The sequence below is a fragment of the Aplidium turbinatum genome, chromosome 4 (assembly GCF_918807975.1).
Source record: "Aplidium turbinatum chromosome 4, kaAplTurb1.1, whole genome shotgun sequence".
NCBI classification, from domain to species: Eukaryota; Metazoa; Chordata; class Ascidiacea; order Aplousobranchia; family Polyclinidae; genus Aplidium; species Aplidium turbinatum.
This window is the reverse complement of record NC_137475.1, coordinates 46,068,313-46,140,401: the sequence shown is the minus strand read 5'-3', so window position 1 is coordinate 46,140,401 and position 72,089 is coordinate 46,068,313. Positions and strand designations below refer to the sequence as shown.

General features: G+C 39.4%; 3 protein-coding genes and 1 non-coding gene across 5 annotated transcripts; 3 read left to right on the top strand and 1 right to left on the bottom strand.

Annotated features, from left to right (window-relative positions):
* Positions 1 to 29: 29 nt before the first annotated feature.
* Positions 30 to 2,070, top strand: LOC145769671 (uncharacterized). 2 transcript variants are annotated; one of them, XM_082581345.1, is made up of 3 exons: positions 30 to 265; positions 580 to 703; positions 1,286 to 2,070. In XM_082581345.1, exons 1-3 carry the CDS (start codon positions 187 to 189, stop codon positions 1,602 to 1,604), a joined length of 522 nt encoding a protein of 173 aa, XP_082437471.1. In that variant the 5' UTR covers positions 30 to 186; the 3' UTR covers positions 1,605 to 2,070. The 2 variants fall into 2 exon arrangements, 1 of the variants encoding a protein (XP_082437471.1); XR_014289034.1 differs by lacking the exons at positions 30 to 265; positions 1,286 to 2,070 and adding an exon at positions 830 to 931 and having other exon boundaries at positions 308 to 703.
* A 35,752-nt stretch (positions 2,071 to 37,822) lies between these two features.
* Positions 37,823 to 44,388, top strand: LOC145768695 (prohibitin-2-like). Its single transcript, XM_082580263.1, has 10 exons — positions 37,823 to 37,956; positions 38,789 to 38,886; positions 39,385 to 39,455; positions 40,223 to 40,332; positions 42,537 to 42,620; positions 42,830 to 42,959; positions 43,331 to 43,434; positions 43,765 to 43,842; positions 43,986 to 44,062; positions 44,169 to 44,388. Exons 1-10 carry the CDS (start codon positions 37,861 to 37,863, stop codon positions 44,185 to 44,187), a joined length of 867 nt encoding a protein of 288 aa, XP_082436389.1. The 5' UTR covers positions 37,823 to 37,860; the 3' UTR covers positions 44,188 to 44,388.
* LOC145769738 (small nucleolar RNA U85) lies at positions 39,740 to 40,061 on the top strand. The gene has a single exon (XR_014289062.1). It is a non-coding gene; the product is annotated as a small nucleolar RNA U85 (small nucleolar RNA).
* Positions 44,389 to 48,958: 4,570 nt separating the features above from the next.
* LOC145768739 (synapse-associated protein 1-like) lies at positions 48,959 to 62,170 on the bottom strand. The gene is made up of 11 exons (XM_082580321.1): positions 62,015 to 62,170; positions 59,854 to 59,914; positions 59,394 to 59,495; positions 58,656 to 58,746; positions 57,135 to 57,202; positions 56,701 to 56,777; positions 56,254 to 56,393; positions 51,426 to 51,623; positions 51,235 to 51,304; positions 50,900 to 51,052; positions 48,959 to 49,986 (listed from the first exon to the last, which is right to left on the bottom strand). The coding sequence occupies exons 1-11, from the start codon at positions 62,135 to 62,137 to the stop codon at positions 49,897 to 49,899; spliced, it is 1,173 nt and encodes a 390-aa protein (XP_082436447.1). The 5' UTR covers positions 62,138 to 62,170; the 3' UTR covers positions 48,959 to 49,896.
* Positions 62,171 to 72,089: the final 9,919 nt, after the last annotated feature.

Sequence of the window (72,089 nt, the reverse complement as noted above, 5' to 3'; positions counted from 1 at the left end):
ATCAGAATCAAGCTTTTTGTAATGAAAGTTTATGCATCAAATGCCAATCTCATAATGTATCAAAGCTACAAGAAGTGAAACGAGGTGGACTGAAGACATTAATCAGCTATGCACAAAACATTGGTGACAGTCATCTTTATCAATATCTAAAAGAAAAAGAAGAGAGCGAAAGTAGTTGTAAGGTGCATGAGGTGTGTCAAAAATTACTTGCTGTTTGCTCATGCTTGGAGTGGATGTGATACAACTTCTGCAATATATCAACAAGGTACCAATATAATTAATCAGCTTTGGTAGCAGTACATTTTAATCTTGCTTTCAGTGTTTTATCTATAGTGTTTGTTACAGTGTTTTATATATTTCTGAACTGCTTAAACCATGCTTGTCTGAAAGTATATACATTTTTACCATTTTCTGATCAGCTTTTAAAAGATATGCAAGAATTCAGATGGCAGTCATTACCAAATCCACTCAATATTATTCTAATATTGTAATACTTTTATTTGGAATGCCAATGCATGGAGTGTATGCACACATTATTTGGTGACAATGATTAATTATGTCATCTGTCTTGTTGCTTAGGAAAGCTAAAGATGTTCAATTACCTGAAGAAGGAAGAATTTCAACAATCTGCTGATGTATTTGGGAGATTAGATTCTACACGTGAGCAAATAGCTGATGCTGGAAGAGATTTGTTATTGAAAAGGTTAGTTACTGGGACTGTATTGGTGCACAGTTAATTAAATAAGAAGAAATGAAAATGTTGCTGAGTAGCCTACCAGTCTGAATGAGATTCACCGATAGTAATGCTATATTTTGTTGATCCATCAAGCTTTAGTGCAAAACCTGCCGATTCACTTGGCCAACTACGGTACGTCAAGTACATGCAGATGGTTGCAACAGCTTCCACTGTTCATCCTGAAAGATTGCCACCCACCGAAGCTGCAATTCGTTTTCATTCCTTCAGAGTACATTTGCAAGTGAAATAATAGTGCGTAGCCTAATGGTATTGTAACACAATACCCGTAATCATTTAGTATAAAAGCGTCTTTGCTCTATAGATTATATCATACCACTTGAAGATATTTTTCAAAAATTGTTTATTGTCAGTAACTTCAAAATATCACAGCAAATTGCGCTATTAAACTGCGGTAAGATGCAAGTTATAGCAAAACAAGTTGCGTTATAATATGACTAGCATAAAAATGTGGTGTAGGCTACTACAAATCAAAAATTTTATGGCAGCAAGACTTGATTTATCTAAGTTGATATAAAACTGTTGCTTCAGGTATGTCAGTGGAAGCATCTTGACACTGAAATCTTGGATCTCGCAGTGGGGATGGAAAGCTGACGCAGCAGGTGCAGTTATGCCAATAAAGGCCAATTTAGATCCGGCACCAGAATGGCTATTGAACGTTGTACGATGCAAATGCAAAGAAGGAACAAAAAATCAATGTGGTACAATGTCTTGCAGCTGCAGAAAACATGGCTTAAAGTGCGTACAGCATGTGGAGAGTGTCGTGGGGAAACTTGTTGCAATCTCAGTTGTGTACAAGAAGACTGCCCTGATAGTTCAGGCCCTTAGGGGCAAAAATGAGCATCTTTAGGCTAAACGTGTTACACGTTGTTTTTTTGCATTTTTTTGTAGCTGATGAATCTAACTTCAATTTTAGTGGGTGCCGCAACTTTTTGGGTCACGTGATCACCCCCAAATCGGGGATTCCCCCCAAGTCAATTTTGAGCTCTTTTCACGGCATTTTTATGCAATTAGATACGTTATTTTTTTACATTTGGACTGACTGCCACTACAAAATACACGAGATAAAAATCGCACAAAATTATGTTATTAATGACGTCATTGTGACGTCATGTATTAATTTTTTGCTTGTTTTTTTCTTATTGTAGTCGCTTGTTTGTTGTTGGTGTTACTTTTTTGGTTACAATAAGTTACCAATGGTTTTTCAACTGATTTGATTAGTATTGAGTGTCAGTACTAACATATTCAAAATCTTAAGGAATCCAACTTCCGGAAAGTGGTTATTTTCAAGATGGCCGCTAAACCATTGAACAAAACAGTAAATTGACCATAACTCGGCCATCATATGACCAAAACATGTAGTTTTGGTGTCTGTATCTAGGTTTTTATACCCTGTGAAGTCAATGAGACTATTCCCAGAATTGTTGAATTATCTGATAGCCTATAAATTCAATATGGCCATCCAAGATGGCCGCCAAACCATTAAAATAACAGTAAATTGACCATAACTAGGTCATCATATGACCAAAACATGTAGTTTTGGTGTCTATATCTAGGTTTTTATACCCTGTAAAGTCAATGAAACCATTCTCAGAACTGTTAAATCATCTGATGGCCTATAAATTCAACATGGCAATCCAAGATGGCCGCTAAACCATTAAAATAACATAGTAAATTGACCATAACTAGGTCATCGTATCACCAAAACATGTAGTTTTGGTGTCTATATCTAGGTTTTTATACCCTGTGAAGTCAATGAGACTATTCTCAGAATTGTTGAATTATCTGATAGCCTATAAATTCAATATGGCCATCCAAGATGGCCGCCAAACCATTAAAATAATAGTAAATTGACCATAACTAGGTCATCCTATGACCAAAACATGTAGTTTTGGTGTCTATATCTAGGTTTTTATACCCTGTAAAGTCAATGAAACCATTCTCAGAATTGTTAATTCATCTGATAGCCTATAAATTCAATATGGCAATCCAAGATGGCCGCTAAACCATTAAAATAACATAGTAAATTGAACATAACTAGGTCATCATATGACCAAAACATGTAGTTTTGATGTCTATATCTAGGTTTGTATACCCTGTGAAGTCAATGAGACTATTGTCAGAATTGTTGAATTATCTGATAGCCTATAAATTCAATATGGCAAACCAAGATGGCTGCCAAACCATTAAAATGACAGTAAATTGACCATAACTAGGTTATCATATGACCAAAACGTGTAGTTTTGGTGTCTATATCTAGGTTTTTATACCTTGTGAAGTCAATGAGACCATTCTCAGAATTGTTAAATTATCTGATAGCCTATAAATTCAATATGGCAATCCAAGATGGCTGCCAAAACAATTAAAAATGTACAATAACAATGTATTGTTTATTAATAAACCCGGTAAATTTCTATATGTATTTGGGTTAACTGAGCAGGCATAAAGAGCTCATACGATGTGGTCATGTAGACTCTTGACATAATCAGCGTAAAGAAAGCAAATGGATCAAGTATTACTAATGCTCATCGCTGTGACTCTCGATGTCATCGTCTGTAATTATGTGACTGCTGTATGGACACATGAACCAGTTTGGCATGGTCCACATCCAGCATGGTATGGTAGCACATATCTCCGGCAACTACAGTGAGGTGAACACGATTCGCAATTGCAGTGATCACTTTCAGTAGGTTGTCCGGGGCAGCTTTCATGTTCGTCATGATTGGAACCATCTGATTATTGTCTACTTTCCATCCCCAGTCTCAGCCCTCGAAATTAGCTTCCATCTACGACGGCAAAAACATTGCCGTCGCCAAATTAACAAACCTTGGATTACGGCGGCAATTGCTGTATGCTTTGATCAAACAAAATTTTATGCGCTTCTTCTTCATCGTGTGTCACACGGCGGTAGCCCAGAGCATCACAAGAGCTATTTTATGCGCCGACAATGCTCTTGTGAACTGTAAAAAGTTTGCAACCTTATAAATAGGCTACTGGCTTAATTGTTACGCAAAAGTTATTCTTTCATCGAATGCTTATTTTTTACCGGTGTCGTTGCGAATATAAAAAGTGGTACAAAATTAGACAAATGGTTTTTCGGCAGTAAAGTAATGCTTCCGATCATATGGCATCGCGCGTTCATGAACAGGTAGTTTTGCGTCTTCAAGTATTCCAGTGACGACGCGACAACCTCTTCCTCCGGTACAGCATCCGATTTCGACTAGTTCTTTATCCAACAGACTTTGTGTTGCTCGCAGTATCCTAACTGTGCCGAAATTATGTTAGTGTATTGTATACGTAAATCGAGGCAATCTTCTATTGCTTTGTTACCGGTACCTGATTGAGCAATTAACGTTATTTCATGATAATTCAACGTCGCTAGATGTCGAATTAATATAAAACAAACGTAAATTTCTTATTGGCATTGTTGTTATGCGATATAACCCGCCGGAAAAATTAAATCGATTTGTGCTGGCTCGAACGTTGAATCAACCCAAAATTAACTTACTGTTTTCCCCCCAATGAGTTATTTCACGTGAATCACCATAACAGCGTGCGTATCGCGTTTCTCGCTTTATCGCTACTTTTGGTATTATTACATCATAACAAATCAAACAGTGCGGCCGTGATAGACTATTCGATTATATTTTTCTCTTCTCGTTTTACATGTTTTGGTACAATTTTTTGTAATAAACGTTCACAGCAATTGCCGAGGCAATTTCAACTTTTGCCGTTTGGCCTTGTCAACGTTTTTGCAAAGTAAAAATATGCTAATTTCGAAGACTGCGTGAGTGTTCGCAGCAAGTAAAATAGTCCGAGGTTAGGTCGTGGTGCGATGTTTCTGCTGATTAAACTCCCGCTGCGAGTAAACAAAACAGGAAGAAATTTTGAACAATTTTTGTCCTAATTAAGTGCTCATTTTGCGACGGCATTTTTAGTGCCGTAGCAGAATGGCCATGATGATGTTTGCGGCGGCATTTACCACGGCAATTGCCGTGTGCCGCCGCTAATTTCGAGGACTGCAGTCTAGAGCATCCATACCATCGTCAGTAGCCTACCCATCCTGACCATAATCTGGTAGTAAACTCTGAGGCAGTGGAATTTGGTAAAGGATGATGTAGGTGGCAAGCGTTCAGGGTGAACAAAGGATTTGGCTGTTTTAATTTTCTTGACCAATGTATTGTATCGCTGTGTTTCTAGGTTACTACTGCCATCGTTGCCAAACATAACGGTCATAGCTTTGTTTCCAAGATCCTTAATGATGTGGTCTGTCTGATTTGGGAGAATAAAGCAATTTGCACATTCTTTGATTATTGGTTGACTTTTCACTAGTTTCTGGAAAGCGTCTTCTTCCCGATACCAAATATCCTTGACGTTGAATCACAACCGGTGAATGCATGAATGAAGAGGAGCTGTAAGCATAATTATGTCTGGTCCGATGATTGCTTTAAGTTTGTTGATGTCGTGTATTTTGGTTGCGTAAGCCTTTTCGGAGTGGAAGTAGAGGTCTTTAATGTCTGGGTCAGTGTCAGCATAGCGTAGTATCAATATTAAAAGGTCCGTGTCTTCACCAATTAAAGCCGTACTATGTCGATGAGGGCTGTCCATCTGCCGTCTTGACGATGTCAACATCTGCATCACCTGGAGCGTTCATCACATTGCAGCTTCTATTCCTCAGTTGAGCAGAAATTAATCCTTCCTTGTTGGAAGCTCGAGGCAAGAACTGCTCCTTCTTTCCAATGAACTGGGTGTCTACAGTAAAGTGAACAACCGGGTGGACGTTCATGCCGCGTCTTTGATGGGTATTGTCTTTGATAGACGGACCACCATATCCATCAAAGACCACCGTTGCTAAGCGATAATGACGAATGGTAAAATCTGCATACGACTGTGCAATAGACCCATAACTGTCTCCAGTTTCCATGGCACTCGATGCAACAAGAACCCTCCATCAAGGAATGTAGTGATCGGTTTTCAAGGCAGATTCTTTCACTACTTCATAATCGGCTGACATCACACTGCTGGCATGTTCTGTGATGGCAGTAGCTATCTGAGGCTTATCTTCTGCAAGAAACAGGGTCTGGATGTTACGTGGCTGTCACAAGTAATACTCGTCTTCCTCTCAACTGGTCTGAGTTTTTGGGAAATGACAGCAACAAAACTGCGTTATATCAACTGGTTCAACAAGCTGTGATAACTTCAGTCGATCCAAACTTGTTTACGATTGTTGTAACATCATTAGATACAGCTCTTAACAATCAAACATTGGACATGTCTGATGTTTCCCCATGTGATCACGAAGAGGCAGACACCCGTATGTTTCTCCATGTGAAACATGGAAAATCCGATGCCATAGTCAAAACAGTAGATACTGATGTGGTAATTATTGCAATTTCGTGTTTTGACAAGTTAGAAATCTGTAAACTATGGGTTGAATTTGGAGTTGGAGAAAAAACTCGCTTCATTCCAATCCATGATATTGTTTCATCTTCACCTCAATCTCAGATGATTTGCGCTTCTTTACCTTTGTTTTATGCTATCACAATCTGTGATACTGTTTCGTCTTCGGAAAAAAAGGCTTGGGATTGTTGGATGCTTAATCTTACCGCAATGTGTGGCTTATTTAACTCTCTGAATTTCTCAAGCTCACCTAGTTCTATAAATGACATACAAAAGTATGTCATAGCTCTTTATGGCAATAGTCCTACTATCACGGATGTAGACGAATGCCGTTATATGATGTTTACCAATGGTTGCACTATTGAAAAGCTGCCACCAACGTCAGCTGCTTTGATGCAACATACACGCAGAGCGATACATCAAGCTGAAATACGGACATCAAGCTGAAATACGGAAATCAAGCCTCGTAAATGTTCAGCAACTACCTTCTCCTTTAGCTTGGGGTTGGAAACATAATGATGCAAATCAGCTTGTTCCGTTTTGTCAGTCTACTTGTGGCTCTCGATGTCCCTGTAAGAAAAAATCCATAAAATGCACAAGTCTTTGTTCATGCGAGTACGAAACATGCAATTCGACCACAAAATATCCAATCCTCTCTGATGTTTCATCTTCAATCCACATTGACGTTTCATCTCCAATCCACAATCATCATTCAAGAAATGCTTTTGACTTTCTAAACTCTATCTTGTAACTTGAAAAAACTTGTCGTACACGATTTTTTTTAATATCAAATTACGTATGGTAGGAATTTAACATCGAAAACCGCTAGTTTTTTCATCTTGAATTAACAGTGTTAAGACTCTGACATTGCATCATCTGGGGTCGTGTATTAATTGGATTTGTAGATCATAATTAGGGCTACATAATTATTTTAAATTTTAAAGTGGCATGACCAAAAGGGAAATTCACCCCTGGTAGCTGCTCTTCTGGTTATTCCCTTGATGACGTCGTTATTGCGTCATACTGTACTGGAATTATTGTTATTGCTTGCAATTGTAAAATTTTAAGCATTTGCAAAACTAATAATGAGAGTATTTGATCGCTTTTTTCGGAATAAACTTACCTTTGGTTCCTGAATTTGAAGTTGTCTAGTTTTAATAATGTAATGATGACGTCATAAAAGACGCAATCATGACGAAACTACTTTTAGGAATTGTGAAATGGTTTTAGTAACCGGTACTCCAACTAAAACCAACAGCAAACGACCAAAATAGGTTAAAAAAGCAAAAAAAAATATTTGATGACGTCACAATTAAATTATTTTGTGTTTATTTTGTCTCACTTATTAGTATGTGCTTTTTAAGTTAAAATATACAAAAATCGAATATGTAATTGCACAAAAATGACGTAAAAAGAGCTGAAACGTGATTTCTGGGGAAATCCCCGATTTGGGGGTGATCACGTGACCCAAAAAGTTGCGGCACCCACTAAAATCAAAGTTGGGTTGATCAACTGCAAAAATATGCAAAAAAACAACGTGTAACACGTTTAGCCTAAAGATTCCCCTAAGGACCTGAACTATGAGGATTGCGACGGTTTGATCATGTTTCAATAAATTATCTGTTCTGCCAACAAATTAAAATCAAAATTTTACAAGTGTTCCAGTGATATTAAAAACGTTCTATTCCGTTCATATTGTACTCCAATGTATGCATGTCATCTGTGGGAAAATTATCATCAACGTAACATTAATCGCCTGCGTGTTGCCTTCAATAATGCATTTAGAATTATACACAATTTGCCTAAACATTATAGCGTACGTGAACATCAAGTCTTGTGCAACATTATAACATTTCATGCATTACTTCGGAAATATGTTTTTTCTTTTGTTGGAAGATGCGAAGTATCCGAGTGGTTAGCGCGTTGGGCTCGCATTCGAGAGCCTGCATGTTCGACTCCAGCCACCCGCACTTGCCATTGTTTCTCTGGGCAAGAAACTTTACGATCATTGCCTCTACTCAGTGATCGATTTCGAGTAATGGGTAGTACCAAATTTAAGTCATAAGTAGAGTAGACAACCGGAAACAAACATTGCCGTCGGCTGCAGCGTGGGTCAGGTGTATGTCGGAAGGCGTACCGTACACCGATGCATAGCGCTCAAGTCCGCTTTCCCGCAATGCAGGATAAAGATAAACAAACAAACAAACTCTATTGTTGCCTCCCTGATGAGGTCCGATTGCCATCGTATATCAAATTATCGTCTTCATTATAATAATTCTATGTATGCTGATATCTAGTTTTGATGGCTGCCATGTCATCTGATTGTTTTTATCGTTCTGAATACTTTCAGTTCTTCTAACTTGCAACACTACGTACCATTGTCTGTAAACTTGTAACATTAGATAGCCTATTTAGTGAGATTTTGTGCATTTGCAGTTTGTGTATTATTTCGTTGTTGTTGTTCGTTATTTGTGCATTTGCAGTTTGTGTATTATTTCTTTGTTTTGTATATTGACAGCTTTGTCTGATGCAAATAAATATTATTATTTGTGTAGCCTATATTGCCCAAATTTGAGCTACCGGAAAGATTCCACTGGATAGTTGAGCTGTACTCCTCAGACATGGCATATCCACTAGCAGTGTGCGTCGAATTTTCACCGTCGACAAGAACAATAGTTACAGGCCTTGGGCACTGGCAGCAGTGGCCGAGTGGTTAGCGCGTTGGGCTCGCAGTCGAGAGCCTGCATGTTCGACTCCAGCCACCCGCACTTGCTGTTGTTTCTCTGGGCAAGAAACTTTACGATAATTGCCTCTACCCAGTGGTCGATTTCGAGTAATGGGTAGTACCAAATTTAAGTCATAAGTGGAGTAGACAACCGGAAACAGACCTTGCAGTCGGCTGCAGCGTAGGTCAGGTGTACGTCGGAAGGCGTACATCGATGCATAGCGCTCAAGTCCGCTTTCCCGCAATGCAGGATAAAGATAATAAAACAAAAACACTCCACGGCATAATTATTGAAGTAAAGTTTTAAAAATTTTCGCATTTTTTGTATAATGCCCATAATATACTCTAGCCACTTGTAGCGTTTAGTTTCGTCATTAAACCGGACCTGGGGTCAAAATGCCCCCTTGAATCATTATATGAAGCTCCGTTATGTCTAAAAACGATTTTTTAGAACAAATGTATTGGATCTGCAATTATCAATGGGCTGAGAGTAATAGGTAAGCAATTTTAATTTGATGACGTCAGAGTGACGTCATTTAAATATAAATAATATTTTATCATATGTGAGTTGTCTCTTTCTTATACACATAGGGAAAAAAGTTAAAAATGAGCCTAAAAACTTGTGCAAAAGGAAAAATACAGTTTCGCCACTAGCGGCGCAAGGTGTTGCTTCAAAAACGGCCATAACTTTTTTTGCCAAGGGTCTCTGATTGGAGGAGAGTGAAAATCTTAATCTAGAGGAGTTAAGCTTTCCAACAATACCTAGTTTGTTAAGGTCGCAATTTATTCCAGGTCAAAACGTTTTACGCTTAGACTAATTGTGTTGTTCGGTTACACTCAAATATTTCTCATTTACTAGTTTCAGGATTGTTCGCTAGTTTCATGCAGCCTAACAGGTCACACTGAGAGTCACTCAGCCATTTCTTTTATGACAGAACAATAGGCCTATACCTTTTTTTTAAATTTTGATTATTTTTGTATTGTAATACTGTTACTAAAAATGTTTTTACTCGTATAGTCTTGTACTATTTATTGGCTTGAACTTTTCTCTGTTGCACTGAAGTTTAAACGCCCTTGCTACAAGAGTTTATTGATTTTAAAAGTTTTTCCTATTTTTAATCACGCGGAATAAAGTTTATATTTGAATAAAAAACCACAGGACTTCACTTGAGGATCGCAGCAGCACATGATTTTTTTTCTTTCATTAATATTACTCAACATCAGCCTATCTTGTTTCAACGTAATTTGCCGATGCTTGACATTTGTCACATTAAGAACTGGGAAGCAGCTGACTCGATGACTGATATAGTCTTTCGCTGCTTCCTGTCTGTTGTGGTATTTAGATAGCTATGGTACTATTTTATTCGTATTGTCGCAATTGTCGCAACAGACAAAAGAAAAGGTTTCTCTCTCTTGTAAGCTTAGTTTAAATGGCAAAATCGTCATTTCCGTAGGGTGGCAATTGACTTGTAGACCGTATGGTCGTTTCGTTGTCTCCCAGTCGGTATGGGAACTTGTGTAACTTTGTATTGTGTACATTAATTGCATATATCAAACATCTACCTATGTTCCTGTTACTGACAAATAAAACATTGATTGATTGATTGATTGATTGTATTTCTCTTGCCTTCAATCGCACTTTTTCTGTTGGTCGTCACCGCTTCGACTTTTTATGTCTATTGTTGGAAGTTTTTACGTAATTTAACGTGGAAAGTAACCGCTCACACATCATTGGCCAATTTTTTAAAATATTGCGTGTTTTATTTTTTCTTGCCTTCAATCGCACTGCAGTATATAACCTGGTGAAATTTTATTTTGTATGTTATTCGCACTGAGGATGCGCATTGTCATGGTGCGCGAAACGTCAGTGAAGCAATAAACCATCTTGTTTGTTGTTAATTTTACTTTCAATTTCATCAGATGAACGTAGCAACTAGTGCTAGAAACGATAATTGTCCTGATGAACACCCAAACTTTTCAGTATTCAACCAAAGGTTTCTCTCTCTCAATTCCTCTCATTTTCTTTCACATAAAATTTTCGAAGCGCAACCCTGAAGATTTTCTCACGTGTTGCGTCACGATTTATGAAGACTGCAAATTTACAAAAAGAATGAAGTCACAAAAATTGTTAATGTGGCCGCTGCTGTTCAGCATACAAAGGACATTGAGGAAAATGGGATTTAGGCCAGACGACTATTTTTGCATTTTAACATTAGCCTGAGCTTGTTTATACGATCAAACTATTTTTGATTACGCTATTTATGTTAAGAAATATACTTACTGATGCTTCACATTATGGACATTCGAAGTACGGTACCTTAGCTGGCTCGCTGACCGATACGGTATTGTACAGTATTTTGCTGCTTGTTGTCTGTTGTAGAATTTAGTTTTTGTGGCTCTATTTTATTTGTTTTGGTTAATGCTTGAACTCACAACTGACAAAATATATTTTTTTTCTCCATATGCTAGCTGATCAGGGTTCGACCTTAACTTTTTTTCGCACTGGCCAACCGGACCAGTTTGTTAGTTTGTTTGTTTATTGGCCGCTGCGAAAAAATATGTACAATAAATCAAAACACAATGTACAGTAAAACTGTTGAAAAGTTTACAATAAAAAAAAAAAGGCAGTGGCTATTTGACCGGCTCCGGTCTTTGAATCTGAAACACTATTTGACCAGTCATGACGTCACTACATAAGTACTTTTTTCTTTCAAAGCAAAAGACGATAAGCGCGTTAAGTTTTAAATTCAACACGTTTTCTTCAACTGAGTCCGTGGCGCATACGGTACGTAACGTCTCGGGCTGCCATTCTAGAGGGAATGAGTTCGATACTATCCGGAAGCGTTCTTTTTCTTTTTAACTATAAAAGGATAGGCCACAAACTGATATGAACGAATGAATCAACAAGTGAATAAAAAAGTTTCAAAACGAATTAAAAAAGTTTTTTCTAGTCTTTATTTTTAACAAATTCCTTTCATTTCTTAGAACAAATTCTCTGAAAAAATCACACCTTCTGATAGGCTGTAAGATTACGTTTCGCTGAAGTCCGAAGTTAAAAATTAAATCCAGTCTCATTGTCGCACAACAATCAGTCAAGTTTCAAATCATCATCTCAATGGCTGTCTTTAAATGTAGCAAACCTAGCAAACCTCGCAAACCTAGCAAACGTAGCAAACCTAGCAAACGTCACAAACCTAGCAAACCTCGCAAACCACAAGGTTGCCAGATGGTATTTTTTATTGTATTCTTTTAAATTTCTTGGCTTTTTATTTATCGAGTGCATGTTTTTTAAAACCCTTTTGAACAAGTTACTTGTTTAGTGTTGATGTTGCAGAAGTTCTATTCTCATCTATAAAAAGATATCAAAATCTCTGCTTTGTTGGTTATGGTTAGTTTTGATATAAATACATTTAAAGCAATGCCTTTGCGATCAACATTTGTGAGATAGCCTATTGCAAGTTAATATTAACGCAATATTTGGTAGTCAGACATTCAGGAATCAGTACTCCATCCCTTAGTTAGACCATGCTTGGGTGAGTTCACTAATTACTGGTTTTTTAAAAACCGGGCTGCAGACGATAAATAAAACTTAACTTTTGCAGACGACCGTATTTTTAATCACCCGGAATAAAGTTTATATTTGAATAAAACCACAGGACTTCACTTAAGGATCGCAGCAGCACATGATTTTTTTTTTCTTTCATTAATATTACTGAACACAAGCCTATCTTGTTTCAACGTAATTTGCTGATGCTTGACATTTGTCACATTAAGAACTGGGAAGCAGCTGACTCGATGACTGATATAGTCTTTCACTGCTTCCTGTCTGTTGTGGTATTTACAGGCCTCGAAATATCCGGCGGTCATGGCGGACCTGACCTCCGGAATGACCACGAATGTCTGCCGAAGCCGGCTCATTGGTCGGTCATAAATGACCGCCGCAAAATTCTGGACAAAAATAGAGCTGATGCAGCAAAAATATATTTTAAATTTGAATTGTAACAATTGTTTGTTTAAAGCGAACAAATACGGAGCTGAAGCAATAATACAGGCCTCGAAATTCATGGCGGACACGGCGGACATGTCCGCCGTCACAGCATGCAATGTCCGCGGGAAGTACCATCTAGATCGGTCATATTTGTCCTCCGAGAAATAACACAAGAACTAGTGATACAAATCGTCATTGCATGGCACGAGCAATTGTTGCGAGAATATAATTTCCCGTGCATCTAGAAAATGTGAATACTGTATCTCTTAGCTTTCATTGAAGCAGGAAAACTTTCGATTTTTACGTTGCTTCAACGAATGGTGACATTGAATCAGCATAACAAAGGTGAATTCTTCGCTAAAAATCGATAGGAGTACCAGTACTTCTACACTAATCACGCGCAATTTAGTTCAAGTCTTACGTCACAATGTCTGGCTTTGATCTCCGAGTAATATTGATAAGGCAAGGTTGGTTACAAAATTAGATTATACGAGTAGGCTATTACAGCAAGATGCAGCAAAATTTGTTAAGTTTTTGTATTACAGTAACAGAAAAGACCCAGGAAAAAATTCACTTTCGCTCACTTGACACGCAAAAATACACCTAATAAAAAAAACCTAGTGAAACCTTGCACAGCAGAAAATAAAAACGTTAGTGTAGAAGTTTTCCGACTCGTGCCCAGAGCATTGTGACGCAAGAAGCCACACGACCAAGAAGCCTTTCAGAGTGACTTTGCTGAAATTTTAAAAAGCCTTCTAAACCGTAGCTATAGTTTTCAAATGGAAAAGAATTATCAAGATAAACTGATTAAACATAACGATCGACGCTAAAACTGGTGTGTCCGCCGTGAAACTTAATTTGTCCGCCGAGATAGATGCTCAGACCGGACATGTTTGTCCGCCGTCAACAAAAACGAATTTCGAGGCCTGTAATAGTAGGGATGTGCCGATTACAGAATTTTTGCCGATGCCGATTCTTAAATATTTGCCGATTCCGATTCTTTGGTTAAATGATTAAAGCTGCTTTTAGTTGGTGCTCTACAAGTGGTTGCGATTTTGATACAAGTTGCTGCCTTTGAAATGTCTAAAAGCGTTCACTTTGTCGCCTGCTCTGGACAGCGTGATTTTTTTACGGTAGTTCTTCGCTTCTTGCGCGCTACAAAGTGGTGATAGACACGTTTTATTTGTTGCGGAAATCAGTGAAAAGAGAAAAATCGCCATTGCTCACAGAGTGCAAAATCAACGTAGCTTAATGCAGTGTGCAAAATATTATCTTGTGCGGTTTGCAGTATTTTTCTCGCAGAATTCAAGAAGGTGCCTGAAACAAGAAGATAAAAAGACTAGAGTGTAAAAGAAAATGAACGCAGCGGTATTGAATATACAAAAACCTTTAAAAAAGTAACAAACCAGCCTTGCATTCAAAGTGCATCAATAGGCGAAAAAAGAAAAACATCTTGTGAAGAAATTAGTATTGTTTTCGAACGCAGAGTTGCAGCCAATCTTGTTGCTTAGCAAACACGTGAAGATTACCGGGTAGCTGGTTTGATTACGTTTGCGCAATCACACGATCGTTTGTTGAACGCATTAAGCGTAATAGGCCAATACTTGGAAGTTACTTCTCTCTGCTTAGTAAATTAACATTAAGCAACTTTCAGTGACTACGAATTTTACAACGATTAAACAATAATTACAAAGAACATTTCCGCTTTTTAATATTCAAAATTAAAGGCACGTAAATTAAAATGCAATATCATCAACTTTTCTCCAGTTGCTGGAGTAAGTCTGTTCCGTTGAGGCGTAAAAATATTGCCACCTGTGCTAAAAATTCGTTCGCTTTCGATCGACGATGGTGGTGACGAAAGCAATTTATTTGCAATTTTGCTCAGCTCAGGAAACATAGTATTATTTGCTTTCCACCAAATCATTTCTCTTCTTGCTGCGCTAAAAATGTCTGCATTAAGGTATATTCTACAGAACAAAGAAAACTCCCTAATTTTGACGAATGCCGACTAGACCTGGGACAGCATTTGGCTGTAACATAGTCCGTTTCATGGGTTGAACAAACAATCAAGTGATTATTGCGCAAACGAGGTAATCTTTTTTCACGTGTTTACTAAGTGACAAGATTAATTCACTGCAATTCAGCGTCTGAAAAGATATAACTTGCAACTTCACACGTTGTTTTCCATTGACGCCCTTTGTTTTTTTTTTTAAAGCGTTTTGAATCTTTCAGACAGTTGTTCTCATTTTCTTTGCAGTTTATACCCCCTCGCTTTTTCTCTTAACTTGCTTTTAGCGCCTCGCATACTGCACGGTCCACGACATTAAGGCGCGAACAAAACGGCGCGAGACAAAAAGGCGCAGAAAAAAGGGCGCAGAGACAAAATGGCGCAGAGGCAAAACGGCGCAGACAAAACGGCGCCAAAGTCAATGTAACAATTTTTTTTTCTTTTGAAAATACTTAACTCAAGCGCGAAGGTTGATCAATAATAGTTTTGATTCAAACGCGTTGCTCACTTCAAGTTCATTTGGGAAGCACGAAATAACATTATTGTAAAGAGAAACTGCTGTGCAATAATATCTAATTTGTGATAATTAAATGAGTTCAATAACACTCAATGACATTCTTAATTCAAATGCGTTGCTCCTTATATTTGAAGTCAAGTTCAGTCGGGAAGTAAAGACCACATTTGGTCGGGGAGCAATTTGAAACAGCGTACATTTGTTTGCAATAAGTTCAAAGATTGTGTCGCATCATTTTCAAGACAAAATACGGCGCGATTAATATTCCCGCATCACACTTTGCGTTCTGTCTCTCACACTAACAACCGTGACGGCTTATCAACTGCCAAGAAACTATTTATTCTGTAATTATCCAGCTGGCAAAAGTGCGACCACAGTGCTTAGACGTGAAAATTGTTTGTTTTGAAAGGTACGAAGATCGGAAACAAATGTTTGCTTGAGATGTAGGCAGATTTGGCTACAAGCCGCAAAAATATATTCTTACACAGCTAACAATTCCATTGATTTTGCATTGATGTTGATTCAAAGTCTGGCAACGTTGAATCAAAGTTATAGTGGCGGATATTGTTACCTGGATAATTGCTTTGTAGTACAGAATTAGCGCACGTGACAGTTCAGAGAGATGGGTGTCAAAGATAGGATGCAAATCAATACCACAGTTGGACGGAATCTATGGCAAACCGGACGGGTTTTATTTTTACTTTTCGAGCTGGGTACAAATTGCAACGGTTTGCCGATGATTAGCGAAATTAGGAATTGTTTATTTACTACGTTTCTGCAGTAATTGTGAATGGGCGTAATTGTTGAGAAGGTGTCTGTGCTGACTAGGCAGCAACGCACATTACAACTGATACTTCATACAATTGTTTACAATTCTGGTTAAACTTTAAAGAGTTTACTAGTTCTGTGTCACATTAACACTATGATGTATGTTCCAGCCAGCAAAACTGGTCCTTTTTACATTGATTTATCGTCAGCAGACATTGAAACAATGTAAAAAAGACCATCTTTGCTGACTGGGAGAGCATGTACGATCAAAGCATTTTTCTACAAACTGCGGCAATCGGACTTGTTTTCATCTCACCGACCTCTGTGATGTCACAACGGGAACTTTGACTGTTGAAGTTTTTGATTCAAGCGTGCTATTTTTAGCTCCTTACCAGCTGTGTAGTTTTGAGAATGGAATGTGGCCTACCAAAATAGTGGTAAGGTAGAAAAACACGGTTCACACTCATTGCTTGTTTTGAAATCGCCAAGGTTTTTTTTCAAGTCTTTTGCGCTGTCTGGTAAAATAATTAATTTGCAATGTTCCTCAACTGAACGAAACTGCACAAATGAAATTACGCACTGCATTTCACAACAGTAGGCTACTTTTTTTCAGCAATTTAAAAAAAATTCTCCAAAGTTTTCTGGTTTAAACTTTTGGGCGTGCTTTCCAACACTTCCCTCTAGCCGAAACAATTTGTCCGTGTCCATTCCTTGGAGGCCAGTCGCCGACGGATGACATCAAAAGCATTTAAATTTCTTTAAGGAGCAACGCATTTGAATTAAGAATGTCATTGAGTGTTATTGAACTCATTTAATTATCACAAATTAGATATTATTGCACAGCAGTTCCTCTTTACAATAATGTTATTCGTGCTTCCCAAATGAACTTGAAGTGAGCAACGCGTTTGAATCAAAACTATTATTAATCAACTATAGCGCTTGAGTTAAGTATTTAAAAAAAAAAAAAAAAAATTGTTACATTGACTTTGGCGCCGTTTTGTCTGCGCCGTTTTGCCTCTGCGCCATTTTGTCTCTGCGCCCTTTTTTCTGCGCCTTTTTGTCTCGCGCCGTTTTGTTCGCGCCTTAATGTCCTGCTTCGCATACTGCAAGCTAATAACTATTACGTAATAATCCATTTCTCCTTTAACTTTTAACCATTGTGTAATCATTCAACATTTATATTTTATCTGGTCTGAATTTCTCTTTGAACGTTTTTCGTCATTTCAAAGAAAGAAAGTATTTTGATCTCGTGCCTACTAAACAAGAGTTTACAAAATGGCGGACAATCGTCATAATTTAGAGTTTTAGACTACCGCTCTCCGAATGCTAGTTGACGCTGATGCGGTTGTTCAAAAAAGCCGTTCTTTGAACGGTATTTCCACGCGCTCGCGCTACTTTTGATTAGGAAACTTTGATAAAGAATCGGCAATTTTTTCCGATGCCGATTCTCCAAAAATTGTCGATACCGATTAATCGGCACATCCTTAAATAATAGTACAGGCAATTGCTTTAAAGATCACATTAAAGTGGCCTGGTTAACGAGCTGATGTCAAAAGTAGCCATTTTTACATCATTTCAATGCCTTGCAATGTTGCCTTGAAATAAAGTTGTCTGAACTTTTCGGCAGGATATATTGTATTATAATTTTAACAATGAGGATTATTGCGTTACATTGATCGTTTGTTAAAACGATACGTCACAGAGAAGCAAGTCTCAGCCGGGTTCCGCACGTGCTTAGGCGAATGTGGCGACCTTATTTACGCTGATTTCAATTGTGTTTATTGCGTCATTACACGACTGTCATTAACGCACTGATTTATTTGCAAGCAAACTGCTCCAGTACACTTCAGGGTCGGTTAATTAAGCCATCAACCATTGCAGAGTTATTCTGTTGTAGAAAATCTTCTTCTACAAACACGACTGCTGTGGTGTGATTTTGTGCAAAATCTACATGCAAAAAATATGTCCGGTTGAGATATTAAATGTCCGCTGAAAGGGCCAGTCTGGTAGGACATGCTTGACCGCCGGAAAAAAGTACAAATTTCGAGGCCTGTATTTAGATAGCTATGGTACTATTTTATTCGTAGTGTTTATAATTGTACCGTACTATTGTCGCAACAGACGAAATAAAAGGTTTCTCTCTCTCTCCGTAGTTCCAGCCCTGGGCTACGCAGTGTGACACAAAACGAATAAGTGCCTAATGACAAGTTTTTGTGTGTGTTTAGAAAGTAAAGGATATTTTGTGAACGAAACCGGTTTTTCCAAGGTTTGGTCATTTGAAGTGTGTTTAAAATACCTATATGCTTTGGCTCTTTTTTAGGCTATTTGTAAAAAATGGTTTGTTTTTGGGATTGGTTTGAAACGTGTTTTGGTTGGGTAATTTTGTGGAATCTGGCAACTCTGCAAGGTTTGCTTCTTTAAATGTAGCAAACCTAGCAAACCTTCGCAAACCTCACAAGGTTTGTACATTTGTACAATTACGGGAAAATATTTTTTGTGTTATGAGGTTTTCTCAGCGGGCGTCTTTAAATGTCGCAAACTCCGAATTCCTCGCAAAGCTTGAGAAGGTTTCTGCATTTGAAAGCCTACCGCAATAGGTTTTCATAGTCTCCCTAAAGAAGATAGATTTAGACTAGCAGCAAGTAATGATAAGGTTGTCTGTAGTCTAGGCCTATCTATTTGGTGCAAACTATGAACAGTTGAAAACCTCATCGGCCATCAATTGTAGAAACCTTTCTCAAGATTTGCGGGTTTGCTATATTTAAAGAAGCAAACTTTGTAAAGTTGCCAGATTCCACAAAATTACCCAGCTAAAAACACATTTCAAACCAATTTTTTTTGCAAGTACCGTAGCCCAAAAAGGAGCCAAAGCCTATATTATAGGCATTTTAAACACACTTCAAATGACCAAAACTTTTGGAAAAACCGGTTTCGTTTACAAAATATTCCTTACATTCTAAACACACACAAAAACTTGTCATTAGGAACTTCTTCCTTTTGTGTCACTCGGCGTAGCCCAGGAACTACGGTCACCTGCAAAAGTTAAGTTTTATTTATTGTCTGCAGCCCGGTTTTTAGAGAACCACTGATTAGTGAACTCACCCAACCATCGTCTAAGGCAGTGGTTCTTAAAAGGGGGGCGTGTGAGGCTCACAAGGGGGGCGCAAGAAATTGAAAAAACTCTGCATGAATTATGACTAAACATGTCTTCACAACTACGCTGGACAGTCGGTTGTTGAAGATGAAACTTTGTTTTACAGCAGTAACAGTGTTTGTAGAGCGTGTTGTTGTCACATCTCGCATTCTTTGTGATGTTTTAGACGTTGCTAAATATTTCTGCGACGCCTTAACTCTCGTAACATAACGGTTTTCTGACACAGCAGCCTCGAGCTCTAATTGTAATAACAATGGCAACGACTGACTGACAACTGACAGCGGCTAGAAGTGCAGCAATATCCCCAACTCTACAACACTAGGCTACCATGGGTAAACTTTTTTTTAACTTTTAGCATTGATTTAAATAGGTTTATTGTTAATTAATCAATTCTATTGACATAAAATGAGTGGAAAAAAGAGAAAGTATGACGATAATAGATTGTCTGAATTTTGACTTTATAGATGCCATAGTAAATGACCAAGTTGTACTACAATGCGTCATATGTTTTCAAAATCTGAGCAACGATGCTTTGAGACCAACTCATTCGCAGCGTCATCTTGAAAAAAAAGACACCTTGATCATCAAAATAAACTTTCAGCTTTTTTCCAATGCAAGAACGACTCTTTTAAAACATAAAGATTGCAAGTAGCGAGTGCTTTCGTCAATCGTCGTCCGCGGAAGTTGTAGAAGCGTCTTTCGGAATTGCTCACATGATAGCTCGGGAGAAGAAACCCCACAGACAATTTACAAGAGGAATTCTTGGAGCTAAAATGAAGTTCTACTGAATAGGGAAGACTTTGAAGCAATGCCACTAACTGAGTTCTGGGTAAAATATGTACAAACATTTACAAGAGTGTGGGTGCTGTGGCTATACGCACACTTCTTCCATTTTCATCCACTTACTTGTGCGGAAATGTTTTTTGTACTCCTGTCAACATAAAGACAAAATCTAGACACAAACTTGACTGCGAAGCCGATTTTAGATGTGCCTTATCTGCTACTAATCATCAACTTAAACAATTGGTAACCAAAAAACAGTTACATCCTAATTTGCATTAATGCAACTTACCAGAAAACGAATTGCTGTTCTGCGTAATTTTTTTTATTTTGAAACTAGGTGGGGCGCGAATTTTGTTAAAATTGTAAAAGGGAGGCGTGTCACAAAAAGTTTAAGAACCACTGGTCTAAGGGATTAAGTACTGATTCTCGAATGTCTGACTACCAAATATAAATTGCGTTAATATTACCTTTCAAGTTTCAACATCTCACAAATGTTGATCGCAAAGGCATTGCTTTAAACGTATTTATATCAAAACTAACCATAACCAACAAAGCAGAGATTTTGATATCTTTTTACTGATAAAAATAAGACATCAACACTAAACAAATAACATAATCAAAAGGGTTTTAAAAAAAAATGCACTCGATAAATAAAACGCCAAGAAATAAAAAAAAAAAATATTAAAAAAAATACCATCTGGCAACCTTGTGGTTTGCGAGGTTTGCTACGTTTGCTAGGTTTGCGAGGTTTGCTACATTTAAAGACAGCCATCTCAATCAACCCTTCAAGACAACTTTCCACTTTCACTTTACTACGCTACGCTGAAGAGGTCGGGAGATCGAAACACTGGCCTTTGTTCGTAGTTGCTTTTCATAATGTCTTTTTAGACATTCTTTTTGGGTCAATAATGTCTTTTTAGATATTACTTTTAAAGAAATAAAAAGGAGTCAAAAGGCATGTAAATTTCACTCTGTGTGGAGCTACATGTACTTGAGAGGTTAACTGTTATTCTTTTATTCACAAATTAAAAAAACTTAACTTTATTACTCACATTTGAAAAGATTTAAAAAAATGGGCTGTAGGCTACTCAAATTAAAAATTGACCACAAAAATGCACTTTGGGTCAAAATTTAGTTAAAAAAAAAAAAAAAGAACGCTTCCGGATAGTATCGAACTCATTCCCTCTAAAATGGCAGCCCGAGACGTTACATATGCGCCACGGACTCAGTTGAAGAAAACGTGTTGAATTTAAAACTTAACGCGCTTATCGTCTTTTGCTTTAAAAGAGAAAAAAAAGTGCTTATGGAGTGACGTCATGACCGGTCAAATAGTGTTTCAGATTCAAAGACCGGAGCCGGTCAAATAGCCACTGCCAAAAAAAAAACGAGTAAAAAAATGATGGTAGCATCACAGCAGCGGGAGGCTGCGAAGTGACGGTTTAAGGTCTTCAAGTCAAGCAGCCACCCTTAACTCATCAATGATAATTATAATTGAATAATTGAGACAAAGAGATAATAGTACATAAATAACGGTGAAGCTGTCCAAGATGATAAGAAGTCAAAAAACTGATAGCGTGGCTCACCATTAGCACTGGTTCGCACGAGATTGCACTGGTCTGTCCCGTTTACTGATAAAAACAAGATTGTCGAGGGAAGCACGAGGCCAACCCAGGAAAAACCACCTTAAAACGACAATAATGAATGTTGGCAATAACATGGAAATATACAATGGCAATAACAGTAACAACAGTTTATCTAGGCAAGAGATTCAATCTACGTTGAGTCTTCAATCTACTTGAGGCTCTTCTTCAATTTCTGAATCCGATGATGGGTCATAATCGGAATCTGATAACGGGACAATCACGGCCCACGGGGTCATAATCGGAATCCGATGTGTGTTTGTCTGGCCTTGTAAACACATAGCCAGTGTCGGGCCTTCTTGACCTCACAGAGGAATCGTTTGCCATGGCAGGTTTCAGGTCGAAATCTTTTATTTCTGCTCACTGGATGGTCAGAAGATCTGTTACATGGTCAGCCCGGAGCCTTGACCTCAGCATCGTTTTTCTTACAATTTAACACTATCACGTGATGTTGCGATTGCTTTTTTCTAATGATTTAACATGTGATGTTGCGATTGCCTTTTTCTTACGGTTTAACACGCACGGATCACGTGTTTTGTTGCTTGAAGAGAAGCGCAAACGAGAACCACTCATTCTAAACGATCAAACGACACAATACGATAATATTTTCGCACTAGACAGTCGGACCAGTACGAAACGATTCGTACTGGTCAGCGGGGAACTCGCACTAGACATTGGCCAGAGGACCAGTGCTAAGATCGAACCCTGCTGATAAAGTGTAGCCTACCATAGTCCGCCCGATAGCTCAGTTGGTTAGTGGGTTACTTCTGGAACAAAGAAGCATTGAGATCAAGCGGCGCTGGTTCAACTCTCGTTGTGTTCGCTTGAGCAAAGCACGTTAAGGACTGCTCTCCATTCAGTGGCATCTAATGGATGGAATAATTCCCTGGGAACAACACTTCAGCAATCACAAACTTCACTGGTGAACGGGCATGTGTCAGTGATTTAAAGCCTCTACAATAGGGTGGCCAAAAAAAATTGAAATTTTTTATTTTTGTTTGCACACCCTCTCATTTGAGGAGGATTCATGAAAAAATGACACTGTGAAAATTTGAAGTGAATCCGACAAGAGGAAGTGCTCTCCCACCGACCTCAAAGTTTGGTTTTATTGGCATAATCCGTCAAAATTCCTTGAATATGTGACGTAATTCTTTTTTGATTTATCTACATTGCAGTTGCAGCATTTTTGTTTTAACCATTGTTTTACTCTGAATTTATGATACAATAAGTGTTTCCACATGCAGAAAAACATAAATAATGCACAAAATAGATCACATTAACAAGCGTTTGGTATGAAATTAAATGCACTAAACTTTAGCGAAAACCGCATAAAAGTACGTTCACTAGTCACGATCGCAACGCTTTAGATGACAACACATTGCCCAGAAATTGCAAGAGAAATGTTTGTAAAGAGTCAAGCCATTGGTTGACTTTATTGCACTTGTTGGAAGCAGCTTTCTGTGGTGTTCAACCACTTGATAGAGAAGCTGGCGCTGTTATGCATTTTTTGTAAGAACTTCATTGAAGTCAGTAGCTAATTTGACTGCCCAGTGCTCGCTCTGCACAATCATTGACGGCTTTGAGATGACGCCAAACTTTGCAGGCTTCTTTATAATCATCACAATCACGCCATGTGTCGACAGAAGCAGTGACTCGAAAAGGTTAAGGGAATGCTGTGTTACAAACTGTGCCAAAGAGAGACGTTGAAACTTGACAATTTTGTTTGGGGCAACACGACAAACATCTTCGAGAAATGGGTCTTTCTTAAGAGCATTAACGATTGCTTTCTTTTCATCATCTGTGTTATTATCATTGAATAAAGGTACCGTAGTGCAGCAAGATCCTTACTGATGTACCACAAGCGCAACCTCAACTTTTTTCTGCCACTTGAGAAATTGCATTGTCAACCTCTTTATAATCCTCTGTCAGCTGTAACATTGCTAGGTCATTTGTAGGGGTAGATATTGATGAAGGTGCTGCAAACCAAAAAGTGGCATAGATGGTAGTAGTTAATATTCCTTCATCTACAACTGTACTGCACGCAAGTGGCAGTGTAATCTTATTGATCTTCATCTCGTAGTAGAAACGGCGAAGAACCACACCCCATACAGGCAGCTGACATGGCCCCTCAAGACAGTCAACAAATGGACACCCACTCGCTAGTGTTGACTCTCTTGAGGGGCCATGTCAGCTGCCTGTATGGGGTGTGGTTCTTCACCACCTCTACTACGAGATGAAGATCAATAAGGTTACACTGCCACTTGCTTGCAGTGCAGTTCTTGTGGGTGAAAGCTAATATCGCTACCACTGCAAAGACTCACGTTGTTACCAAACTAAAACACATCCATCAAGAGCATATAGGAAAATCAAAGCACAAAGGGAGGCGAAATTCAGCTTCCTAGCTGACCTCAGAAGCTGACTTCACCCAGAGCTTAAGTGCATTATTTGATATTGCATATGCTAACTGGGAATGCCGCACAACAATACCAGAAGACTGCCAGTTTTTGATAGACCAACGTGGTGCATGACAGATACTGATGACAGCAGAGGACCCAATGCATTGCAAAGCTGCTGCAAAGTATAAAAAGCGCAAAGATGATGAACAGAGACGCAACAGAAATCGCATTGATCCAGTACCATCAAGTGCTGCTTCTTTCTCATCTGAAAATGATCAGCAGATGATGAAGATTCTTCCAGTGACCCACTATTTGCACCACAAATCCAAATAACAGCAAAACAAAAACAAAAATCAGTAGGAGCAGCCATTACCAAAACACTGCATTATTGATAATCCACTGTTTAATGCAGCACTGAACAGAACTATAACATCAAGTCGTCAAGCAATGATGATCATCACTCCTGATCTTGCTGCAGCTGGAATTGATATAAATGAATTGACAATGTCACATTCCTCTGTCATGAATGCTCATTCCTCTGTCTGGAGCTATCACTGTCGTGCAGCAGGCATTTAATTGAAGGCTGCTACTTCTTGCATGCCGTCGTCTCAAAGCCGTCAATGATTGTGCAGAGCGGGCACTGGGCAGTCAAATTAGCTACTCACTTCAATGAAGTCCTTACGGAAAATAAACAGCAGCGCCAGCTCCTCTGTCAGGTGGTCGAGCACCACAGAAAGCTGCTTCCAACAAGTGCAAGTAAAAGCCAACATGCCAACAGCTCCATTAAATAAAATCAATGGCTTGACTTTTTACAAACGTTTCGTTTGCTTTTTCTGGGCAATGTGTTGTCACCTGAAGCGTTGCGATCGTGACTGGTGAACGTACTTTTATGCGGTTTTCGCTAAAGTTTAGTGCATTTAATTTCATACCAAACGCTTGTTAATGTGATCTATTTTGTGCATTATTTATGTTTTTCTGCATGTGGAAACACTTATTGTATCATAAATTCAGAGTAAAACAATGGTTAAAACAAAAATGCTGCAACTGCAATGTATATAAGTCAAAAAAGAATTACGTCACATATTCAAGGAATTTTGACGGATTATGCCAATAAAACCAAACTTTGAGGTCGGTGGGAGAGCACTTCCTCTTGTCGGATTCACTTCAAATTTTCACAGTGTCATTTTTTCATGAATCCTCCTCAAATGAGAGGGTGTGCAAACAAAAATAAAAAATTTCAATTTTTTTTGGCCACCCTACTCTACAAGTATGAGAAACTTCCAGGATTAAGCTCTCAAAGAAGCTTTTGCAGACGATAAAGATTCAATCAATAGGCCTAGTCTTCTAGAAGTCTTTCTAAATCACGTTATGGATCATTTTATCATTGTTCTCGGACTAAAAGGTTTGGAGTCTTAATTGTGACACTTTTGTATGGATGCAACCAGCGGCGCAACTAGAAAAATTCAAAGGGGGTTGGCAACGAAAGAGAAAACTAACAATTATTTGTAAAAGTTGAATTATCACAGTTAGATTAGAATATTAACCTAGTGTGAATTGACCAACGCAATGATCCAATTCTGTGACGTGCGAAGCGACCTTTTTCGCTCTGTCTGCTCTTGCTACTCACTCTCAAACAAACAAACTCACTCTCAAAAAAAGTTTCCCGCGCTTTCGAAAGTAGCCAGCAAATTGTTTGCTCTCAAGGCCCACATTTTAAAAAGTAGTCCACACAAGCTTAAGGCCTGGATACATGTCAAGTTTTACAAGATTGTATATAAAGAAAATTTAATTGCCGTCTTTTTGATACCAAAATTATAAAATTGGTTTAAAGGGCGGGGAAACCCAAATTAACTTTTTGCGAGTTTTTTGTTTCAGCGTGATGTCATTGTGTACAACATGCGTTTTAGCAAAAAAAAAATCGAAATTTTGTTGCCCTCGTCTCGCTAAGGCCGCTTTTGTTTGATACCCGTTTGTGAGGTCTCGCGCGCATCAAGCTGTGATGCTGTTCGCTGTGACGTCACAAGGTACATATAGTTGTGGCCAAAAGTTTAAGACCAGATTTGATTTATGACCATTTTTGCATTACTTCAAAATACTGCATCATATATTGTTTCAGTTGCATCATCTTATATCTGATGCAGTATTTTAAAGTAATGCAAAAATCGTCATAAATCAAGTCTGGTCTTAAACTTTTGGTCACAACTATATGTACCTTGTGACGTCACAGCGAACAGCATCACAGCTTAATGCGCAACGAGACCTCGCAAACGGGTATCAAACAAAAGCGACCTTAGCGAGACGAGGGCAACAAAATTTGAATTTTTTTATCGCTAAAACGCATGTTGTACGCAATGACATCACGCTGAAACAAAAAACTCGCAAAGTTAATTTGGGTTTCCCCGCCCTTTAAGAATGTGTGAAGTTGCGACCATAGGCGCCGACTTTTAAAAAAACCTTGGGGGCGAGAAAGATGATGATGTCATAACCATAACACTATTTTATTCAATTAAAATTGTCTTTGATTAAGCTTACTGTCTTGCTTACATTGACACCTAGGTCGCAAACCGAATTTATTCGGAATGGCCTGTTTCGGTGAGTCCGATCCCTTATAGGGGGATTTTTTAATTTTTTTTTAAAATTATCGGGTACCGTAGCCTAATTATCATTGCCGTTTTAGGGTTAAGGATTAGAGGTTAGGAACTCACCGAATCAGAATTACCGAATCGGACTCACCGAATAGTAACAGACCCGAATTTATTAGAACCGCTGCTTGAAACGATTAGTTTTACACATGCATTACGCTTAGTCGTAAAAATTTGATATTGCTAGCTCACATGCTCATGACCAAGACAGTGAAGTTATCGAAATAAAACGCAAAAAATCATGATCTCAAGCAGAGTGGAAACCCGCTATCAGTTTTATTAACTTTGTTTCGCTTGTTACTTACCTTCAATGCGTTAACAATGGCGAAGTGTTTTCTTTTCTGTTTTTTATCGCAAGTCTTTATAGTCTTTTATCGAATACCGTATATATGGTGATTCCCCCAACCGCGCATTTTTTTTTTGAAGCACGAAATGTTTTTCATCACCCACTCTTTAATTCTGAAGATATATTATTTTGGTGGTAATCCACTTCTAGCTAGTTGCGTCTACCTTACAAAACAATTTATTTCAGGCGAAAACTCCATCAACTTCGGATAGACGGAACAAAAGCGTCACATGGGGGAAGCATTTTCGAGGAAGGGGAAAAATCCCTAATGCGCAAATGCGCAGTTGGGGAAATTCGTGGATACAACAAATCTTTCAATTGCACGTTTATTTCGTAATAAATTTGCTTCCATTTGACATGGTTAGCTCCTGCATACCTACTGATTATTTTCACATAGTTTCATTTGAAAAAAAGAACAAACCTTGGCGTAATGGATCCCGAAAACGATGTTGGTCGGTAGGAAAATATGCATAAATTTCCTCGGATCCGCAATTTTCCTAATTTTTATTTATTTAGTGAAAAAATATCAATCCAAAGATTTTAAAGACTTGAGAACACAATAGCAGAGTTAACATTACTCATCAATTGATTGATTGAATGTTTATCCTCGGACTGGGAAAGCTTCTTGCAGAGCTTAATCCTGGGCAGACCTTAATCCTTGCAGACCTTAATCCTTGCAGACCTTAATCCTTGCAGACCTTAATCCTTGCAGAGCTTAATTGCTGGGAATTATTCCATCCAGTAGTTGCCGCTGAATGGAGAGAAGTCGTGAACGTGCGACGTGCGTTGCTCAAGCGCACATCCCGAGAGTCGAACCAGCACCGCTTGATCTTGAAGCTTCTTCGTTCCAGAAGTCACGCGCTAACCAACAGAGCTATCGGGCGGACGCCACTACACAACGCAACAGTGGAAAAAAGAAATTTATTAAAGAAATTAAAATGAACAACACAGCATAAGAAAAACAATCAATCAAAATCAATCAATCAAAAACAATCAATCAAAATCAAGCAATCAATCAAAAACGGTGTCCGACGTTTTCTTCGTAAACAGTTCTTCGTAAAGCAATTGTTCGTAAGCAACTTTTCGTAAAACAATTCTTCGTAAAGTTAATTCTTTGTAAAACAATTCTTCCCAAAGCATTTATTCGTGCATGCATGCAACTTCCTCACTTTTTCTATGACCTGATCAAAACGGATATATTTATATAGTCAGGAAGAACAGCTCATACGACGAAGAAGAAAACGGATATGACAAAAGCAGGGTTGCCAGGTCCACTTATGGAAAAAATGCCAAACAACTAAACAAAAAATGCCAAATGACCTAAAAAAAATGCCAAATAGGCAAATCGGAGCAAAATCAAAGGTTTCTTCATTAATAAATAATGGAATTGGTAAAAAATGGGTAAAACTGCAAAAAAGCTCAGCCTACACTTGCTGCTATTGCACAACCTAGCTATCTTCATTCTTGAGAGTACCGTATTCTTCAGAAAAACAATTTTGAAAAAATGCCTAACAGGATTTTTTTCATGCCAAACAACATAAAAAAATTTCAAATTTATGAAATTTGGCATTACAAATGCCAACCTGGCATCCCTGGAAAAAAGCATGGTCGCTATTGCGCAGTGGTAAAATTGCTCTAACCGCGCTTCTTGCTATCGCTATGTAGTGGTTGCTGTTTCGAACTTTATTTGCCGCAAGGTGGTAGAGTATTCTTTTCTGATTTCATTAATCTTTCAATGGTCATTGTAGGTTCACTAGAAGAGATTTAACAGCAAAGTTAGTGCAGACGGTCAGAAAGTTTTAATTTTTTTAGGGAAAGGGTTTTGGGACTAGGCCAAACATTTGCTGATTGCTAAAATCTGAAAAGCGGTTTTGGTCTAATTTTTAGTGCAGAAATAGGGATAGCAATCTTCTTGCCTGTGCCATTTCAGTTTTTGAGTTTGAACAAATATTAGCCTGTTTATTTTGAAATTCGTGATTGGGGTAATTTTACCAAAAATTCGCGGTTGGGGGAATCACTATACACGAGTTCGAGTATAGGCCGAGATGTTCGCAAGCGATTGTCTCCTCGAAAAGACAGGTTGTACTTATACACGAGACAAGCTGTTATCTCCAGCTCGGCAGTTTTCAAAATGAAGTCATTTTTGCTGCCACAAAATCATTGTCGAGGTAGATTACGGAGTGTGTAATGGCGTCGGCGCAGTAAAAGCTTTGAATATGTTTATTTGCAGTGATTTAAACTTAATTTTCAAATGTAATGATTTCTTGACAGTTCTAAACTTTATGCACTTGTTGAGCAATATGCAAGACTCACGAGACTAAACAGCGGAATTAGCTGTTTTTAGAGATCAATTTTTTTCATTTTTGCGTGTATGATATAATTGTTCTAATTACCGTACATGACATTCCATGATCGTTAAAGTAGATGTCAAACCTTAGCGGCCGCATAAAACAATGATGTCAGGTTAGCTAGATCATAATAGCGGTAAGAGACGTCATTAATGCAAGCAATATCTGCGACCAAGACCATTAAATACATTTTCTTGTATCAGTTTTCGATTTAATTTTCACACATTGCGAACAAAACAATGCGTTCTGTTGAATCATAACACAGGCCAACAAAAAAGATAAAAAATTTTGTGTCTGCAATGTAAGATGTGATTTGGGGTATATTGAGGCTGCTGATTTCAAAAATCACATCAGATTTTACCCATCACATCAGGTTTTTGAGATTTTTGCATGATATTTTTTCTCATAATATTGTCTTTTTGGTCGAATTTTCTCTTACTGTTACCGTTTTATAAAGACGTTATGAGCCAATAGTGTTTGAAAATTTGTCATAATCATGGAAATGATTTTATTTTGTAACATTTGGAGATGTATTGATGACACCATCACCATTGGAGTGACCGACCTACCTTCATAAGGTACACTATTCAGAAGCCCCTCTAGCTAGATGGTCCACTGGTCAAAAGAGTCACCTATACCATCTGGATAGTGGACCATCTGTCTATGGTAGACCATCCAACTTATGTACCTTCTGAAAACTGTCCATAAACCACCCCTTACAGGCAGGGTTACATTCATTTTCGCCTGAATGCTTAGTACCATTTTATATTTTGATATATAACATCGGTTTTATCTTTTTCGCTGAACGTGAAGATTTAAGTTTATGTGAAACTTGTCTATGACTCATTCTTATTTGAATTTTCATGTATTCAGATTTTTTTCATATTTGCAAGGTGTTAATTCTGTTTGTGGTGTGACTAAGTAGCAGAATGGCATCTTTAAAAAAGTGTAAAATGACCCTGATGTTCTTTGTTACATATGTGGCAGTCTAGGGTGTACCTTAAAAAAAAAAGTTGGATAATTTATGCTCTCACCCCCTACATTTGTGCCATTTGACCTAAAAACAAGGTCTGTTAAATTTGAGACAGATCCATTAATATTTAGAGGTCAACCTGGAACTTTGAATTTTTCTACTATAATGTCATATATATATAGACATGTACAAAGTAAATTGTGACAATACAATTAATATGCACAAAATTCTTTGCAAAGAATGGTTTTTAAAAGTTTAACCTATTTAGGTACTTCCCTGTTATTGCCCCACCAGACCACATTTGCTGTTTGACTACTCCGGCTCGGAGCCTCCGGCTCGAACCCCCTACATAGAGTTAAGGGGCGGATATGTAAAAAACGTTAGAGCAATACAAGATTTATTGAGGTAGAGGAGTAATGGGTGGTGGGGTGATAGCAGGAATGTACCCCTATTTAGCTAGAAAATACTTATGATATTATCAGGATCAAATGATTTAAATATTAACTATCATCTTTAATTTCATCTTTTTGAAATATTTTGTCACAGAATTGCCAGTCTTATTATCTTTTTTTCTCTTTCAGATATTTGATTTTAACTATGACTACTACTAAAAGAAAAATGTATCTTGTGAAAATTTATGAAAATGAACTGATGGGATCAAAGCTCCCTAGCAATGGACAGGTAATTGGACGTTTCCTTCACTTCCACCAGAACATGAAGAAAACGATAAGAGAATCAGCAGCTAAAGTTATCAACGAGGTGAATGGATTTTGGTTGAAAGCTCATATTCCAGTGAAGGCTCCCCAGCACTCAAAAAAGAAGGTGGAGAAGCTGTTCGAGGAATGGAGGAGTCTCAAGAGTCACAGAATGAGGACTACAGCTGGGCACAAAGAAAAGGAACAGACATTTGTCAACAATTTAGAAGACTTGTTTGACATTGCCCATGCTGATGCATTGACCACAATGAGTATTCAAGAGGACATCGAATTTCTTTATGCACAACGGGAGAAGGGACGACGAGGTTGCATGGGCTCATTGGACAAAGTATTTGCCAAGAAAGAAGAACGTGTTAACAGGAGAAGGAACAGAGACTACAATCGATTGAAAAAGAGGGAGGCCAAAAAAGAGGCAAGTACCAGCCAAGTTGTTCTAACCAGCAGCAGTAGCAGCACCAGTGTCAGTGAAGACAGTGATAATGACATCATGCCATGCGCAGAGAAAGGAACTCCTCCTTCATCTCATCCTAAACGGGCAAGAACTAATATTGTAAGTCCTGGACTGGCTGCAGCTTTGGACCGTACAAAGGTGTCATCCAGGAGTGCCACCTTCATACTTACAGAAGCTGCTCAAAGCTTTGGACATAATGTTGCAGAGTTTAATATCAACCACATGTCAATTCATCGCAGGCGAGAAGAACATCGCGCACAGGTGGTACATAATTTACAGAAAGAGTTCAAGGGAGATGAGGCACTTATTGTCCACTGGGATAGAAAGTTAATGAAAGATCTAACAACAAACGAGTATGTTGACCGCCTCCCAGTTCTTGTTTCTGGTGGAGGAGAGATTCAACTCCTTGGTGTCCCAAAGATGGGGTCAGGAACAGGAGAAGCACAAGCTTCAGCTGTATTGTCTTGTCTTAATGACTGGGGTATCTGTGACCGTGTCCAGGGTCTATGCTTTGATACCACTGCATCCAACACTGGGAATCGTGCTGGTGCATGTGTTCTCCTGGAACAGAAGTTGGATCGGGACCTGTTGTTTCTTGCTTGTCGACACCATGTTTTTGAATTGGTCATTGGTAGTGCCTTTGAGAAGACATTTGGGGCTTCTTCTGGTCCATCCGTTTTACTTTTCCAAAGGTTTCAAAAGCAGTGGGAATATATCGATAAGAAAAATTTTCAAGCTGCCAATACAGATGAATTTGTGGCTAATGCAGTCTCCTCAAAGAAAGCACAGCTTCTTACCTTTGCAAAATCTCATCTCATGTCAGTGCAGCCTCGAGATGATTACCGTGAATTTCTTGAGCTTGCCATCATTTTTCTTGGAGAATTTCCTGACCGAGGGGTTCATTTCATGGCCCCAGGGGCAATGCACCATGCCAGGTGGATGGCAAAGGTCATCTATGTGATAATACTCTGGTTATTTCGTGCTCAATTCAAGTTGACCAACAAGGAGCTTCAAGACACTCGTGACTTAGCTCTTTTTGCTGTCCTGATTCATCTCAAAGCTTGGAACACTGCCCAGGTAGCAGTGGCTGCTCCATGGAATGATCTCCAACTTTTGAGTGAACTTTTCAATTACCCACACCACAAGGAAATCGCCACTGCTACAAGCAAGAAGATGGCAAACCATACCTGGTACCTGTCAGAAGAGTTGGTGGGTCTGGCATTCTTTGACTCCTCTGTCCCATACTCAACCAAGAAAAAGATGGTTCTGTGTCTTCAGGAGGAAGGTAGTGAGTATATTCTGAAGCGGCCAAAGGTGGATGTTACATCTTTGGGTGGTTTGGAATCCTTTGTAACTTCCAACACCAGAGGCCTTTTTATGAAATTAAAGATTGAGACTGATTTCATAGAAGACCTGGATCCAGAAAGTTGGGATGTCTGCCCCAGTTTTAAGTCAGCACAGGCCAAGTTGAAAAACCTTGCAGTAGTGAATGACCATGCAGAACGTGGGGTTGCCCTCATCCAGGAATTCAATGGGCATTTGACAAAGGGGGAAGAACAACTCCAATTCCTCCTGCAAGTCATTTCTGAACATCGAAAGAAGTTTCCCGATACCAGGAAGGAAACCTTGATGGTGGCAACCAAACCTGGCAACAAAGAGTAGACTGGCATCTATGCGACCCCTGGCCATGAGCAGATAATACCTATTCCTATAGGGGAGGCCTGGGGCCCTGGTGTCATTTAAAAATGATAAATATTGTCAAGAAAGATCTACCTTAAATGTACAATCCAAGATATGTGTAAACTTATTGTGTTAATGGCAAATATTTACTCAATGCTAATATTGGTGAAACTTCAAACTCAGAGGTTGACCTCTAAACCTTGTTCAATTTGTCTGAAACTTTGTAGGATTTGTTTTTAGGTAAAATGGCACAAATGTAGGGGGTGAGAGCTGCAACTTTCCAAAAAATTTTTTTTCCTATGTAGCTAAGGTACACCCTAGGCAGTACATATGCTACTGTTTCTAACCAAAGGCAAACCATAACAAGTTTTGTGAAACAAGCATATCTTGCATACTTTAAAATTCACCTGCGTGATCAGGACAAATCATGGGCTCCACACATGCTGCATGTAAAGCTTGTGTGGAAAACCTAAGACGATAGATCAATGGAAATCCTAAATCCACTCACAACATTCACAAAAATCGTGCAAGCAAAAGTTTGGCCAGAGTAACGTTTCCCAAATGTGTGAATGTGAATTTTCTTTTTTCTGTAGAATTGAACCTATTTTTAAGTGTCTATTTTATTCAATTTCTTCAATTTTATTTTTCTTTGCTGGCGCAAACATAATAGCGAATGACATTACAAACATGCAACAGTAGCACCAACAAAAGGAAAAGATGGCAAAACCAAAAGGTTTAAAATATGTATTGGGGATTTGCAAAGCCACCAAACCTACTTCTTAACACGACAAAAATAACAATGTAGCCTACTCTTGTAAAAAAAAAAAATGACGTTGAACGTTTAGTGTTAGCAGATAAACTTTGAAGAATTGGGTTCAAGTTACCACACTTCAATAAAAATAAAAAAAAAAGGTCTTGAAGTACCTTAATGTTTTCATTAATATTATGTTTGTATCTCTTGTGTAGACTTTATCGTGATGAATTTAGACTTTATCACAGACCTTGTAAACAAAAAAGAGTTCAAATTCCATGAAACGCCATAGTCTACCAATATAGATCAGGAGTCGATTTTACCAATTTTTACCAAAACAGTATTCAGATATCATAAAAACCTGATGTGATGCAAAAAATCTGATGTGATTTTTGAATTCAGCACCCAAAATATACCCTAGAATGACATTTACTATGCTGACACAAAAAGTTTGTTGGCTTGTGTAATTGATCTCACAGCGGGAAGACCTCGTTGAAAATGGCGCGTCTAATTTAGCTGGTTCAGTTAATATTGCAGTGAATAGTCATGTGACTATTTCAGTAGCGTAATTTACTCTACCATCTACTTTGAAATTTCCGTACCGTATGAGAAAGCCGTGCGATCAGCTGCTGTTTTGCGGGCAAGATCAACGTAGGCTATTTTTCGTTTTCGGCATTCTTTAAGTCCGTTTAAATGATCTGAATTTCTTTTGCGAAGTGTTTTATTTTTGAAACACCACTTGTAATAACCATTTTTGTTGCCCCTTAACCATAAATTCACAGGGGGCGCCGGCCCCCCTGGAATTCGGCGCGTATGGTTGCGACCATACGAAGATTACAAATCAGACTAGCCTAAAGCCAGCTGCAGTTTCGTTTTGTGGGTTAATAAGGTTGAATCCTAAGAAGGGCGGAATGGCTCGTTTCGGCGAGTGCGATTCGGCTAATCCGATTAGGCTAGTCCGATTCGGCGAGGTACCTATTCGGCGAGAGCCTTTTTCGGCAAATGCCCTATTCGGCAAGTGCCCTATTCGGCGAGTTTTTGAAATTTTATTTTTGAAAGGGAATTATCGGGTGCCATAGCCTAACTGTTTTCACATCGTTTTAACGTCGCTGAACGTGCAGAAAGGAATAAACATAAAATGTTTGAACTATTAAATTTAAATTCGTTGTCAGTTGAGTTGTTTTTTTTTCTGACCATCATATCAAAAACAATACACGTCAACATAGCAAAGATAGAAGCGACAAAACGCGAACGCTAAAACGTGCTTAAATTCGTCATGTCTGTTCAGTTGTTTTTAAGGTAGAAGCGACAAAACGCGCACGTTGAAACGTGCTTGTGACCGAAGTAAGTTATTGAGTTGAAAGAAATTTGGCGCGGTCGCAACACCTTCAGAAAAATTTAAGATGTGAAGGGAGAAAAATAACTGTTACAAAAAAAATCGTGTTTATATCTATAAGTTAGTACTTTTGAATAGTTAAAATGATTAGTTTGGATCAACAAATGTGTGGCCTACAGCTTGGATTGAAAGGAAATTATCGGGTACCGTAGCCTAGTTATCCCGACCAGCAAAAAATTGTTCCAAGAACCCAGTTAGCCTAACAGTTCATTTTTACATTGTAGTAACAGAACGAAAAGGCTAACCAAATGGGGTCTGCTACTATTCGGTGAGTCCGATTCGGTGAGTCTGATTCGGTGAGTTCCTAACCTCTAACCCCTAACCCTAACTCCTAACCCCTAACCCTAAAACGGCAATGATAATTAGGCCACGGTACCCGATAATTAAAAAAAAAAATTGAAAAAATCCCCCGTTAAGGGATCGGACTCACCGAATCGGACTCACCGAATCGGGCCATTCCGAACCAAATGTGTGGCCTATCGTTTTAACGTCGCTAAACGTTGAAATTGTGTAGAAAAGAGAACATTGATGACTAGGATACGTTGCAAGCCTTAAAGCAGCCGGCGCCATGGCCGCTAAGTAGTGTACCTCCTCCGTCGGCCAAGTTTGGCCGCCGGTTTCTTCTAGCCAATTATTTAATTTTGCAATAGAATGATCAGGCCTTAAAACTCATGTTATTTTGCGGGAGCTCCTTCTCGGCGGCCAAATCTCCATGCTTGGAGCCTGGAGGCCAAAATACAAATAACGATAGCACTAGTGAATAGAATTAAACTTGCAACAATGCCAAAATGATCACTTAGTGTTGTTGAAGTCTGGGCGACGTCCTGCTATAGAAACGTTGTACCATGCAATAACTGCTTTATCGGGATTGTAATCCAGTATTGCGGGACCATCTAACGACACTAAATTGTTTCAACTGCTTGCTGCTCAGTAAATTGTTTCAACTGCATACAGTCTTTCATAAAACCTGACCATTTATACCATTATGATGTACCATTTAGAGCAGTGTTTCTCAACCTTTTTTGGCCCAGCGCCCCCTTTATGAACTGGCAAAATTTTCCCGCCCCCCCCCCCCCCCCCAAACAAAACCGATTAATTATGAAAAGCAAATATAAAACAAGAAATATTATTAATAACTTACTACATAAAGTGCTCAATGCCAAGCAAAAAGCCAAGGAGAGCGAATAACATCAAATACCCTAGTTAGTTAGGCTACCAGTCTCTAAAACCCTTACAGCCTGTTTTACCCTAAAAGGGGGATTATCAGAAGGTCCTTATTCCAGTAGAATGCTATTTCTATTAGAATAAAGACCTTTAGATGATCCCCTTTTAGGGTAAAACAGGCTGTAACGGTTTTAGAGACTGTTAGGCTAACTATATTTGATGAAAAGCAAATATATATTTGCGAGCATGAAAACAGTATAGGCCTATTGGTAGTCAGTGTGAACCTTGCGCTTGGTGAGAAAGTGTCAGTTTCTTCACATCTGGTGTAAAGCCAGTGAGAAACAATCAAAGATCACCTCTTACGGATATGTCAAGTGGGTTTCGCTTTTCGCTGTTTTTTTTTATGTAGCAGAACAACACAGCTGAATCCCTTTTCCACCAGGTATGAGGTAGGAAATGCTACTACGAAGATACGAGCTCTTTGACGAAATCGTTACGCTGGACGGTAGATGGGTAAAACCAGAATGCCCCCTAGTAATCAAAACGCCCCCTTTAATCCAAAGTAATCATAACGCCCCCTGCAAAATCAAAACGCCCCCTGGGGGGCGGTACCGCCCCCGTTGAGAACCACTGATTTAGAGTGTGAAGTCGCTAACCTACAGCGGAAACATTTCTCAGCTCTGAAGACACTGTTTTCCCCTCGGATGTGAACTAAACTACCCAGACAACAAAATCTGTCATTTTTACATTGATTCTACGTTTGCAGTCGTTAATTTAGGGTAAAAATGACAAATTTTGTTGTCTGAGTAGTTCTCCTTTTTAACAGCAATTCAATATCCGACAACATTAAATCTACATAAACACGACAATATTGCCAGCCCATGTAAATTAGCACTTCGGATTAACACTTTGTTAAAATAAGGAATTACAAACAATACTTATCGCTCTGGTGATCGCAGCTGGATATTTGACATACAATAGCAAATGTTCCCGCACAATACAACAGTGGTGATTATAACGCTGTTGTTGGTTATGTGCTGACCTAATTCTGCGTCACTCTTTGATACTAGATATTTTCGACAGTTAATCCACGATCATTCTATTGCAAAATTAAATAATTAGTTAGAAGAAACTGGCAGCAGCACCGGCGGTCATTCAAGCACTTCTAAGCGCCCATGGCCGCCGGCTGCATTAAGGCTTACATTCATATTATTTTATTTTGGTTAGATATAATAGTTTGAATTTAAATATTTTCCTGTTGTCATGGCGATGAAGGAAGGAATGAACCGATTTGCAAAGATGGCTGGTGGTGGCGGTTCCGCTCTGCTGGGAATTGGTGCTTTAATTTATGGAGTTAATGTACGTTGAAATTTTATCAAGATGGTACTGCTATTTTGTTTTCATCAAATGCTGGCATTCGCACAACAATCTAACCTCTTAGTGTAATTTATTAAGAATCGATTTTGCTGCAGCAATAACATCTCCAGGTTGTTCAGATAGTCGTGGATTTGTGCATAATGTTTTAGTAATGCTGCTTTGTCACCAGATTTATCAGAGTTATTGAGATATAAATATTTTATTTTCACATGATGATGATGCAAATGTCATCAACTTAATGCAGGTGTCCATACCCTTGTGTTTCTGACAATCCAGGTTTTGTCTGGCAGCAATCTTCTTGTGTGTGGCAGCCAAAGTAAAAAAAATCCGTAATTACAGCTAAAAGCATTTGTCCCCGGAAAGTCGGAATATTAAAGTGTATTCCAAATAAGCTTCAAGGCTGTGAAAAATATTTGATGAGTTCCAAGGGAAAGTCCGATGAGATGAGTTCTGACCTCAATTCCAATAATTAAGTGGAAAATGACGCAATTAATAATATTGTATATAGTCGAAATAATTAATGTTAAAATAAACTTGTCACTAAATCCTCTCCACCCCCTTAAATAGACAATAAACATTTGTTTATCTGAAAAAGTCTGGTTTAAATCAATGGAATCTGTTTAGCATAAAATTTTTGACATATATAATAATTTTTGATGTTAACATGATTTTTTCAACCCTGCTCATGAATTGGCTTAATAAAAACTGCTTGGACTTGTAATATGTTAGCGTCATATGAAACAATAACCACAAGTTACCTTTTGTTTCAAATCATGCATTGAAGTATTTAAAAATCTTCTGTGTTGCATTATAGCAATCCTTATACACAGTTGAGGGAGGCCATCGAGCAGTTATGTTCAGCAGGATTGGAGGAGTGAAGAAGGAGGTGTATGCAGAAGGTTTGCACTTCAGGTGCGTCTGATAAATAATTTGTTGCGCTGGTTTGATATAAATGATTTTATTTGTAAGCCATGTTAAAATTGCCATTCTATCATTGCATGTGTAATTGTGTATCTTAGTTTCAAGTTTATAGTTACGGAATCATTCAAACATGTAGGTGATTACTGGTAGCTACATGTGTAGGGAAAACAATAAAATTAAAAGTACAATATGTTTACAATTTACAACTGCAAGCAGTGTATAAGATATAGCTACTGAAATATTTCTTCCTAAAACTCAGCAAAATTAAACCTTAAAGTCTGTGGATACTTGCTGTACAGATTATTGTCTTAGACGTGTTTCGATCAATCAGTAATTTTTTTAAAAACTGTATGCCAATTGCCAATGTGATTCGAACACAGGAAGAAGTAAACTATACAGGTAGACTGAGCTCATTAAACCTCTATGTCTGCTTGGAACGTATAAGTTTGTTTAAAGAATTACGCTGACGATTATATGATTTATTTCTAGAATTCCCTGGTTCCACTATCCAATCATCTACAATATACGATCACGCCCCACAAGGGTGGGGTCTCCCACAGGTTGTGAACAGAATTATTGTCAATTTTTCAATTGGGTCTATGAGCTGTTTGCTCCACACTTATCCTTATGCCATGGGCACACAATTTTAGAAGCAATAAGCAATGACAACACTGCACTATTTGAGTGATATGTTGAGCTTAAAAAAGTACAAATTTTCACTTTATTTGAGGATCTGTGCCATAATGATTATCAACTCTATCATTTGCTAAGAATACGAGTAGAATTGATAACTGGGTTTACATGAGCTAACCTTTTAACTGTTCACTTCATTTTATGTTTTGTTGCCAGTTGATGATTGACAAGGCGAATAAGAGCTCTGATGATGTTTGATTGGGGCAACGTATTGGCCTGTATTCTTGGTGCATGACTCAGCTCTAGCGACTTTCATAAGTCCTTGCCTTATTTGGTCATGCATTGTAAAGTCAGGCCAACAGAAACACTTCTTTGTAAGACTCCAAAAATATGAAAGTTCCTATTTTTGATTGGTTAAGAAGCAACATGACCTCTGTGATCTCTTCCTGCTTCTCGTTCTTTATCTTTATAGTTGCCCCAATCGCTCATACACTTCAGAGAAGATGTTTTACGTCTTTAGTAATCTGATGGCATCGGTCGTACCAGTAATATGTGAAGACAGTAACTGTATTGAACACATTTCTGTAACGTGATTGGTCTTTATGTTTGTTGGTTTATGTATCATCACTATGAAGATTAAATGTGTAATGTTTAATTTCTCGGTCCTCAAACCTCTGTTGTTGCCACGATGCAGGTAGCAAGGATCTACAGATGGTAAACATCAATCTCCGTGTCCTGACTAGACCTGAGGCCGCAATGCTTCCTACGATAACGCAAATGATCGGTGTTGACTATGACGAAAAGGTGACAAACTGTTTTGCTTGTAGATAAGAAATACTTTGACAGACATTGTTGGTTGCAGGTCAACCTGTTCGAACTTACGATTCACATCAGTCGAGTGAAATTTTAAAGCTTGTGATTGGGTTAGGATTGTGATTGTGATTGTGATTGGGTCGACCAATCAATGCGCTGGAAAGTTTAGCAGTTTCGATTTTGATGTTAAAACGGTTGCGACACGTTCAGCCGCCAAGTCTTTTTTTATATTTACTTGCTATTTAAGTCTGTTAGTTTGTATTCTTTGTGGGTCCATCTCTTGCATCATGGGCCAATCCCACAGATGTCTGTAGGCATAGACGCCGACTCCGGAGTGGCGGCGCCCCCCCGTGATTTTAGCTCGGGGTGGCTGCCCCCCCGCAAAATATTAAAAAAAAAATCTTAAATCAAATGTTTCTAAGTTCAGATTTGCGTTAGTCTGACCTTCGTTGCGGATCGATCTCAATTAAAAGATCTACTTGTTGCAACAAGAGCGCTGCTCCGAAGATAGGCTAACAAAAGAAAAAGAAGTACGGTAGCTGATAAACGCCATCATGGTGCCGCTGAAGCATAGTAACAATGATTGAAAAACGTTTTTCTTGATTTCTTCTGCTTTGTTTTTTCTTGGGAGTGTCAATAACGAGGTGCGGTTTGCTCAGTTTAGTATCTACGCGTATTAAGAGCTAAAGTTCAAAGTAACTAGCATATAAATGGAAGTAGCCTGCAGGCCTCGAAATTCGTTTTTGTTGACGGCGGACAAACGTGTCCGGTCTGAGCAGCTATCTCGGCGGACAAATTAAGTATCACGGCTAACACACCAGTTTTAGCCGTCGATCGTCATGCTTAATCACTTTATCTTGATAATAATTCTTCGCCATTTCAGAAGTATAACTACGGTGTTAGAAGGCTTTCATCAGACCAACGACTTGCGCTTGAAGAGTCAAAGCGCCGTGTAGCTGGTCAATACGTCGCATAACTGATTAACTTCCACCGAACGAGGTCGTGTGGCTTATTGCGTCGCAATGCTCTGGGCAGGAGTCAGAAAATTTCTACACTAACGCTACTATTTTCTGCTGTGCAAAGTTTGACAGGCTTTTTTCTTTAAGTTTATTTTTGCGTGTCATGTGAGCGAAAGTGAATTTTTCTTGGGTCTTTTGTTTCTTACTGTAATACTAAAACTTAACAAATTTTGCTGCATCTTGCTGTAATAGCGTACTCGTATAATCTAATTTTGTAACCAACCTTGCCGTATCATTATTACTCGGAGATCAAAGCCAGACATTGTGACGTAAAAGTTGAACTAAATTGCGAGTGATTAGTGTACTGTAAAAGTACCTGTACTCTTATCGATTCTTAGCCAAGAATTCACCTTTGTTACGTTGATTCAATGTCATCAATCGTTGAAGCAATGTAAAAATCGAAAGTTTTCCTCCTTGAATAGAAGCTAAGGGATACAGTAGCTAACTGCTCTTGGCTGATGCTGAGCTTCGTCGGAGTCTGCCTCGCTTTCTGACCTAGTCTTATTCTGAAACGATCCCTGTTCCATATCTAGAAAGCTAAAACCTCAATTGCTAAGGTAACAGGGATCAGTTGTCAGTAGATGTTACAGAAAATATATTTCGCACTTATTCAGTGCATCGTCAGTTCTGAACCAGAACTGACGATGCACTGAATAAGTGCGAAATATATTTTCTGTAACATCTACTGACAACTGATCCCTGTTACCTTAGCAATTGAGGTTTTAGCTAAGGGATACAGCATTCACATTTTCTAGAATGCGCTGGAAATTTTATTATCGCAACAATTGTTTGTGCTATGCAATGACGATTTGCATCGCTAGTTCCTGTGTTATTTCTCGGCGGACAAATATGACCGATCTAGATGGTACTTCCCGCGGACATCACATGCTGTGACGGAGGACATGTCCGATGTCCGCCGTGAATTTCGAGGCCTGAGCCTACACTATAAAGCTTGGCAATATACAATGGCATATAGACGCAAACAAACATCAGCATTTTGTATGTAAGCAATCAGTCGGCTAGAAAGTTTGCCCCCCCGGCGATTTTCAAAACCCGGCGCCTATGTCTGTAGGTACACCCCTTCTTTTTTACAATAGTCGTTGATGTGAAACATCGCTCATGAAATGACTCATACTTCCGTTTGACTTGCAACCACCTTGATATTGTCTTCTCCAGGTTCTCCCCTCCATCGTCAACGAAGTCCTCAAGAGCGTAGTCGCCAAGTTCAATGCGTCACAACTCATCACGCAGCGCGCTCAGGTATGTGACGTGTTGTCAATGACAGATCTAGACATTATTTTAAGGTGAAAGTTCGATGTAAATACGTTCTAGATTTCAAGTAGCAGAACACTTTGTAAAACAAGCAAATATATTTTGGCATTTTACATGACTAAAACTTTCATAATCCGTCTGTTGGGTCTGCGTTGTTCAAGTTGATGGCCATTGATGTTTGTTTGACCTCCGCCCAGGTATCCCTCCTCATAAAGCAACAACTCACCGAACGATGCAAGGACTTCCACCTGGTCCTGGATGACGTGGCCATCACTGACCTGTCGTTCAGCAGGGAGTACACACACGCCATTGAAGCTAAGCAAGTTGGTGGGTGGAAGGTGGTATTCGTGTGTAGTAGCAATTAATTCTTATCCTAAGGTTCAGACCCGGACAGCAAAATCCGTCATTTTTACAGTGGCGGATGGCCAACTGCTTTCCCAAACAATGAAACAGTTTTGCCAATCGATGATGATTCAAGGAGCGATCCTCCTGGGACGATGCTGTCTGGATGCTAGAGACGACGCCCATTCTCCACGACGACTGTTTTACTCCTACCGCGTGTTCATTGTGACGATGACGTCAACAAAACCCGAGCTTCTTTTTGTTCACCCAAATGTGTGTCAGTCGTTAGGCCCCATAAGAATTATGTTGCTAACGTTGTCAGTTGTTGATGAATGTTTCAAAACTTGTGTCTTCAGCCCAGCAGGACGCCCAGAGAGCCCAGTACATCGTGGAGCGCGCGAAACAGGATCGCCAACAGAAAATTGTCCAGGCGGAAGGAGAAGCGCAGATCGCGAAAACCATATCCTTGTCATCGTTGCAGTGACATTGTCATGTTTCATGGTTTGGAGGCAGTGTCGTTATATCGCTGGTCCGGGGTTCGAATCCCGGGCCAGGTTTAATGTTGCCAGTGCACTTGCAACTTCTGTAATATGTTGATTGTCATCTAGTTCTGTGGTAAACGAAGCCATTTATTGTGTTATTGTGCACAAAATAGCGTAACTTTTACCAGATATGTGGGCCTTCATGCCTTTAATACGGTAAGCTCTAAGAAGCCATGCTACTGCCATATTTGCACCCAACAATGTTAGATCGCTTTATGATGTTTGTTATTTCCTTAACCCGATCAAACGTGGGACAGGCCATCAGCACCAATCCCGGATTCCTGAAGCTTCGGAGGATACGAGCCGCGCAGAACATCGCTAAGACGGTAAGTGGTTCTTGTTTGTGTGGGGTAGGCGTCCTGTGGTAGGATGGCGGAAAGGTTTCGAATTGAACCAGCACCGTTTGATGACGTTTCTCCGCGTACAAAGTCGGATGCTTAACCACTGAGCCAACTTGTGTTCATTTCAGATCGCGCAAGCCCAGAACAACGTCTATTTGGATGCCAGCAGCTTGATGCTTAACATCGGGGAGGAGAAATACCAAAAGTGAGCTTTTCCACATAATCTGATCCCAATCTTAGTTTTTGTTGTTGTTTGATCAAAGACGTCCTTTCTGTTGATCCCCCCCGCTAACTCATTCTTCTGCTTTCAGTTTATCGAAGAAGAAGTGAAGCCATCGAGCACGAGATCTCTTTGTCACCCAACAATGCTTGTGGTGACGCATCATTATTTGTGTGCAAGGTTCCGGTGTCAATCACACGTCATCCCATCATGCCTGGGCGACCGTGACGGCGTGCAGTGATGCGGAACACATTGTTTTGTTACTAGCTTTATCGCCGATTTTGAATAATAATAATGATACTATTTCTGGAGCAGTGTTTCTTGGTTGTCTTATTTGCTGGATAAGCTTCCGCTGCCATCCTGCGGTGTCGTTCAAGAATGCTCCTCATCGGCCTGCCCGCCTTCAGAACTTCACTCAATAGAAACATATCGTGGTCGATACTTCGTTTGCATCGAGGACCAACTGGTGGGCACACTCGCAGGAGTGCAAGCAATCCTTTTCACATCGAATCAATTGCAAATGGTTGAATCAGTGCAAAAAATAGACAAATTGCTTGGCTTTAGGACCATAGCAGTGACTAGGACTATTTGAAATCAAATGCGAAACCAGAAGAAACTTTTTCTCAATTTTTAAAAAGTAGGATTCGTCTTCGGTATATCGATACTTTCTCTTGATTCCTTGCTTTAACACAGGTTTGGTTTTTGAATCTTTATCCTCGGACTGACAAAGCATTGATAAGTTATTCCTGGTAGCCACTGCAACTAACATGCAGTGGCTGCTGGTGAGTTGTGTCACGTCTTCGCTGATGGCAAGTAGCCTAATGCAGTGGAAAATTAAGGTCCTGGAAAATTTAATTTGGTGCATTCTAAGCGTAGTTTCCGCTCTGATAAAACGTTGAGATAAAACTTTCGTGTTTGAACTTTAGACTTATCTGCTGGCAAGATGCCGCCATCTATGGCTCAAGAGCCTTGCGTTCCTTCTCCAGAGCATCTTGTTCGTTCAATCATAAGACCAGCTCTTCACTTCCGGACGTAATCCCACTTACGATTTAGTGATAGTGTCACGTTTATCAGTGGGAAATTTATCATGAAGGGAAAGATTTCGAAGAAATAGAGCGCGTCTGCACTTGAAAAGACAAAACCGTCTCCTTTGTTTGGTTGGCCTGTAAAAAGCAGCGCTGTAGAGCCGTTAAAAAAAGCCGACTCCGGCTTGATACCAAACAATAAAAATTATTGTTGGCGATTATTTTTGAAAATATTGTTTCTTGTTCTCCGTATTGAGCTCTACAACTTCACCAGAAGAAAAGTGTTTGTTCTTGTTAGTTTTGGAAAGTCGCCGTTTCAATTCCGATCACAACTTTCGTGAAATTAAATTTTAAGGGGACACTCCTGATGGAATAAAAATTTCAGCACCGCTCTTAATAAATTGGTCGAAAAATGTGCTTAACTTATAGAAAACTCTACATACATAGTTGGAAAGAATATGAAAATTTCAATCAAAACATGGCTCTTAAATAGATGAAAAACGTTTCTGTAAAAAAAAATGTCAAAGAAATGCAAGAGTTTTTCCATTTATTTTTTTTAAAGTCAAACTACACAGAAATAGCAAAAATCTTTTTATATATCATTTCTCCAATATATATCAATTATGCCTGCAGTATTTCATGCAGGCCCGGATTTAGGGGGGGGCAGAGGGGGCAGTTGCCCCGGCCCCCCCGACTTTTGAAGGGCCCCCCTATGTGAAAAAAAATGTGATTTTGTGTTATTTTTTTCCTTTTGGCTTTTAAAGTTTCTGCAAAATGCTGTGCAGTAGCCTACTGGACTGATGCTACTGTAGACGTAGAGGTGGTTTTTCGCGCCGTAGGCGCGAAAAAATTTTTTGCACGGGGGCCCCCCGATCTAAAAGTGCCCCGGGCCCCCCATCAGCTAAATCCGGCCCTGATTTCATGCCATTCTGTCAAGAAATACTGTAAATAAGCAATTGAAAACATCAAACAATGACTCGAAGAAAACAGCATTTAAAAAACACCCATTAAAACACAAGCTGCATTTATCACTAAGTCTTGACACACAAAAACGGTACTACGACAGTTAATCGAACGATCGAAAACCTAACCACTAACCTGAGTATTCCATTGCATAATTATGTGCTTCGTCGTTCGATAAACTGTCGTTTCGATAAACAGTCGTTCGATGAACAGTCGTTCGATGAACTGTCGTTTCGATAAACAGTCGTTTCGATGAACTGTCGTTTCGATGAATTGTTGTTCGATGAATTGTCGTTCGATTAATTGCAAAACCAAGGAAGTTTAAAACGTGCATGCGATGTAAATTTAAAGGATGCAAAGCAAACCGTAAACAGCCGATGAAATGTCTGCACACTACACCTGCATAAATAATAGGGTGGGTCGAAATTTGGACTTTTTCTCCGATTTCATTGCTACAAACTTTTTTTCTTGCGAATAGTCATAAAACGACATTCCTGAAAGTTTGAGCTTGATCGGACATCGTCTTCATTACTAAAAATCGCGATTTATAAAGGTACCTGAAGCGATTTTTTCGAGGCTTGAAAATGCATTGTTTTTAATAGGAAGTTGTTTTCACTAGATTTGAAAACGTCATAACTAACTTAATTCTTATTGTAAAAAGATGATTTATGCGTCAACAGATTCAATATAAGTAGGAGAATCCAATTCATTGTGTACTGACTCCGGAAAATGATGACGTCATCAATGACGTCATTAAACAGTAATTTGCAAATAGCGATAAAACTTATGATCCTACATGCTAATGAATTGATGTACTTTCCAAACATAAACATCATGCTGGTACTTGATGACGTAATCGATGACGTGACCTACATTATTAAGATGAAACTGTTAAGATAGCATCAAGAACAGGTGGCAAGATTTTTGTTCGCGTAGAATACTACAGTGTTGTTCAGAAACCTGGAAATCAGTATTTAACTGCTGTCAGTCCAATGTCAGGAACAGCTAAAGATATTACAAATGCTCTCATGGACTGTATCAAAAAATATCATATGGTGCATTGTGTCAAAGTAGTTGGGTGTGATTCCGTGAATGTAAACACTGGATTTAAATCAGGTGTGATAACTGGACTGAAACAACGCCTTGGTCATCGTGTGAGTTGGTTGGTGTGAGTTGGTATGGTTGGTTGGTGTGAGTTGGTTTATATGCATGTTGCACGGTTGCAGCCAATGAGTTACCCCTTCGACACGTCTTCGCTACATTAGATGGACCTACCAGTGGTGACACACCATTTAAAGGGCCAATAGGGAAGCTTCTAAGTAGAGTTGAATTTGAAGAAGTCAACCCTTTATTTGTGCCTGTGAAGATGGGACCAGAAAATCGTTTGCTACCGGAGCACATAGTAAAAGATCTATCGACTGATCAAAGGTGTCTGTACGAGATTACCAATGCCATTAGGAATGGCTATGTTTCATTTAAACTGATGTACACAAATATTGGTCCGTTAAATCATTCGTGGTGGCTGAGTTTCGCTTCACGTTGCTACAAACTATACATCAGTGATCACAAATTGCCAAGTGACATTGCAGAAAACTTGAAAATAATTATTGCGCATATAGTCATTCAATATGCCCCATGTTGGTTTAATATACTGTAAAATGTGAACCATTGTACAAAGACGGACCAAAGCATATCCTTGAATCATTGCAGTGCTGTTCACTTTTGCCTAATAAAATTCGAGACATTGCTTTAAAATATGTTAAAAAGAATGCCTATTTTGCACACCCGGAAAGGCAGTGTGGAACAAATCTTTGAAGAGCAATATTGTTATTTAAAATCAAGCGAATCATAACTAATTGATAACGATCCATTATCTATCACAAACACGCAATATTTTCCAGAAGCCATCATACTGAAATGTAATTTAATAATTTATATGACGTCATCAAGTACCAGCATGATGTTTATGTTTAGAAAGTACATCAATTCATTATCAAATAGCTTAGAGATGAAGCATGTAGGATTATCAGCTTTATCGCTATTTGCAAATTACTGTTTAATAACGTCATTGATGACGTCATCATTTTCCGGAATCAGTACACAATGAATTGGATTCTCCAAATTGTATTGAATCTGTTGACGCATATATCATCTTTTTACAATAAGAATTAAGTAAGTTATGACGTTTTCAAATCTCGTGAAAACAACTTCCTATTTAAAACAATGCATTTTCAAGCCTCGAAAAAATCGCCTTAGGTACCTTTATAAATCGCGATTTTTAAAAATAAAGACGATGTCCGATCAAGCTCAAACTTTCAGGAATGTCGTTTTATGACTATTCGCAAGAAAAAAAGTTTGTAGCAATGAAATCGGAGAAAAAGTCCAAATTTCGACCCACCCTAATAAATAACTATTCGCTCGTTCTGGAGTCACCTTGAATAATAAAAAGTTAGTCTAAACTAGCATCGCGAATGCTTTTGCTCTGTCCTACTTGTCGCAACTATTCCGTTTTTGATTATTGCACCACAATGGTTTATTTGTGACACGAGGTAGCAAGCTGTACTCCAAAACACAGGCAAAGGTTGCGAACTAGAACAAAAAAGTATCAGTCTTTTGTTCCGGAATGACTTGAAACGGTAACAAATTGAATATGGTGAGTTGTGGCGACCCCAGGAAAAGTTAAGGCGACCCACAGGTTGGAGACCACTGTTTTAACCGGTAGACGCTTTAAACAAAGGACAATTTTCCCAATGAACCTGCTGACTGCATCATTACGAGCCTTCTAGCACTCAGCCAGAGAGTTGATTCTTGCTTTAAATTTTGTTGGTAATTGATAAAACTTTGGTAGAGAGTTTGCTTTGCCGAACCATGGACAGACAGAACAAAATAACTTTAACGGGTTTAACATGTTTTATTACACAAAGAGACCAAACAATAATTTTAAAACTCAAACGTCTTCGACGTGTGCCAATATTATACATAAAATGCAATATACATACCTAAATTAAAAATTATTACATGAGTCTGGCTATGCAGCCTATAACGACACTCTGGGCTGAAAAGCACAAACTCAATAAGTGATACAAGAATGATTACAAGCCAGGTATTATCAAAAGTTGTTCTTTCGTTCCGTGAAACACAATACTCACGATGTTGCTAATAAAGCCGACAATAAAAACTCACTAGTTAATAATAAAGAACATGGTGGACACATAACACTGAACAAAATGATTGCTAGTTACAGGGGGGCGCATAAAATGGAAGACAAGGCAGGTAGACGAAGACAAGGCAGCTAGATGAAAGCAGTGAACACTTGAGCCAAAGTAGAAACAAACAGATTGGTCGACAGCTTTGATTGAGAGGAGGAGGAGGTTTATAAACCACGTCAGGTGGAGGTGGTCCTCTCCATTCAAATGAGGATGCCGAACCAGCATGGATGAGGAGGATGTGATCTACCAGGTCAACAACACTCGGAAGAGATTGCTTCGACAAAACGATCATCATCGATGAAACAATAAAAAATTGCTACGTCGGTGTGGTGACGCAATAATCAAAAATAACACTGAGAGGCGACGTCATAGCAGAAACGGACTAGGTGGAAAGGGAAACTCCAGTTGTTTGATGAACGAAAGTTGTGGGCTGTGAATCGTCACCGGCGCATCCAGGCAGCCATGCGTAACAACGCGAATTGAGAGGCTGAAGATGAGATTGTCGTTCATAGATCAAGCTTTGAAAGTAACTGGATCAGGATGGAGGTTACCATGGCAACGAGTCATCATAAGAGATCGAAGTCGGTAGAGCTTGCTTCAATGGACGATCACCTTCTATTGGTTAGGATGAAGCGTCTGAAGTGTTGAGCATCTTTTCAATCTCCTTTTCCCAAATCTCATCCGTGTCACTCTCATGGGCCATCTCGTACTCCTCCAAAAAAGCAATGATCACAGTTAGCATCATGTGGAGCACTAAGCAGCCTGGGTTACTTTTAAGAATGCACCAATAATGTTTCCTTTAAGCGGCCGATTAAACTAATCACTTTGCGTAAAGTTCATTTTTGAAGCAATTACTGACGCTTTCAATCAGCGGATTACGGATGGTGTCAGACAAAACATAGTCCACAAGTCATGATACTTTCCGTCGATTTGTTTAATCAGTCAATGATCCCCTGTAGGTGCATCTCGCACAAATGCAAAATGCTTCTTCTGTTTATCGAAGTAGAAGTGATCAACAGAATGTTACGTGGTGAACTCAAAAAACAGATTGTCAGATCGCAGAATATTGGTGGTGACTTTGTTTTTAGCATGGCGACCTTTATACACAGGCCATGACAACGTACAGCTACAAATTTGACTGAAGGCCGATCTGTTAGTAGCTAATATAAGTTGATAGTTTAAGTATTTAATACATAGAGTCCTCGTGAATATTTTGTGTGATTTTGAGCTACTTCTGTGCTATTGTTACCAAACAAACAATAGATCGGATTTTGACATTTATGTTGGAAATCTAAAAAGCGTCTGGCAACACCGGTAATTGAGGAAAATATTGTAATTTTTAACGTAAATTTAGGAGTTTTGCAGTGATCACACTTTGGCAATTTGGATTCTCAAAACTATCATTTCAAAAGGATATAAAGTTAATTTAGCTTCGAGTTAGTTAAACATTGAAATTTCATCGGCCTCCAGTTTGCACAGTAGCAAGATCCGTGTATATATCTACTGTTCGCACAGTAGCAAGATCCGTGTATGTATGTTCTCCGTCATACATTGCTATCATGTTAGCAACTGATCACAAAGGTTTACGGAGAAATTCACCGGTACCAATGAAATATTTAGAATACCTCCAGTTCTTCTTGGAATTCTCGTTCCCACTGAGGTATCCCATCGTCGCATCCCTCCTCCATTCCAAGCTCTTTCATCTCCCTCTCCAAGTCATCGGGATTTAAAGAGGAAGAGTCAAAAGCATCCGATACGAATTCCACTGGAAGGAGCTCCTGCAGAAGGAAAAAAATCGGAAGTTGATTGTGACGCAAAAATCGCGGATTATGATCAGATTCCCAGGATGGAGAGTGGTTGATGGAAGTTACTCCCTTCTATTGAGAAGTCCCATCCCATCAGCCCAGGATACATGAGCGGCCCCACCCACTACACAAACACGTGATTGCAGGCGACTTACGTCAGATGCTTTTATGACATCGGGTAAATCAGGGGCATGATGTTGCAAATTTTCCGACTCACAGTTGGACCTGAAAGCAAAATATATAAGTCAGAAGGTGATACCACGTGACCACCTCCTAACGAAATGGGCGGGTAGCTCACTGCAGGGACGCGCTTGTGATGTAACAAACGTCGATAGTTACGTCATACCTAGACAATGGCTTGGGGCTGCGGGATGTCACGGCGGACTGGCTTTCGACGATGACTATGGAGGAGCAAGAGGACTCAGAGGACCCTGCGTTCCGGGAGATGACCTCCCGCATGTCGGAGAGAGTGGAGAGTTGGGCAGATTGTTTGATGAGAGAAACGCGGTAGAAATAGTTCCTCCAGAAAGCATCCTCCGTGATCCTGCAAGATAATGCAAGACTGTGAAGTCACAACCGTACAGTTGGCGGTCACAAGGTCACCCATGACACATGACCATGGAATTAACAAGGAAGGAGAATCATGAGCTGTAAGGAAAAAAAGTGGTGGGTTCGAAATTTTATTAATTCCATGGTCATGTGTGATGGTTTCCCTGTTTACTGCGAAGACCACCATTCCCGAAGACGAGGGGTACCCATCATCACCCGGTCACAAGGTACCTGATGCCAACAACGCATGGTATCGTCACTGGGCAAGGTGAACGGGCATTTAATGGGTGAAAGCACCACACTTGTTCGCAATGCTCCAATGAGAGCGAAACGAGGGCTCGCATCAAGGCTTGCAGAATCAGCTTCATTGCATCATCAGTTTTAATAAATAACCAGTGAACCTAGCAGTGGTTGATGGTCTGAGAGTGAACACGAATTTAACAAAAAGATCAAATGGAGGGTATGGTTATGGGGAGAGAAACATGGAAGGAAGAATGCTACTTGAATTTTGTGATGAAAGGAAACTTTGTATTGCCAACACATGGTTTAAAAAGAAAGAGAAAAGGAAGGTGACTTACAGCTCAGGAGGACATGAGTCGGAAATTGATTTTATTGTGGTTGGGCAGGAACAGAGAAAGTACTTGAAGAATGTGAAAGTAATTCCGTGGGAGTTGCAGCATAGACTAGTAGTAGGAGACTTAAATATGAAAAAAGTGAAGAAAATTGTGAAGAAAGAACGAGTTTTTGTGAGAAATGTGTGGAAACTGGAGGAAAAAGAAACGAGAATTAAGTTTGTGAAAAGAGCAAAAGAGCTGGTAAACATGAGTGCGCAGGACTTGTGGGCTTCATTTCAGAAAGGTGTCCTAGCAGCATGTGATGAAGTATGTGGGAAAAAGAAAGTGAGGAGGGGTCGTGGAGACACATGGTGGTGGGATGAAGAGGTGAAGCATGCGATTTCACAGAAAAGAGATGCATACAAGCAGTGGCGCAAAAATGGGTCAGAAGAGAATAAAAAGAAGTATAAGAGTATGAAAAAGAAGGCAAAGAGGGTTGTTGCAAGAGCTATGAAGAATGGTGCTGAGGAGGAACTTAATAAAATGGGGGAAAGCCAAAACAAAGTATTCAGACTCATAAAGCAAATGAAAAAGGATGGGAATGATATTGTAGGGGGAAGATGTATAAGGAGTGGAGATGGGAAGTTGCATTTCAGCCCGGAAAGCAGAGGAGAAGTGTGGAAGGAACATATGGAAAATGTTATGAATAAGGAGAATGTATGGGATCATATGACAGAGGTTGATCTGGTGGAGGGTCCAGTGGGAAAGGTTACTCGTGATGAAGTGGTGGAGGCAATGGGGCAAATGAAACTGCATAAAGCAGCCGGTCCATCAGAAGTGATCGTAGAGATGATAAAAGCAAGTGGAGAGTTGGGAATTGAAGTAATGCTACAACTTAGCCAAAGGGTATTAGATGGAGAGGGAATGCCGGAGGAGTGGAAGCATAGTACTCTTGTTCCATTGTTCAAGAGAAAAGGGGATGTGAGAAGTTGCAGTGCATATAGAGGTGTAAAACTACTAGAGCATGGAATGAAAATTGTGGAGCGAATACTAGAAAAGAGGTTGAGAACATTGGTGAAATTAAATGATATGCAGTTTGGATTTATGCCAGGAAAAGGTACAGTGGATGCTCTGTTTATATTGAGAAGAATGCAGGAGGAATACCGAGAGAAGCAGAGAAAACTATATATGTGTTTCGTCGACTTAGAAAAGGCATTTGACAGAGTACCAAGGAAAGTGATGGAGTGGGCAATGAGGAAAAGAGGTATACCGGAGGTAATAGTGAGAGCTGTGATGTCTATGTATGAGGATGCAAGAACAAAAGTGAGAGTTGGATCAAATTATTCAAACGAGTTTTTTGTGAAGGTTGGTGTACACCAAGGATCAGTTTTGTCACCTCTGATATTTGCTATTGTGGTTGACGTTGTAACTGAAGGAGTGAGGGAGGGCTTATTGAGTGAAATTTTGTATGCAGACGACCTGGTCTTGACAAGTAATAGTATGGAGGGACTGGAGAGAAAGTTTGAGAAATGGAAAGAAGCATTTGAAACTAAGGGTATGAAGGTGAATCTTGAAAAAACAAAAGTGATGGTGAGTGGAGCAGAAGGAACAGTTGTTGAGAGCAAAGTAGATCCCTGTGGAATATGTGGCAAGAGAGTGATGAGAAATTCAATGCAATGCAAGGAATGTGGAAAGTGGGTACATGCAAGATGTGCTAATGTCAAGAGAGCCGCAACAAGATTGGCGAAGTGTTTTGTTTGTGGGAAATGCAGTAAAGGAAGGAATGAAGTGGAAGGCCATGATGATGAGTTCTGCCATGGCATCGAAACAGTGACAGACTTCTGTTATCTGGGTGATCGGATAAATGGAAGTGGTGGATGTGAAGCAGCGGTGACAACAAGGGCAAGATTGGGCTGGGCAAAGTTCAGGGAATGTGGGGAAATGTTGTATGGCAGAAAATTCTCACTAAGGATGAAAGGGAAAGTATATCGGAGCTGTGTGCGGCCTGCAATGCTATATGGTAGCGAGACATGGATATTGAGAGAGAGTGAACTGGCAATCCTGAGAAGAACGGAAAGGTCAATGGTGAGAGCAATGTGTGGGGTGAAAACGAGAAGGGAAAAAAGGACTGAAGAATTGTTGGATATGCTAGAGATGAGAGAGACCATAGACCAACTGGCAAGGGCAAATGGAGTAAGATGGTATGGACATGTGATAAGGAGGGAGGAAGGAAGTTTTCTTAGAAAGGCACTAGATCTAAAGGTGGATGGGAAGAGGAAACGCGGTCGTCCAAGAAGAACGTGGAAACAACAAGTGAAGGATGAATTTAAAAAAGTCGGACTGAAGGAGGAAGATGCAAGGGACAGGGTGAAATGGAGAAAAGGGATTAAAACAATTGCTGCGCGGAAACAATCGGCCACCCCCACTAGTGGGGAACAAACCGACGATGGATTATGATGATGATGATGATCAACCAATCAAAATGGAAGATTCAGTCTATTTGAATCTAGTCACTGTCTCACTGGTAACTAAATAGTCAGAGTGGGACAGGAAGCAGCAGTTGAAACCTCATTATGATTGTATCGCCGCGTCATGTGTGGTCTTAATTACTATCGATCGAGTCATGTTATTACAAAAGTGTGGTCTTAATTACTATCAGGGTTGTCGGTATTTTACCCGACCCAAAAAAACCCAGGTGGGTTTTTTCAAAAAAACCCACTTAAAAAAACCCAAAAAAACCCATAAAAAAACCCAAAGCATCATATTTGTCCAGTTTTTATTAGAAAATTGAAAAAATGAACAAAAACACTACAAGGCACTTAAAACAAACTTTAAATTAGGACTTAAGGATGTGATTGTGAAGTAAATTTCCAAGAATAAACTGAAAACGCAGTGGATATTGTACAGTACACAGAAATCAAGTAATGCCCCTTTGTGTATACTACACTAAAACTCATTTATGCAAGAAGGCCTTATAGTTAAACTGCTGAAAGTACTACTCTACTGTAGTCTGTATATATGATGTGAAATGCAATTTAGGAGGCTATTTACCAATTACAGATTCTGCGAAGCAGGACATTAAGGCGCGAACAAAACGGCGCAGACAAAACGGCGCAGACATAACGGCGCCAAAGTCAACGCAACAAGTTCAATTTATAGAACGATAATACTCTGCAACCACAACGAAAGTTTATGTGTGAATAAGGATTTTTGGAGCTGGTATACAAGTCCCCCCCCACCACCCTTGGCAACTCATGACAAAGAGGAATTGACCAAAAAATGTTAACAAAATGAGGAAAAGGTTCTGAGCTGGTTACGTTGACTTTGGCGCCGTTTTGTTTGCGCCGTTTTGTTCGCGCCTTAATGTCGTGGACCGCAGATTCTGGATTCTAACGCTTGGCTGTTTCAGAGCATTTGCCTAAATGGCCATTGGCCACGCAATCGCTCAATTGCTCATCCATTACTATATATAGTATGTATATATAAATGATAAAAAATATTTAAACATGATGGCATAAATGCTCCTTGCCTTCAAATCTAAAGCAAATGATGCAATAATGTGATTTCTACCACGGTAGCATCAACTTGGTATAGAAATCAGTGGATATGCAACATCCAACTTGATCTTGAAATTAATGGATGATGCAACATTCAAGCAACAACAGCCTTAGTGCATTATTTTATTGAGTTATGCAAGCATGTACTGTGAGTGAAAGGCACTTTATTCGTAAAAAGTAGTTTTGAGGTGAAATAAGCATGAATCTACTTTTTTTGCATCTTTTTTAAAAAAACCCAATAAAACCCAAAAAAACCCGGGTTTTTTTAAAAAAACCCGGGCGGGTTGGGCTTTTTTAAAAAAACCCGGGTTTTTCTCAACCCTGATTACTATCGATCGAGTCATGTTATTACAACGTAACAATGCATCGGTGATGACAGGTCGGCGGCACGTGACCACCACATGACGTATGGTGCTTGGGAATATCAATCTGCTGCTATCTTGCGGACAATTTCATTAAAATCTCAGGAATTCCAGCGACTTTGTTTTACGGTAGGACACCCGGCGATGCTCACTTTGTGGGGACGAGACGAAATCGTATCATCCTCAGATTGTCATCTTGTTTTAGCGTCGCCATGGCAACAGGCGACATCTGCTCGAAGTCGAATTGAAATTGGACTCCCACGGGAGGATTCCGGAGAAAATTCCTGGTGTCCTGGAAGATAATCATCTTGAGTTCATCAGAAGACAAACAACAAAATTGAGATTTGAGATTGTCAAACTGAGCGGCATCTCCTTTCAACATTTTGGAAGAGGCTCACTCCAGATCTGCTTGAGGATAAAACTGACGCAAACATTCCAAATAACAATTCGTAACTTCTTTGACTTTCTTAGAACGTCTCAATCGCACACGGCGCAACATGGGGTATGGCAAAACAATCTAAACGGAAGTCGAGAAACGTGATGAAACACATAAATTGTTTCATCGCCTCTTCCAAGGTTGCATCCGGGTGACCACTCACCAATGACAAGGCAATAATTTTCTGCTTCATGGTCTCCTCATCGTGGCAACCGAACCATGGAGGATGATTTCCTCCTCCTGCAAAGGAACAGGTTCAACCCGGAACTGAGCTGAGACTTCTAGTTTACGATAAACAAACTCTATCAAAAACAAACACGATGATGTGTTATAAAGCAATCTTGAAAAAAATCCGGATAAATGTTACAATACAAACATGGAAATTGGAAACATTCCCAACGGGTCTTTGTATAGGCTGCTGGGTAACTAAAGAAAATAGCTCAGAGACTACACCGCCTTTCTCATAAGTTAATGTCTCATACAAGCGACTACATAACTTTGGGGTGATGCAGTTGTAGCCAGTCATGGTCGATGAGCCCGCCAGATGTAAGCTTGCCATTGAAAGATAACAACCATGAAAAAACACCATCCACCTACCCAGCTTCTCCTGTTTCCTGTCAATGAACTCCTGCTGCTCTCGGTTCAAATCATCAAGTATATATTGTCTACAAATATTTAATAATGGAGCTTTGCTTTTGTAATAATAAGGCAGGCCTCGAAATTCACGGCGGACACGGCGGTCATGTCCGCCGTCATAGCATGTGATGTCCGCGGGAAGTACCATCTAGATCGGTCATATTTGTCCGCCGAGAAATAGCGGTAGAAATCGTCATTGCATAGCACGAACAATTGTTGCGAATATATAATTTTCCGCGCATCTAGAAAATGTTAATACTGTATCCTTTAGCTTCCATTCAAGCAGGAAAACTTTCGATTTTTACGTTGCTTTAACGATTGGTGACATTGAATCAGCGTAACAAAGGTGAATTATTCGCTAAGAACCGATGGGAGTACCGATACTTTTACACTAATCACACGCAACTTAGTTCAAGTCTTACGTCACAATGTCTGGCCTTGATCTCCGAGTAATATTGATAAGGCAAGGTTGGTTACAAAATTAGATCATTCGAGTAGGCTATTACAGCAAGATGCAGCAAAATTTGTTTAGTTTTGGTATTACAGTAAGAAAGAAAAGGCCCAGGGAAAATTCACTTTCGCTCATATGACTCGCAAAAATAAACCTAAAGAAAAAAGCCTAGTAAAACTTTGCACAACAGAAAATAGTAGCGTTAGTGTAGAAGTTTTTCAACTCGTGTGCGGAGCATTGTGACGCAAGAAGCCACACGACCTCGTTCGGTGGAAGTTAATTAGTTATGCGGCGTATTAAGCAGCTACGCGCGCTTTGACTCTTCAAGCGCACGTCGTTGGTCTGATGAAAGCCTTTCAGAGTGACTTCGCTGAAATTTTAAAAAGACTTCTCAACCGTAGCTATAGTTCTCAAATGGCGAAGAATTATCAAGATAAAGTGATTAAGCGTGACGATCGACGCTAAAACTGGTGTGTCCGCCGTGTTACTTAATTTGTCCGCCGAGATAGCTGCTCAGACCGGACACGTTTGTCCGCCGTCAACAAAAACGAATTTCGAGGCCTGTAAGGTTTTAATTTTGTAATAATAGAGCTTTTTAATTGAGTTTGTCTTGTTGGACCATAAGCATATGAAGCCACGTAATGTAAATTTTAGATTTAACATTCTCACGTTTATTTTTTAAATTCATTTTTAAAACGTTAAATCTGATTACATCAATCGGCTCGTATGCCTAGTTGCCTACAGTACAAATATTTAATAGTGTTGCACATTTTACTGAAGTTAAAGTAGAACTATTATACTGTAGATATACAAAGCAAGGCTTGTTAGTTGGAAACAATCGCACCACTTAGCATACTGTTTCGTACTTGATGGGACCGCCAGAAAATCCTTATTCAAATAGAATATAACAACTAATATAACCTTTTATAATTCAAATAACTTTAATGTCACAGCTCAGTGAAAGTTTCAAAATTATTTTTTGATCAATGCCCAGTGGCCACATTCAAGCAACGTTCAGTGTTCACCCCCACACCTCAACTTTCCGCTTCAATGTGACTGCGCCTTCAGAAACTTTCCTGGAAACATTCTTTCCCACCTCGCTTGCCACTGCATGGAGGTAACCTGTCATATACAATGAAGTTTATAATTGCAAGAAAAGGAAGGGTTGTGCTTTCAAACGTTTGCTACATCAGCCCGAAGCGACAAAGGATACAAGCTGACATATAAAACCAAGTGAAAATAAATTAATCAGTAACCTCTTAACACTGTGTAGCTTCGCATACTATTTCTAAACAAAAAAAGTATTGTTAATTCATTTTTGCTGTGTGTGAAACAACCTGTGCTTGAGAAGTTGCTGTCTTGTTTTCACAGAATGGAGTTACTTCATTAGAAGAAAAAATCGAATGAACTTTAGTATATACTTTTTGAAACCTGGTAGACACATAAACTTCCAAAGCAAACAATACCAGACAATCTGCTATGGGAAGCAAACAATACCAGACAATCTGCTATGTGATGCAGAAATAGATTACCTACAAACTACCACAGATGACATGATCAATTGGTCATGCATCAAATAAAACCAAGAATGTTGATGAAAAAGTTGAACAAAGTAATATTTTGAAGTCTTGAGATTCAAATCTCATTTTAAAGAAGTTGAAAAGCTAGATAGTAGATACAATATTCAAAATTATCATTCTAGATTCTAGAATTTCTTTGTTTTACTTTGATGACGGCATGCAGCTACTAGTCTTTTAGATATCTTTTACTTCCAAATAAATTAGCTTGGATCATCATTTCTTGCGTTCCATTTGCATTTTGCAATAGCTGTTTGCTTTGGTTCGGTATTGATTCTCCGTCATATTCAGTTTCTAAACAAGTGAAGGTTGATTGATTGTAGTATTGGTTGCCCTATAGATTGAAAACCCTCTCCCATCTAAGCTTGATTTCAAAGACCAACAACTTTGGATTGTTCACTAAGACATCAAGGCTGCGCTGTTGTTGCCAGGAAAACCATATCACTCACCAAATGCCACTGAATGGGGAGCAATCTTGATAAGAGCTAAACCACTGCTGCTTGATCTTCATGTTTCAAGTTACAAACCTCGTGTTTATCAATTGAGCAACATAGAACATTTCAATTTTATTTACCTACATTAATAACGCAAAGAGCATATTTATAAACCATCTATTGTTATTTGTGAAAATGGAAATGTTGCTAGTTTTCACCTCTATCAGCTTCCTTATGTTCTTCACCTCTCGCTTCATTGTTTGGTTGCATGCATTCATTCTGAAGCAAACAGAAATTTGAATGTCTGGTGAAAAGTCTTATTCAGTTTTTACCATTCTTACAGTTATTAAAAGTGGAAGCCAAGGCAAAATTCCCATGTTTTAAAAATATACACCAGTGTTTAAATACACGTCTGCTGTTATTTGGAAAATCCAATTTTAAGAAGCCAATTCGAAGAAATGTAATTTGCAAAATCTTTTGAGAACTTTTCTTGGAAAGACCAAAATTAAATGTGATTTCAGCTCATGTCAGCAGCCAGAGTCTCACCATCATATTTATAAGTTTTCATTCAAGCTGCTCAAAGCATTCAATCCTAATTTGTTTATTATTTTATGGTAGGTGCTGTATTATATAGACTGAGTTATCCCCTCATATCAACACCCCTGGACGCTGCGGTGGCAAGTGGTTACCAAGGTACGAGACTTTTTTTGAACATCACTATTGTAACTTTCATTCAGACAATAAGCAAAACTGATATATAATGAAGGAAATACCAACAACTGGTAATTCAATTGCTACAAGCACAACAGACTGCTTTCAATAAAGGATGTGCCGATTAATCGGAATCGGCAATTTTTGGAGAATCGGCATCGAAAAAAATTGCCGATTCTTTATCAAAGTTTCCTAATCAAAAGTAGCGCTTAATGCGTTCAACAAGCAATCGTGTGATTGCGCAAACGTAATCAAACCAGCTACCCGATAATCTTTTTTCACGTGTTTGCTAAGCAACAAGATTGGCTGCAACTCTGCGTTCGAAAACAATACTAATTTCTTCACAAGGTGTTTTACTTTTTTCACCTATTGATGCACTTTGAAAGCAAGGCTGGTGTGTTACTTGTTTAAAGGTTTTTGTATATTCAATACCGCTGGGTTCATTTTCTTTTACACTCTAGTCTTTTTCTCTTCTTGTTTCTGGCACCTTCTTGAATTCTGCGATAAAAATACTGCAAACCGCGCAAGATAATATTTTGTACACTGCATTAAGCTACGTTGATTTTACACTGTGAGCGATGGCAATTTTCCTTTTTTAACTGATATCCGCAACAAATAAAATGCGTGTCTATCACCACTTTGTAGCGCGCAAGAAGTGAAGAACTACCGTAAAAAATCACGCTGTCTAGAGCAGGCGACAAAGTGAACGCTTTTAGACATTTCAAAGGCAGCAACTTGTAACAAAATCGCAACCACTTGTAGAGCGCCAACTAAAAGCAGCTTTAATCATTTAACCAAAGAATCGGAATTGGCAAAAATTTTGTAAACGGCACATCCCTACTTTCAATCGACTCACAACAGGAATTGGAAACACACGACTGTCTTCAATTGAATCAGGATAAAACTAGTATCATCTACAAGCAGCAACTGAACTAAAAGGGCATAACATCGAAAGCTTCCAGCTTCTTACGGTTGGAATGTAAAATGCAAGGGTGCCAATTAGGAATGCAAAAAACACCCACACAACACTTGAAAAACAATGTCATTTAAATGTAAAGAATGCTACAATCTAAAAATGACTCTAATAATAATAATAATTAATAATACATTTTTGTAAGCATTAAATGTAGTATAAAGGTGACTTAAAATATATTCAAAGTGCTGTAGGCTAACTCTGCATTGCAGCCCATCCACAAGATCATAAAGACAATAAAACTATATTATAGTGTAGACCTATAGCCTAATAAAATATTGAAAGCATTACTAGTCTTAATTTTAACTATAATGCTAATTCTACTTTGTTTATGCAATAGATTGAGTTTCGCTTTTAGAAGCATGAACAATCCTAACCTCTTAATGCAATTTATTAAGAATAGATTCGTTATAGTAATAGCAGTGATCGTTGCAGACAGCAAACTCAGAACACAGAATAGAACAGCATAAGATAACGACACACTGACTACAATGCTATTCATGACTAAGACATGACAATGAACTGACATGAATTCATGACATGGCTAAAAAACTGTATTTTGCAAGCTAGTGCAAACAGCCACTACCATAGCAAACTCGCAGCATCAGGCTAAAACAGGTTGTTTGTATCAACATTTGTGAAGTAATCTACTTTGCTTATATATAACCTACTAAAATTTGTAAGTTAAAACATACGTTTGAAATATCATGATTATCTTCGCTCAATTCTTCATTTTCATCTTTATCAGATTTTGCTTGAAATACACTGGAAAACCAACCAGATATGCTTGTTGTTGAACTGGCATTGAACAATGCCATGATTATTCATTTGTGAACTATGAAAAGACTATCCCCGGCCTATTCACTATTAAACAGGCAGAACACAATAAAAAGAAACTTATTATAACCAAAACTTATTATTATATTGGTACCTAGCGGTACCGATACAGTACCAGCAATGTATAAAAAATAGGAAGTGGCTGCATTTACGGCGCTGTAAATACAGCCGTTCTATGGCTTTTTTTTAATCTTTACGTCGCTTTTACTGCGCATGCGCACTGTTGTTGGAAAAAAGTGCGTATATTATATATTATAAGTTCTAAATTCAACTGTATTTGCCAAGTGAATCAGTGGCGCGTGCAATCTTTGTCTGGTTCGTACTCGCAAGGATATGAGTTTGATTCCACCGAAAGGTTTTTTTTTTTAAACTCAAAGTCACTCAATCGTTAGGCTACGCATTTTTGTGGCCGTTCAGTTTAGTTTGTTTTTAGTTCTGACCATCACAACGAAAAAACAGTAAATGACAAACATAACAGAGGTATAGAAAAAGGTAGAAGCAACAAAACGCGAACGTTATAGCGTGCATTATACCAAAGCAGGACAATCAGTTTAAAATAAGGCACGGTCGTAACACCTAAAAATTTTATAAGTTTAGAATTTTTTTTACTCATTTTAATTGTTAAAGAAAAAAAAACCTACTAGCCTTTTTTTTCTCTTTGTTTTAAATTTAAAAAAAATGGTTAAGGTGTTACGATGACGCCATGGTTACAACCGTGCCATATTTCAAACTGATTGTCCGGCTTGGTATCATGCACGCTATAACCTCCGCATTTTGTCGCTTCTACCTTTTTCTAGACCTCTGCTATGTTTGTCATATACTGTTTTTCGTTGTGATGGTCAGAACTAAATACGGCCATAAAAACGCGTAGCCTAACGATTGAGTCACATCGGGGTAGAATTTAGTAGGCTATATATATAAAAAAAAAAAAAATTACCACTGGTGGTAGCGAACTCATACCTTTTGAGTGATAGCCAGACAAAGATCGCACGCGCCACAGATTGACTTGGCAAAAACAGTTGAATTTAGAACTTATATAGGGTATGCACGTTTTTTCATGTGTTTCGCTTAGAAAGAGGTGAAAAAAGAAAAAAATACGCAGCATGCACGCAGACGCAGCAACAGCGCGCATGCGCAGTAAAAGCGACGTAAAGATTAAAAAAAGGCATGGAACGGCTGTATTTACGGCGCCGTAAGTGTAGCCACTTCCTAAAAAAAAAGATTAGTTCCAGGTTCTTCAGCTTTAGTCCATTGACTAATTTACGGTAGGTTTGCAGACTGTTCTGGAAATAATTTATAGTCAACACTTCAATAATAAGGGGAAACTGCAGTCTGGCCAATTGGGCTTGCGTCAATAAATCAAATCAAAGCTTCTACAAATTTTCGAAACCGCCAGTATTGAGCTACCATTGAAGATTTCTCATAGCCTTGAACTAATTCTAATCTAAAAATAAAATCTCTTCTTATTACAGGTGTTGCCAGACGCTTTTTGGATTTAAAATGTCGAAATCTGGTCCATTTATTTGTGATCACATAAATATTTTGTATGAATTTATTAGGCTACTAATCAAATTATTAACTTTACTTTCACTAGCAGTTTTTGGCCTGTTGTGTGTATTTTGGTCGCCATGATTATTCAGTTTAAGAATAAATGCTCCCTCAATTTATCAATCTGGTCTCGACAAAAATGAAAGACTATGCAGGCCTCGTGTGCATCATCATAAATCAATTTTGATCATGCAAGTCATCAATTAAGACCAGACCAGATTATGAACTAATGTGAACAGAGTGTTAGGCTACTCTCAATCTTTGTATTTGGTACATTATGACTCAGCTCTTCGGAGTTGAGTGTCTGCTTCGTTTCTACTTCTTATGTTTGATTGTAATATGGACCACCTCGAATCTGATGCAAATAAATAGATAAATATGATTCATAGAGAAATGAAACAAAGTAACTTCAGCGGGTTTAACATGATGTATTATACATACACAAATATAACATAATTAAAAATAAACTCTAACGTTTTCGACACGTACGTGTTTCCTCATCAGGAATTACATATCTGCAATATACATAAAATGAAAATTTGTTGACAAGGGCTGGGGAGCACTTAAACCACAGTGCTTAAACCCAAACTTAACAACCAAAAGTGCAATTAAAGAGCACATCGCCTCTTGTGAAACGTGCACTGACAATGTCTCGATAGACCAATTTAAAATCATCTCTCGAGGCAGATCTGAATTTCAGAATAAGATCATGAAAGCCTTGAGAATCAAGCGTAAAAATCCGTCTCTCAACCGTCAGTTATTCGCCTGTGGCTCATAGTTCCTTTTGTGTGTGTTCTAATTGTTTGTCAAATGCCTGTAGTTTACACCTCAAATGCCTTTAGTTTACACCTTTTCTCCGTAAATCGCGAAATCCTTCCTCCCAATCAGGATTTTCGTCGGTATGTTTAAAGTTGTTGGAGTTTTCGGCTGAAATTAATTCTTTGTAAAGTAGACGCAAGTAGCTAGAAGTGATTACCACCAAAAAATATATAGGGGAAGGTGGGGCAGGACGGGACACTTAACTTTAATCGATGTTTTGCAGAATTCTTTTTTATCAATATCGGTAACTTTGGTATCATGTTATTTCTATTGCACACCACTACCAACCAGCAAGATACAAAGACTCAGTTAGTATCGCATGACCTTATAATTAACAAAAACAAAAAAAAATAATATGTCCCATCTTGCCCCACACCTGGGGTAGGACGGGACGCGTATTGTTCATATGAGGAATCACCTGTAAAACCACAAATCTACTGATAATATCTTGTAATTTCAAAAATGACTTGCATTTACAGCACACGTAATTACATCAGGGCAAAATGACAGACTACTTTTTTCCATAAAAATCACATACAAAATTGCCACGCCCATTATAAGCAGAACACATGTCCCATCCTGCCCCAAGCAGCTCTGTCCGTTTTGCCCCAATGACTGACATTTTGAAATTTTCTGTTTGTTTATTATATATGCAACTCACATCTAAAAAGTCAGATGCCCCAAAAAGCACTTTTATTACTGTATCTCCAGACCACGTATCATCTTCCAAATTTTTCTGAAATCATGCTAAAATGTGAAAAGTTTTGATAAGATTTCTTATAGCAACTAGCCTCTAATCAGTTATCTTGTTGCCACGACCACGTTTTTTCTCTGAACATCTCTTTTTTTTGCAAGTCATCGAGAATCATGGTGTCCTTTAACATCTAAATAGGTAGAGGACGCTAAAGCTAATACTTTTAAAAATATCCACGGTGTCCCGTCCTGCCCCACGTCCCATCTTGCCCCACCTTCCTCTATGTTCAGAATTAAAGAGTGGGTGAAGAAAAATATCTCGTGTTTTTGAAAAAAAAAATCGTGGTAACGGAAATCACTGTACCTGGAAGAGGCCCTGGTACCAGTGGCGTAGCTAGGGGGGGGGGGCGGACCGCCCCGGGCGGCACGTCTGGGGGGCGCACTTTCAGACAGGACTTTTTTTTTTTTGTTAATGCAAAAGTACACGAAAAATAAAAGCAAACAGAATAGCAACGTTCAAAACACAGGGCCGGATTTAGCCTAAGCGCTGCCCTAGGTAGATACGAAAAGTGCCGCCTCCCAAAAAAAATTTTTCGATGGTGCGCTACGATTTATATTTTCAATTCCTTACAAAAAAGTTATTTGCACTGTTTATTTGAATACATCAATGAATGTCATTGTATAATGAACTAATTGTTTAACCCGTTAAGTGCGTAATTAATTTTTCGAAACTCTCCTTACTGTGCGTATTTAATTTGATCACTCGCAGTATTTTTCGTCGCATTATTGCTTGCTAGGATATTGGGGAACCCCCATGACGCAGCACAATACGCTTTTGTTCAATTTCCTTTTGCGTCTATTGCTTTACCATTTCATCAACTATTGCGGAGAAGTCTCCGGCTGGACTATTGTTTTCTGGTGTAATCGTATTACTCTCAAGTGATTATACCTTTCACCATTGTGAAATTATTCAACTAGTTGTTTATTATGAAGAAAAAAATACATTAGTTCACAGAACAGAATAATTTCTAAGCATTTATAGGACACTGAACACTGTTGTATTTCCAGACGTTTAATATAAAATAAACAATAACAATTGTAGCGATAGCCAACCAAGTGAGAAAACCATTTACCTCTTGTTACTTACTGATTCAGTGTATAAAATCAACGCAATAAATAGTAAGAAAGAAACGCAAAACAATCAACTGAGGAACGTGGTACAGAACGCTCAATTGATTACACGCGCAATGCGGTGGTAATCAATTCCAACGTCTGTACCAGAAAACGCTGAACTGTGATTATGTAGTGACGCTGGTCACGAGTTACATATATTCAACGTAAATAAAATGACGACTATAACACCTCCCCCGATAATTTTTATACACAAAGAAAAATATGAACAAGACACCAAATTAAACAATAACTCTCAAAGTCCGAAACGGGCCGGAGGTCTGCGGCGACGGCTCGACCTTCGTGGGTTGTGTGGCCCGAATTCCGGTACAGTCGGTGTGTCGTCCGAATCCGTTCGAGCTGAGGTGGAGACAGGGGAGGAGTCGACTGTTGGTGCAGGAGTTTCTCCCGGCTTTTGGTCTTCTGATGATGCATAGCGAGGTTGCAGTTGGTCCATATGGCGCCTCCACGTCGGACCATGTGGCAGCAGACGTACCAGGAAGATTCGGCTACCCTGTCGCTTAATCACCTCGGCTGAAACCCAACGAGGATCCTGGCTCCGTCGTGGAGTGAATGATAACGCGTAACAGGGATCTCCCGGTTTGAAATGCCGTTTTGTACCTTCGGAGGCGTCCGTGTTGTGAGGTTTTTGTTGGGGTACCACTTGAGACGATGTGGGGAGAAGCGTGTCGATCTTGGTTCGAATCTGACGATTGTTGAGTAATTGGCTTGGAGAGTAGCCACTCGGAGTTGGCGTGCGTCGATACTGCTGTAGGAATTCCAAGACGGCTTGTTTCGGGGGCAGGGAAGATTTGCGAAGTGCTTGCTTGAACGTACGTACGAGGCACTCCGCCGCTCCATTTGTTTCCGGATGGTAAGGGGCACCCGTGATGTGTACCATACCCCTCTCCTTACAGAAAGTTTGAAATTCTGTGGATTTAAAAGTAGTAGCATTATCGGTAACTATAGTATGGGGATAGCCAAAATGAGCAAAATCTTCTTCTAGCAGGTTGATAGTAGCTGTTGAAGATAAGGAAGTAGTAGCATGAATACATGGGTATTTAGAAAAAGCATCAATGCTGAGTAACCAATGGTAACCCATGAATTCTACCGCATGATCTATGTGCAAGCGACTCCACGGTGCTTCTGGAACCGTCCATGATTGGACCTGAGTTTTAGATTGCGGTTGATATTCGCCACAGGTACTGCACTTGTGACAAAGTTCCGCTATGTCTCGATCGATGTTTGGCCAGTAGACGGACGTTCTTGCCAACTGCTTCATTCTCTCAATGCCGAAATGTCCTTCATGAAGCAACTGAAGGACGGAAGGACGAAGTTTAGACGGGATGACCACTCTGGAACCGTAAAGTAGACATCCGTAACAAGTAGAAAGAGAGTCTGCGTACTTACGAAACGGTTCGACCGGGTCTTGTGGAGAAGACTTGGCCGGCCATCCTTCATGAATGAAACGCTGGTCACAGCGGTAAACCATAATTTCTTCGTGGGAAAATTGTAACTTAAAGTTCCCGGATCCTTTCGTCTGCATATAATGACCGAAGAAACACACACTTGAACTTCTTTTCAAAAAGTGTATTTCTGTAAAAATTAGCCCACGGCTACCGAAAACGAGGGGGTGCAACGCGTACACCACTGAAAACTGTCACTACAGAACAGATTACTTGGATAAAAGACGGAACTTTTGTCCAGCTAGCAAGCACTAAGCCAACAGTTAAAAGTGCGGCCAACTTTCAAACAATCATTTTACGAATGACCAGAATAGATATCAATATCTCAAATTCACGTAGAAAGTAACTGTGACGCAATAAATGAAAGACAATTATGAAGTCATTCCAACAGGTGTTTAAAGCTGATGTAATATTTCCTGTTTAAACAGGCCCAAACAAGTCCAAACAAGTTTGACACAAGTCTATGAACGATGGTGCAATTTTGGCACATTTTCTAGCAACTTCCATGACGTAATATTCAGTAGACTTGAACGGTTTTATATGACGTTTGATTTGTACAGAGATTGGCTGTAACATAGCGGCCCCTAGTTATGACAGTCTAACATGGCATAACTAAAAAGAATTGAAGGACAATCGTGAGCCAATGAATAAAACACACGATACACAAATTTTTTGAATCACTCACGTTTAAGTTAATACGCAAATACAAAGGGCATGCAAAGAATGAACAGCAATAAGAATAAACACGACGATACATGAAATTGGTACCATAGGTACACGCTAAATGACGCTATATACAATAGTTGCGATAATAACCGACTGTTCCGGGCTCAGACAAGTATCGGCCACCGCAGACAAAACCAGGCTCAAACCCTAACACTTAGGTGTTCTTTACGGGGGCGAGGCACGAAATATCCCTCAACACGTAGTCTACTTTCACTTTCCCCGTACTCTCATCATAGTTGCAGACGGCAACTTTGGCTCTACGAACCACAGGCTTCCCTTTCCTAATTTGTGGAACTACCTCATGCACCCTCCCAAGTTGATACTTCCCACGTTTACCAATGTCTTGGAGAGAACCTACCACTACAAGTTGACCAGGCTCCAAATTCTCGGCCATTTTTAGCCATTTTTTCCGGCCCTGAAGACCTGGCAAGTAAAAATCGATCCATTTATTCCAAAACTGCTGAGAAAGTGACAAATTGAACCGATAATCCCTTCTTAATTGGTCACGATCATGTGGTTGCCCAACAGCACAGTATGGGTCTAAGTATGGGGTCAAAAGTGAGGCAGGGGTGATGACAGTAAAATCCCTAGGGTCGTCACTCAAAGGTACCAAAGGGCGTTCGTTCACGATCCGAACGGCACTGCTGCAGTACGTAAGCAATTCAATGAAATTGGGCTTACGAATTGAAGAGTCCAAAATGTGAAAAAAGTACTTGGTCATATCGGCCACGAAACCAAATCTGCCAAGCCGAAATCTTGCCAAGACATCTACAAGAGGGTTTAACAAGTCAGGACCCGAAAACATTACATCATTTACACAAGTTTCTCGAAATTCAGATTGTTTTAAAGCCTTCTTCCTTAAAGCAGCAGCTCTATCTGACGCCAACACAAAATTGTTAGGTAGATCAATATCTTCCTTCAACGGAACAGGTATCTCAAATCGACCATCTTTCAACTCAATATTCGGTTCGACAAGTTCTCTAGCCAAAATATCATTGCGAGACAATTCACAGGTTTGATTTTGCAAAGTCAAATCCTGAATGACTTTATTCAGGTCTGCTATTTCCATATCGCGAGACTCAATTTTACGCTGAAAGCCAGAGATGACATCCGACTCTGAAGACGTCTGCACTCTGCACACTTTAGCAACGCTTTCAACTAAGGGTGACTTACCACCACAAGCCAACCAACCGAGAGGAGTGAGCAAAGCATGCGGTTCACTACGATTGTCACCAACACGCTCTTTTTTTGCACACATCAAATAAGCGTTGTCGTTGCCAATCAGTACATCTACAGTACTACAATCATTCAAATGAAACATATTCACGTCATGAAAATGACGGAAACCACTTAAATCTTGTTTGTGGGGTAAAGTTTTAACATCGTCAGCCCAAGCTGGGTTAACCACCGAGGTTATATCACAAAACAGTTCATCAGTCTCTAACGACTGGATGTTGAGTTTAACAAGGTCAGCACAAGTAGGTTTCTGACCAGCCAGAGTATCCATTTTAAACGACGCTTTATCATACGGTTTAAGACCAAGTTCGCACACCAAGTCACTCGAAACAAAGGTCAACTGCGAACCAGGATCATGCTGACAATACACCAACTTCGATTTGCCAGTCATTGGATTCAAAACACGAGCAGCAGTAACGCGGTTAAAGGCTGCTTTAACATTTCCAATCTTAACATTACGCACAGGAACTCTGGCACCAGCCTCATCTTTCCCAACCAAATCCAGAGAATCACGTGACGTCACATAAAAATCATGCAGAAGAAAATAGTGTTTCCTATCGTTGGTAGGTCCACACTTACGACAGTTATTTGCATGATTACAGTCTCTAACCATATGCTGGCGCAAACAATTCAAGCATTTGCCAGCTTTCACAATGACATCTCTCCGATCTTTAGGTGTCAAGCGCAAAAATTCTTTACAATTAGACAAAAAATGATATTCAACTTGACCACGTGACGAACAACAAAAACACGCCGGTATGTCACTATGTCTGGCCACACCGCCGCGCGGTGCGCCAACAGCAGTCGAGTACTGCGAACTCCCTGAAATCACATTATCATGGGGTTTTACCGACGTCTGCCTAACCGGACATGAAGGCAATTTTCCTTTGCCAAACTTTTTAAAATGCTGCGACTCACCAGAATCGCCCATTAGCATAATGCTAAAATCAGTCGACTTGCGCGTTTCCTCCCGTACTACAAAATCAAACAAACTCTGAAAAGTAGGTTCCTCAGTGCTACCATACTGATCACCTAAAAAGTCAAGATAACGCTGCTTAGCGTCAAACGGGAGTCGTTTAGCTAAATCCAAAACAAAACGTCCTTCTAATTTATCACGCTGACCATAAGCTTTCGCGTAAAGCAAACACTGCGACAATTCATCTTTAAACTCTTTCAAATCACTGGAAGAGATAGAAGTCAATTTGCTACCATAGCGATACTTTCTAATTTCTGGTTCTGCGAAAAGACCTCCACGAACTCCAAAACGTTGGGACAAGCGAGATAACGACATTTCTATCCTGTCTTCCTCTGACAAGCCAGGAGTGTCGGAAACCAAATTAGCAATCGTTTGTGCAGCTGTTCTAACACAAGCTGCTTGTAGCAAAGTCAAACAAGTCCCCTTAAAGGGCGAAGCTGCCATTAAGGCCGTAACACGATTTTTAAAGAAGACAAATGGCATATTATTACCATCGTAACCAATCAAGGCCGCCTTATCGAAGAACGTCCTACTATTTTGGTATTCAAAAAAGCAATCCTGCTGTTGAGAACTCGATTTAGCGGGAGAAGACAAGCTATATCCCTTAAGGGGCTGAGTGGGCTCAGTCACATGCACAGCCTGATCACGATCCTCAAACACGTTAAAATCAGGAGACACGATACGCCTCTCACAACCACCTAAATTACGTGTAGCTGGGCGATCAGCAACTAGCGGCGCAGAAAACTTTGAAGGGGGCAAAGCATTACTGCTAATGGCGGCCCCGTGACCTGTACGCTCTGGGGGAGGAGTTCGGTTGTAATTTGCAGACCTTGGCTCTACAGCCTTCGGAAGACCCTTAGCCGCGGCCCCGAGACCTCCTGAAACAGCTGGAAAACATGTGGATTGTACAGGTCCACTTACAGATTGAACAGGCGTCTGGAAAAGGTTATGTAAATTAAACTGCGATTGATGTTCACTTCTGGAATGCCTAGAAGAGCCCTTCCTAGAGCTACGCCGGGAGCCCAACTCAGAACGATATTCAGCTAAAGCTACCTCCTTACGTTGTTCAGCCCTCAACTGTGCGTCTTTGAGTGCGAACTCAGCAGCTCTCGCTTCGGCTTTCGCGGCAGCCTCAGCTCGTACGGCCTCAGCTCTCGCGGCGGCCTCAGCAGCTCTCGCTTCGGCCTCAACTCGTATGGTCTCAGCTCTCGCGGCGGCCTCAGCAGCTCTCGCTTCGGCCTCAGCAGCTCTTGCTTCGGCCTCGGCTTGGATCTGGAGCTCCTCTCGTCTTAGCTGTAG

What these genes read in the sequence shown, in the direction of transcription:
- LOC145769671 (XM_082581345.1), top strand. Translation starts at nt 187, where the DNA reads ATGAGGTGTGTCAAAAATTACTTGCTGTTTGCTCATGCTTGGAGTGGA. An exon ending in TTCTGCAATATATCAACAAG is followed by an intron (nt 266 to 579) that starts GTACCAATATAA and finishes CTTGTTGCTTAG; the next exon opens with GAAAGCTAAAGATGTTCAAT. An exon ending in AGAGATTTGTTATTGAAAAG is followed by an intron (nt 704 to 1,285) that starts GTTAGTTACTGG and finishes CTGTTGCTTCAG; the next exon opens with GTATGTCAGTGGAAGCATCT.
- LOC145768739 (XM_082580321.1), bottom strand. Translation starts at nt 62,137, where the DNA reads ATGGCATTGTTCAATGCCAGTTCAACAACAAGCATATCTGGTTGGTTT. An exon ending in TTGAAGCGGAAAGTTGAGGT is followed by an intron (nt 57,203 to 58,655) that starts GTGGGGGTGAAC and finishes AAATATTTGTAG; the next exon opens with ACAATATATACTTGATGATT. An exon ending in CAGGAAACAGGAGAAGCTGG is followed by an intron (nt 56,778 to 57,134) that starts GTAGGTGGATGG and finishes GTTCCTTTGCAG; the next exon opens with GAGGAGGAAATCATCCTCCA.
- LOC145768695 (XM_082580263.1), top strand. Translation starts at nt 37,861, where the DNA reads ATGGCGATGAAGGAAGGAATGAACCGATTTGCAAAGATGGCTGGTGGT. An exon ending in AAGCGCAGATCGCGAAAACC is followed by an intron (nt 43,435 to 43,764) that starts ATATCCTTGTCA and finishes ACCCGATCAAAC; the next exon opens with GTGGGACAGGCCATCAGCAC. An exon ending in CGCAGAACATCGCTAAGACG is followed by an intron (nt 43,843 to 43,985) that starts GTAAGTGGTTCT and finishes TGTTCATTTCAG; the next exon opens with ATCGCGCAAGCCCAGAACAA.